This window comes from Oryctolagus cuniculus, chromosome 7, assembly GCF_964237555.1.
Source record: "Oryctolagus cuniculus chromosome 7, mOryCun1.1, whole genome shotgun sequence".
In the NCBI taxonomy this organism is placed as follows: domain Eukaryota; kingdom Metazoa; phylum Chordata; class Mammalia; order Lagomorpha; family Leporidae; genus Oryctolagus; species Oryctolagus cuniculus.
Genome location: NC_091438.1, coordinates 84,895,309 through 84,967,397, shown reverse-complemented (window position 1 = coordinate 84,967,397; position 72,089 = coordinate 84,895,309). Strand labels below are relative to the sequence as shown.

The 72,089-nt window shown below is 38.8% G+C and overlaps 1 pseudogene; it reads right to left on the bottom strand.

Annotated features, from left to right (window-relative positions):
* Positions 1-22,881: 22,881 nt before the first annotated feature.
* On the bottom strand, positions 22,882-57,037 carry LOC100355138 (large ribosomal subunit protein eL28 pseudogene; annotated as a pseudogene).
* Positions 57,038-72,089: the final 15,052 nt, after the last annotated feature.

Here is a 72,089-nt window from a genome sequence, read left to right as displayed (position 1 = left end):
GTGATTCTCTTATAAATAATGCTCGCTGAAAGATTCAGACTAATGACCAAAACACTTCAGTTCCAGAAAGATGAGCACGAGAACTTGCCAGTACTTTGGAAGACAACTCCTCCTGTGTCAAAGGAAGCTTTTGTGTGTGTGTGTGTGAGCTTTATTTACAATCATTAAATATGAATATGGAAACATAAAGAATAAAGTTAAGATGTATAAGGGAATAAGCCAGAATTACTTTTGTTCTCTGTCCCATATTGCAAGGTCTACAGAATTCCAGGGAAATGGAAAGCAACAGAGTAAAATCTCTCCAAAGAACCGCTTGATAAATTTCCCATCTTTTGGCTGGAAGGAGAGATCAACCTTTGTCTTTGAGTCTTTTACCCAGTTCTGTAACTCATAATGAGGCCCACCTGCCTCAGTATGCTGACAGCACAGCTGTGTTCCTTCAGATGCGGTCTCCTCCGGAGACTCACCAAACCTGGATGAAGTTCAGATCACCAGTTAATGTAATCACATTGCTGGTCTCCAAGGAATGGTAACTAGCTTTTCAAAGAACTATGGATAGTCTGGGAAACTTCTGTATAGTCAACACACAGACAGTGCTATTTGGGAGTGGAGGCCATAGATCCTTGTTGACTCAAAGTCTGAATTACTCACTTTTTGACACACCCTCATCCCTACAGGGGATGAAAAAGTGAAGTTTCTCTTAAAACTGTACCATTTTAATATCCTTCTTTCAGTATTAGACAATAGAGATTTGAATCTTGCCCCTATCATATATTAGCTGTCCAAGCATGGCCGTCTTTGCTTTGGTTCCCTTATCTGTAAAATGAAGTGGTGATGAGGATTAAATTCATTGTACAGAGTTTAGAACAATGTGGGGTACATAGTGTTTAACAAATGTATGCAAGGTTTCTATCTTGATTTAGAGAACTGTTCAAAACAGCCGATGTTCTTCCTGGGCAGACAAAAGGAGAAAACTAATGCTTAGTAACCTTTGGTCCATAATGTGAACAGGTTGCCTTGCTTGTTCAATATTGGTATGATCACTTTTTACATGCATTTTCCAGGGTCTGGTGTCTGCAGTCTTTTATTCATGACAAGCTACTTATGATGTAGTAACAGCCTAAAATCTTTAGCAAACTGAGCCATGTGGAGTTCTTACAGTTTCAGGTGATGAGGTGTTTGGAGGCATGCTAAGATTGGATATTATCAAATGGATTAATCGTAAGCTATTACCATCGACATCAAATCATAGAACTTTAGAACTGGAAGGGTTCTTTTTTACCAAATTGTTATCAAATGTTACCCCTTCTTTTTACTCATATTCATGAGGAAACTGAGACACAGAGTTGATACATCATTTGCTCGGTATTTCTGAACCAATTCATGGTAGAGGACTGAAATATGGTCCAGTTCCCCAAGTCATACTTTTGTCCAACCAATATTTCTTAAACTCTTATGATGTAAGACATTGAGGGAAAAAAGAGACAAAAATCTTATAGTCTAGGGCCAGGCATTTGGTGTAGTGATAAAGAAGCCAGTTGAGACACCTGCATCCCATATCTAAGTGCCTGGGTTTGAGTCACAGTTCCACTCCTGATTCCAGCTTCCTGCTTGTGCACGTTCTGGGAGGCACCAGGTGATGACTCAAGTATTGGGTCCCTGCCATCCCATGTGGGAGCAGATTTAGTTCTGGGCTTCTGGCTTTGATCTGGCCTAGCCCCTGCTATTGCAAGCATTTGATGAATGAAGTAGCAGATGGGAGATCTATGTATTTCTGCCTTTCAAATAAATAAATATTTTGAAAAAGAATCTGACAGTCTAGAGAAAAATTCTACCAAGTAAACTGACAGTTATCATATAGTCTAATAAAAATTAAGAGCTACAATATTGGGTGGAAAGATGTCAGAGGGCGTCATTCATTCTACTAACACTGCATCACTGAGGAGCACCTACTTTAAGTCAACACTTTCCTACGTTCTAAAGATATAAATGTAAAAAGGCAAAACCCTTTCATAATAAAGGTTGTACAACTTATCACAAATATAATACAGAGTACCACACTTCATGGTGTATGAGGGTAGCATACAGCAGAGTGCTAATGGAGTATAAAAGACGGAAAGCTCACCAAGGGATAAGACAATTGAGTAAGACATGAAACTGGCATTAGACTATGAAGGAAACAACAAACAGAACAAGGCATTTTATGCTCAGAATTTCTTCCATGAAGTCAGAAGCAAAATTCTTTTTTATGTCTTTTCTAATTCTGATCCTTTCTTCCAATATAGTATCTGTTCCCATGATAGTCTTTCTCAGAATTTATAGGGATGATCTTAAATGTGGTGACCTTAGAGCACTCCTTCAGTGAAATGTCTTCTTTTCATTGTGCATCCTACCTTATCCTTTCTCAAGGATTCCTTATGTATTTAAATGTATTCTCAAGATTATTCACTTATTCCAACTCAGCATCCCATTACATTTGCCTCTCAACAAGACCTGTTTCCTATCCATTGTATTAAGAGTTATTTCATAATGGGTATTATTTTTCATATTAAACTTTGTGACAAATTTTCAAACAAAATTCAGAATACAATTTTTTCAGTAAAAATCACTTCTGAAACAACAAAATTATAATATATTTCTATTTATTGTCCAAATATACATGTGTGAATATGTGTATGCACATTTAAAAAGCTATTAAAGTCTCCTGAGTAAGTGAATATTAATAAAACAGAATAGTATTAAATGCCTAGACACTATTATCTAATAATGGATGAACTGAGGTTTTTTTTTTTTTTTCCCAAATCAAATGTGAACTCATCAGCCCTAGATGATTAGGAGGGAAAAAAATGATGTAATAAAATCAACTTTTAAATAGCTATTGCATGTTGCATTTCCTGGGATTTTCAAATGTTTGCTTGAGAATGGCCAAAACAATTGAAATAAAAGATAACAAAGATCTGAAACAATTCTTTAGATAAATCACATTTATAAATATTTATAATTTTCTCCAATTCTCTACATTATTTAAGGAAAAAAAGTCACTTTCCCAGGAAGGAAATGTGACTTTAACAAACCACTCCGGTATTTCCCTTTCTAGGAAATAAGCCAGATAGGGAAAAATTTGGAAATACTGAGAAACTATTTTAACTCTGTTGATACTAAACAACATTATTAATTCCAAGAAGTTTTCTTTTTAATGAAGGATAATAATTGAAATAAAAACTGAGTAATACTAAATAAAATAAAATCTGGCAACCACCTGCAAAAGATGGTTTGGTATAACATTCTAGAAAGTACCTACACTAGGATCAAGACACATGGATTTGCTGCTTATCTAGATAGAAGAGATTCTTTAGATAAGTTTTTTAACATGTCATTTTAAGTATACCATTTGACGGGACCAGTGTTGTGATGTAAAGGGTTAAGCCACTGCCTGCAATGTCAACATCCCATATAGGCACTGGTTTGGGTAACAGCTGTTCCACTTCCGATCCACCTCCCTGCTTATGCATCTTGGAAAGCAGTGGAGAATGGCCCAAGTGTTTGGGGCCCTGCCACCCACGTAGAAGACCCAGATGAAGCTCCTGGCTCCTGGCTTTGGCCTGGCTCAGCCCTGGCAGTTGTGGCCACCTGGAGAGTAAACCAGCACATGGAAGATATCTTCCTCTATCTCTTTCTCTCTCTCTCACTGTAACTCTGACTTTCTTTTTATTTTTTATTTTTATTTTTTTGACAGGCAGAGTGGACAGTGAGAGAGAGAGACAGAGAGAAAGGTCTTCCTTTTGCCGTTGGTTCACCCTCCAATGGCCACCACGGCTGGCGCACTGCGGCCGGCGCACCACACTGATCCGATGGCAGGAGCCAGGTGCTTCTCCTGGTCTCCCATGGGGTGCAGGGCCCAAGGACTTGGGCCATCCTCCACTACACTCCCGGGCCACAGCAGAGAGCTGGCCTGGAAGAGGAGCAACTGGGACAGAATCCGGTGCCCCGACCGGGACTAGAACCCAGTGTGCCGGCGCCGCAAAGCGGAGGATTAGCCTAGTGAGCCGCTGCGCTGGCTTCTAACTCTGACTTTCAAATACATAAACACATCTTTTTTAAAAAAAACAGTATACCATTTGACAATTTTGACAAATGTGTGTACTTCTGAAACCATCTCCCCAGGTAGGATAAGAATATTTCTGCCACCTTGGGAAGTTCTCTCATGCCTCTTTGCAGTTAACTCCCAGCCTCTCATCTGCACAAACCATCTCTTCCCAGGCAGCTACTCATTTTATTTCTATCATTATAGGTTGGTTTTACGTTTTCTGGAACTTCAAATAAATGTAACCATATAATAGGTATTATTGTTTGTCTGGCTTTGTTTTGCTCAGTTGTCTTTGAGACTCATCTGTGTTGTGTGCATTGATAGCTTTTCTATCAGTTTCTGATCTAAACTTATTTATTATTATTTATAAGATGTTGCTCCAGTACTAGCAATTTCACATGTAATTTATTAAAAACCTGGTTAGAGGACACTATTTTAGTCCTCTCTCTTTATGCCCAGCATTACATACCTCCCGTTTGCTACTTCATGTCACAAATGCAATAATCTTACTAAAGTATAACTCCATTGAGCTGCCTTACCTTTGTGCTATTATTATATCTTTTACATAGATATCAACCTCATTTCACAATGTTTGTTTTTTCTTTTAAATCATGACTTATATTTACCCATTTATTTACCATTTTCAGTGCTCTTCTTTCCTTCTTACATGTTAGAATTAGATAAAGCTTTAGCTGGAGGAATATTCCTCAGCATTTCTTACAGTGTAGGTCTTTACTAGAAATTTTTTCAAAAGATACTTCCAAAATTCTTCAGAAATTGCATTGACCCTTTTTAGCACTATTTTTTTAAAGATTTATTTATTTATCTGAAAGGCAGAGTTACAGAGAGACAGAGACAGAGCAGATAAAGACAGGCAGATAAAGCTATACAGTGAAATTTGAATTTTAGGTGTAATTTTTCATTCTAGAATTTTCATTTGCTTCTTTTCAGTTTTTAGTTCTCTGTTGAGATTCTTTCCCTCGTCAAGACCATAATTTCCTTTATTTATAAGAAAACATTTTTCTTGTATCTTTTTTAAAATATTTATTTATTTATTTGAAAGAGTTGCACAGAGAGAGGAGAGGCAGAGAGTGTCAGGTCTTCCGTCCGATGGTTCACTCCCAAGATGGCTGTAACGGCCAGAGCTGCGCAGATCCAAAGCCAAGAGCCAGGAGCCTCCTCCAGGTTTCCACGCTGGTGCAGGGGCCTAAGGACTTGGGCCATCCTCCACTATTCTCCCAGGCCACAGCAGAGAGCCGGATTGAAAGAGGAGCAGCAGGGACCAGAACCAGCACCCATATGGGATGCCGGCGCTTCAGGCCAGGGCATTAACCCACTGCGCCAAAGCCCCGGCCCCTCTTGTATTCTTTTAACATATTTATAATGGCTGATTTCAAGTGTTAATCTGTGAAAATTAATGTGTGAGCATCCTAGGTTTGGGTCATATTAACTCCTTTTTTCTTGTGTATGGAATGTCTTCATCTAATAATTTTTGTTTATATGAAAACTCTGAGGATACTGGATTCTGTTACTGTCTTCTAAAGAGTGTTCCTTTTGATTCTTTCAATTGCTGGTGGATCAATATAAATTTAGATAAGCTTTGTTCTACACTTTGTTAGCATGGACCTATGAAAAGTCCAAGATATTTTTCAAGTATCTGTTCCTTGGCTATATTTATCTCTACAGAGGAACAGAGTTTGCAGGTTTGTTATAGTGGATCCTGAGTAGGTGTTATTCTAAAAAGTGATCCCTATTCAAGAAGCATGTTTTTGTTTTTTGTTTTTTTTTTTGTTTTTTTTTTTGTTTTTTTTTTTTTTTTTTGACAGGCAGAGTGGACAGTGAGAGAGAGAGAGAGAGAGAAAGCGTCTTCCTTTTCCGTTGGTTCAACCCCCAATAGCCGCTGCAACCGGCGCTGTGCTGATCCAAAGGAGCCAGGTGCTTCTCCTGGTCTCCCATGGGGTGCAGGGCCCAAGGACTTGAGCCATCCTCCACTGCACTCCCTGGCCACAGCAGAGAGCTGGCCTGGAAGAGGGGCAACCGGGACAGAATCCGGCATCCCGACCGGGACTAGAACCCTGTGTGCCAGCGCTGCAGGCGGAGGATTAGCCAACTGAACTGTGGAGCCAGCCAAAAAGTATGGTCTTACTGATGTTTCAGTTGAATGACTTAGATGTTAACTTCAGTCTCTCCATTCCAATGGGGATAGAACTCTAATGTCCTCCAGCACTGCTTCAATACAGCTCAATAAATTTTCTTCAGATATAGAGAAAGAGTGAGGTTACCTCCTTTCTCTCAGGGACTATGCTCTCGTGCTGCTTGTTATCCAATGCATGGATACAGTTGCCTCATATATTTTGTTCAGTTTCATGGTTGCTTAAGGGAGTTTGCTAGTCCTGTGTTGTCATCCATTCCTAACCAGAGTTGTAAGTCTTCCACAAGTATAAAATGACTTTGGTTTCCATTTGGATGAGTAGGTAGTAACAGCTCCATTAACTGGTGAAGGAAATCTAGGATCAGCAGGGACAATGATGACTTAGGTCTTGTTCATGTTGTGTAGGAGGTATGAGAGAAGCTGATAGAGATAGTGATGAAATTATTTATCTGTTAACACACTTAAATTTATCACTTATGCATGCACAAACCATTTCTTTATATTATATTTAAATTAAAAATTTAATTAAAACCAAAATTATAGTAAAGAAAATATTTGTTTCCAAAATTTTTATCAAAAACTTGGGGATTTTCTTTTTTTATGAGGAAGGAATGAGAATCTATTTAATCTTTTAATTTAATGAAACAATGTCCTTTTAGTTCCATCCTTCATGAGAATTATCTCTTGGCTATGGCAGATCAAATATAATTCTGTGTCACACACAGTGTTCTCAGCGAGGCATAATTCCTCCAATCACAAATATAAAAGTAAGGTAAGAACAGAACTGGGAGGATATAAGTAATAACAGTGGATAGATACATAGATGTGTATGTGTGTGTATGTTTCTGTGATTTAAGAAATTAAAGCAAATAGCACTATCATTGTACAACTTTGAGACATCACCATTCCACTAGAAGTTTTAGTTTTACCAGTAGTAGCATAAAGGGCATCTGGGGAGTAGATTTTCAAACAGTTTTAGCAGTAGTTCAAAAGTAGCCATTGATAAATAGAAATTATACCATGTCCATTTCTGCATACCTACAGGAGTCCTTCTTATTTGCATACAACTCACATTCCTCATAAGTGGCTGGTGGCTAAAGGGACTGTAACCTCAAGCCAGTGGTCCATGGTGACTTTTGTTCTCTGGCTCCCATTCTATAGGCTGCGCACACACGTGAACTAATTTTCGTTGCATGAAGACAAAAAGCAAAACACTAAGCTTGCTTGGAGCATGAGAAAGGAAGGTGAAATAATCCACAGTGTTTAACACCATTTAGCTAGCTTGGTAATCATTTGATCTAAGCTGCTCTACACTCTGTATTTTATCCATTTGTCTACTTATCTACTTAATTATTTAAATTCCTGGGCCCAAATCAGTGCCTAAGCCATGGAAAGTGTGCTCAACAAATCTCTCCTCTGCTATGAATGCCAGGAAAAGATGGCTGTCCCAGTTACTTTGATACAGAAGTCTCTAAACAAAGGTACTTCATCACCTTCAGTTCAAACTGCCTGAAAAATTGCCTTTCTGTCCTAGTGGGATGAAATTGGCAATCTATACCACAGAAAGAAAGGCTGGGCAAACTTGGGTCTTGAATCCTGGCTTCACCACTTATCATTTAGCTGTGTGATGATGAACAACCTCCTTAACAGCTCTCAGTCTCAGTTTTCTCATTTGTAAAAATGGGGGTTATAATTGTACAGACTTCAGATGATTAGTGTAAGGACTAAAAGATTAATAGCAATTACACATGGGTTGGACACATGAAGATATTACTATATGGTTATTACTGTAATTATTACTGTTATTAAATCATTATCAAAAAAGATAAATTAATAAGAATGTTCACACTTGCAAATGCTAATCATAAACATATACTGTAGCTATTAACCAAAAATTTGACTGTAGACCAAGCTTTTCTTCTACAAAATAATAAGATAGTTTTTGTACAAGCAAAGATTTTGAAGTACTTGTGACCTATTCTCATGACAGAACATAGAGATATATTTATTCCTTTGATAACTGTAGTTGGTTAAATTGCATCCCCTTAAAAGCTACGCTCAAGTCTTAACCCCCAATACCTATGAATGTGACCTTATTTGGAAATAGGGTCTTTCCAGATGTAATCAAGTTAAGATGAAGTCATGTTGGATGAAATTCAATTGACTGGTGTGTTTATATAGGAAAGGAGAGGCAGTTCAGATGCAGAGGCACAGATACACAGGGAAAGAGGCCACATGAAGATGGAGACAGATCGGAATGCTGCAGCTACAGCCAGCAAGGACCAGGAACAGAAGCAACACCAGAAGCCAGAAAGAGAAAAGGAAAGATTCTTCCCTTCACAGAGAGCATGGCCCTGCAAATACCTTGACTTCAGACTTAAAGTTTCCAGAACTGTGAGAAAATAAATTTCTGTTGTCTTATGCCACAGTGTTTTTGTTAACATCATTCCTAGAAAAATGATACAATGGCTTAAAAAGAACAGGACTGTTCTTGCTGTGTTTTTTTTTTTTAAATTCATAGTGAAACAAATCTTTAAAAATGTCTTTAGTTGGATTTTGTTTAAAATGTATGGTTTGTAGGCAGGAACTTCACACTTCATTTTCCTTTTAAGCTTTTTTGGAGGAGAATGATATTTATAAACTATGGAAAGACAACCGCAGGAAGAGGTGTTTTAAACATGGGGATATGTTTAAGTAATGTTACTGATCTGAAGGAGTGTGAGTTACATTATAATACTGTGGAAGTTCTTTATAATGTTTTCCAGGAGACCAAGTTTTTGAACTCTATGTGCAGGAAACCATTACATGGGGGAAAATATTGCTTTATAGGTCTCTGGCTGGGGCTTATAAATGTTATATATGGGAAAACATTGAGTTGGGGAAGAGAGGGGACAATTAAAACAAAGTCACCTTGTGTTATGTTCCAAAATGTCAAATTATGGGGAGTGTTAATTCAAATAAATTTTTATTCAAATGTTTCTGTGCATGTTTCTGGAGTTGATTTTCCTTACATTTTAAAAAACATCTGACTTGGAAGCAAAATCAAAATTTAAACCCAAAGCCTTTCAACTAAAAGCACACAGTGCTTCTTGAGATATCCAAGTTAGAGGATGGTGGGTAGAGGGCATAGCACTAGCTCCCTAAATCATGAACACACATTGAGGTCATAAAGTTTTAGGGAGGCATCCAGGGTTTGGGCAGCAGACAGTATGAGAGGAGGAAGGAGCTTAGAAGTGACATAGATTCCATGTAGTTGTAAGACCTTTTTCACTCCAGTTACATTTATTTCACTTTTTTATGTTCTCATCTATCTAATGGAGTAATTCTTTCCTCATTAGCTCATAGAGGAATTATTTGAATACAAATATGCATAGAGTAGATAGAATAATTTCTAGCTTTAATGGAACTTAAAAAAAATCTCTTCTTCTTTGCTGAATCTTTAACACACATTTGAGATCACCTCTCTGCCTTTATGTCCTGCAAGTGGGGACAGGCTGAATGAAGTGCTAACACTATGTTGATGGGACCAAGTTACGGTTCAATGACCAGGAAATTCCAGTATCTGCCTTAGCACCATGGAACTTGTTAGCTTTTCCTTGGATGGAGTAGAGCCTTTCTGTCATTTTAGGCAGTGCCTGCAATCGGCTGTTCAGGTATAATTGCATTCTGTGCCAGAACTGGAAGGAGATTTCTGTTCACTTTACAATTCCAGCATAGTTCAGAGGAAAGATTACTAAATTGGAGCAATGAGAAATAGGCAAGGGTAAATGTGTGTAATCTTTTTGGTTCCTAATTCCTTCAACTGGAATTGTGTGTGTGTGTGTGTGTGTGAGAGAGAGAGAGAGAGAGAGAGAGAGAGAGAGATGAGAAACGGAGAGACAGAGATAGAAACAGAGAGAAATGGGGAGGGAGAGGAGACAGAATAGAATAATACCCAAGAATATCTTTAGAGCTACATTAGTTCAGGTATATTTTGGAATCGGGAAGCTACTGGTTTGAATCTCCGCTCAATACTTAATAGTTGTTCAATCTTTGAAAATTATTTAGCCTTTCTGAGCCTTAGTTACACCAGCTGTAAAGTAGGGAAAACACCTAATTTAAAGGATTGTTTTAAGGATTCAATGAGAAACAACACTGGAAGTACCTGGCACAAAACAAAACCTCAAACATTAGTTACCTTTCACTATATCAGTGGCATGGATCAGAATTATTAGTAAGGCTTATTTCAACACGAAACAGGGCCCCCAGAGTTTCTGATTAGCAGATCTTGGATAGGAGTATAAAATTTTGTATTTTAAACAAGTGTCCAGGTGATATTCCTGGTCCAGGAATTACTCATTGAAAACAATTTGCTCTGCACTAGGGGCTGGCAAAGTTTAGCAGTTGGGCCAAATTCATATTTTGTAAATAAAATCTTATTGCTCTTTGGTTCCCATATTACCTCTGGCTGTTTTTGTTCTATAATGGCAGAATGAAGTAGCTGCTATAGACCAGGTAAACTACAAAGCCTGAAATATTTACTATCTGAAAAGTTCTGCTCTAGACTGCCACATGGCATTCTTCCAAGCAGTTATGAGACTCTCACAATTTGTTTAAATTTTTTTCTAGTTGAGATATCAGCTATTTCCCCGAATCCAGTTGTGCCCTTCATAATGATGTTCTGGCCAATGAAAGACTGCATTTACAACAGTAGTCCTGAAGCTTGTTTTGCCTGGAAACATTGGCTTGTATAAGTACACCCTCTGAAGTTTGCACCACATGAAATCAGCTAACAGTGCATTTCTCCAAAGGTATCCGGTTGTTCAGCAATATATGACTGTATTAAAAAGGTCTATGAAGCTTTCATTAACTGAGTCAGAGAAGTGCAATGATGAACTTGCCCAGCACAGTTGTTATGAGGCTTCTTGCATTTGAACTCCACCTCTACCACCTACTGCTATGTGACCTTAGGTAACTCATTTGTTAAACAGGAATCGTAACACTAGTTATGGTACTAGGGTTATTTTGAGGATTGAATTAGTACATTTGAAGCACTTAGAAAAGTGGCATACTGGAAGTCCTCAATAAGTGCTAGCTACCACCATTAGTGTTGTCGCTAACAAGAAAAGGACCATAGGGGTACTCTTCTCAGAACATATTTTCCCTTTCTGAAGTTTTCAAGCTTTTTAATTAGTATGTGAGATCATAAAATATATTCATTTGGGTGTTTATGATAGCAAGGCAGCCACTTCAGTTTAAAGTTTTTGATCACAAATCTTGTTATCTCTAATAAGTATTAAAAGCAAAGAGGCAGAATTGCATTTTTGTAAGTGATTCATTAGAATTAATGACAAAATTAATAGGACCTTACCCAAATCCCTTCTTTTTCAGCAGTCCTTTGTAGAGCCTTAAAGGCTTTTCTAAAGTGGGAAGGAGATCAAAGTTTCTTTAATTCAGAAAATCCAGCGTATCATACTGAGGAATCTCTGTGGTTAAGCTTAAATTTCTACCCTAAGTTGTTTGTTCTGAGTCTGCAAGGCTCCAGGAAAGTCTTAGGAAATGATAGGTTCTTTCTGGGTCCCTTCCTTGTGCTGTGTTGCTTGTGAAACTTTGCCTTCTAATAGTATTTGAACATGAGGCACCAAGGACACAAATGGTAAATTATGAAGCCTCTCTCAGTGACACACAGAAAACTCCACTGTTGCTTTCCTGTTGTGTCCACACTACAATCCAGCTCTCAGTCCACATTCTATCACCTTTTACTATCTAAAAGCACAGCAGTCTTGGAGTTAGGCTGATCTAGATTCAAGTCCCACTTTTCCCCCTTTAGCGGTTATGAGCCTGAGCCTCTTCTGTTTTGTCCTTCCTAAAATGGGATAAAAGAATAACACAGGTATTGAGAACATCAAGGGCCTGACCATTATGTAAAGTGCCTTGCAGAATTCTTGAGTGTGTCAGGGCTCCACAGATGTCAGAGATTTGCCTTGATTACTCTGTCCCCACCATTTTTGGAACTAGATAATGAGATCTTTTAAAGTAATCTGTCTTTATTGTCCTTTGAAAATGATTTTCTAAATAATGAGAATCAAAGTCCCTTTAAACTGCATTGTAGCTCTCACTCAGGGATAATAGTCATCACCGAAAGAATTAAAAGCCGCTGGGGGCAGGCACATACTTTCCTTTAAAAGGACAGTTCCAGGAGAGCCGGAGAGTGCCAGGCAGCCTGAGCAATCACTTAGGCCAGGATAAATTAATTGCTGCTTGGGAGCAATTAATTGCAGTGGGAGAAGCCTTGTGGTGTTAATGAGGCAATTAGCACTTGGGGTAAAAATAGCAACTAAATTTAAGTTGAAACAGAAAGGGTTGAAGGCCAAGACAATGGCCTGGGGCAGTGACAGGTGACAAGAAAGTGGACACACAAGTACTAGTATTTAAAGAAATTGAACTGCTAAATTAGTGAGCTTTTTTTTTTTTTAAGAAATACTCTCCAAACACATTTTTAAGAGAATATAACACACAGATAATATTGAGGAACTTATTTGGATTTAAGACATGGGTATATGGAGAGCTTATTCCTTATTCTGTACAGGTGATTCTCATTCTAGAAATAAGTCAAGCTATTTTACCAATACTCATGTTTCTGTAAGTATGTATTTCCTGGTGACAGCCTTGGGAATGCTGGTAAAACCTCCATAGGTGTGCCTATCATAGCTATGAATCCAAAGCTGCAGGACAAAACTATGATTTGCACCTCTCCCTTGAGTCAAAACCAAGCTCTGAATCTTATACTTTGAAGGTAAACTACAGTTTATTTTCTTCTACTTCTATGCTTTTAAGTAGATAAACCTTTTTCCCAAATTGTAACGGTGACTGCGTATTTCTTGATTCATGGTTATAACAATTGACTTCACCTGTCTCAAACACATAGCCCACCCCCTCCTCCTGCCAACGCACTCAAAGAGCAGCAGTACTTACCTTTGAGAGATGACCTGCAGATAACTTAAACTACTACAAAGATGTGTCATGCTTTCTACAGCAATCTGGTCTCAGTAACACCTCACTAGGATCTTCTACAATCTTCATACACACTTGTTGATTTAAAAAAAATTACAGGGGTCAGCACTGTAGCATAGTAGGCTAAGCCTCCACCTGTGGCACCAGCATTCCATATGGGTGTCGGTCCTAGTTCTGGCTGCTCCTCTTCTGATCCAGCTCTCTGCTGTGCCTGGGAAAGCAATAGAAGATGGCCTAAGTGCTTAGACCCCTGCACCTGTGTGGGAGACCTGGAAGCATCACCAGACTCCGGGCTTTGGATCAGCTCAGTTCTGGCTGTTGGGGCCATTTGGAGAGTGAACCAGCAGACAGAAGACCTTTCCGTCTCTCTGTAACTCTACCTCTCAAATAAATAAATAAAAATCTTTTAAAAATTACAGTGAAAATTAAAATATGAAATAGCTCATTTTTCTCCTAAACAAGAAAGTTTTAAAATCTCAGGGCAGAAATAGTTTGTGTTTAATGTTAATTTTATAGCAGATTCTCATGTGGAACTATAGATAACTTCTTATAACCTTCAAGTAAGCAACCAAAACCTCTTAAATGCAGTGGAGAACTGAATTAAGGTTAAAAGATTTAAGTATGCTTTCTCTACTAGGCAAAGTGGTACTTATACATACTCATCTAGTTTGGAGTTTAAATTTTCAACCATAACCTAATTAATCAAGAATTTAAACATCAGAAGGCAAGAAAATTTGACTAGGTTGATTTGACCAAGGTGAGTCTGACCAAGATTTTTTAAAAACTTAATTATTCCTATTTCTTTCAGAATCTTTTTTCCAGAAATGGGTCTGTGTTCAACTGGCCATGGACAATAATGAATAAGGCTGACAGTAAGTAACTAAGTTTTTTATTGTTTAGATGTTGCGGAAATGGCTTTGAAATATTTCTAAAATATGACAAGTGACAATAACAAATCATTCAGAATTAATCTACCATTCTCAGGAACTGAACCATGGTCTCCAGAGAGAGCTGGTATGATATGGTGATGTCACCAGATGAAGAAAAAAGGCATTGGTGGGGATAGAGTCACTACAGAGAAAGGAAATTATCTATTACCAGGTAGATTGCTCAATAAAATTTAAAATGTTTTAAAAAAGAAAGCATTGCCATTGAACAGGACTGATGGAGAAGTATCCCTCTTCCACCACCAATGCCTTGCACGCCATTAATTTTAATAACCATCCTTCATTCTTTCAAGGTTAGGTCATGGATGTTTAATTTCTCCAAAGAACTGGCTCTGTGGCAGAGAAGAGCTTATCAAGAGGGTCCTACAATTACACAGTGATCTTAGGACAACGTGTAAAAAAGCATTCTGATGATTACAATGATGTCTTTATTCTGTGCCAGAACATCTTAATTTTATTTGGCCTCCTTGATGCTGGCACTAGAAATCACAAACAGCTGTTTTATATCAGAGTTCATTTGGTACATTCCATGCAGTCCATTGTATGTGAAGTACAATCAATCAGTTCTCAAATTTTTCAACAGCCATAGGACCGGATACAATATGCTTCTTAAGAGAATGCAGCTTCAACTCTGTCACCACAGTAATTTACACTATCCTATACCTTCTTCTTCCCTACTGATATATTTTTCCCATTACCTTCAGCTCCCAAGATTAATAATACCATGTGCCTAATTTCAGGCTGTATCCTTGTCCTCCTCTCCACTATATTAGTTTGCCCAAATCTTGTTTCCTTGAGTGGACATCACAGATAGCATCTTTTATAATTAACACATTGGTAACACAGATTTATCAGTATTTAGTGGATGGTAGGAATAGGATTTTTGGCCAGTGGTTCAAGTCCACTCCCTTCTCTCATATTCACGCTGGAACCCTCATTTATCAAAATTTCATGTTTCTATTTTGAAGAAGATGAAAAATATCCTTTATCATGCATTTATGTGGGTGGATAACCTTAAGAGAAAAAATTGACTACATACATCCATGATTTCATTGTGGCTTTACAAAAAAATATTATAGGCAATGATGTTTGATTTAGGTAGTAAAATGCCTACTCTTTTAAAATGCCTCTTTTTTAATCACATAAAATCTAGTTTGTGACCAGCTAAAATCAAATAAAACAGAATTAATAAAATATTTTGTATATTTCTTCCAAATGTTAGTTAATTTGGCATGATATAAATAATTTAATCCTATAGCAGGAATTAATAGACTTCCAAGTACATTCGTGTTCTATGAAGCTGGCAAGAGGGAGAGAATAAAGGGGAGATTGTGAAAAATTAGCATAAATGAAGGCACTTGGATAAACAATTGAGCTGAAGGGATCTTCCAACACTGAAGAATTCCTCAGGTCTCTTTCCAATCTAAATGCAGGGCTTCACTTTGTATTGATAAGAAAACTGAAACTCAGAGAAAAAAGTTGCCATTGGTGCATGCAGAGATACCTCAGGAGGTGTGCTAGTAAATGCTTAACAACAACATCTCTGGGGGGAGATGTCTGTGGTGTAAATCTCCCAGGATAGCTGATTTCAGACTACCAACATTTGTCAACCAGCTGCCTCATTCTAACACATTTTTGCAGTAGTTCTGGCTTTACAGTGACAATGAAAGGACCTTCTTGGTTCCTCTGCCCTGACTACCTGTAGGTAAGAATATTTAACGTGTAGGTAAGAATATTTTGAGAGGAATCTTATCCCTACACCAGGGACATTAAAGCCCCTGTGTTACTGACTCACTGACTCAGTAGTGAGGGCTTTGAGTTTCCTAACTAACTGGTCCACACCTTCTTTAGCTCACTTTGAGAATATCCAGTCTTCTTGGGGCCTGGATTGTTGCCAAAGAACCCTACTCACCTTCAAATGTGATTTTCCATATATGGCAACTGAAATCCCTCACAAGACAGTTATGGGTTTATTTTATTCTACTTTAACATTTTATCCAGTTGTGCAGGTGGGAACTAAAACACAGAGGGGCAGCTACAGCTGAATGGGGGAACATAGTAGTAGGGGTGGTCTGAGAAATGTTCACGGTGAGTAAAGCTTACAGCTCTATAGCCACTGGAGAATGTGCTGTTTCTAAAGACTTAGAGCCCCTTTATCATCTTTCAATTCTGACTTAGAAAAGACCAAAATGCATAAAAAGCCTTTGATGCTGAGTGAAAGAAACATCAGATAGGGTTGTGTACCTCTTTCTTGAACAAAAGACATTCCACGATGATGTCATCAAAGATATATTGAATTCAAAATATAGCCTAGGAAACTTCATGAGTAGCTATGATTTAGATACCAGAATTTAAAAAATACCGACTATGGCACAAAAATGAATGAATAGTCATACACAACCACGACCACAAATCACAATTCACTGAGCAACTTGTTAACAATTCTGAGAAAAATCAGTTCAGCAGTAGAGAAATAAATTATAATACATCCAATAAATGAACTACTATACAAAATTTTAAACTAGAGCTATGAAGACCATGTAGCCACATGAAGATTGTTTCTTATTTGTTAGGTGAAAAGATATAAAATTGTGTATCACTGTATGTATAACAGTATTGAAAAATACATCCAGGAAAAAAAAAGTCCTAGAAAGATAAATTTCCAAATTGATACATTAGGATTGGTGGAATACCTATTTTTAACTCTTTTCTCATGATCCTAATTTTCTACAGTGTAGTTATATTTAAAGAATGACTATATTAAAACAAATGATAAAATTAAAAATTCCCAAGCAGTCTTGTCCCTCAGCCAGGACTACGACCACCATTCTGAATCCTGTGAATGCCCTTGCTACCCTCCTGCACACCTGTGGCAGTCCTGCTTCTCTGCAACCAGAATTACCACTTCAAGACTTGTGGCAAAATGAGGTCACTTGAGGTGCGTAGCTGTCCTCCATGTTGCTTTCTCAACTTCCTGTGGAAAGCCAGGCTTCCTGCTTTGTTAAGCTCTTACTGCCCTGGGACGGCTCCTCTCAGGTGCCTTCTGCTAGTGACTGCCTTTTTCCCTTTCATTGGGGTCTCTGGGTCATCTCCAATTGCTAACTTATTTTCCTACACCTTCAACCTCTTCAGACCCAATATGCCAAGAAAAGGACTTGTCCTTCTCCTTCCCGCAATTGCCTCCCAGCCACAGATCACCCCCTCGCCAACTCCATAAAAAGCTTATCCATCTGGAGGCACATGTTGGTCCACTGCCCCACTTCTATTGCTCCTTGGTAATATCCTTCACTGTCTCCTGAAGGTTCTCTCTCTGTTTTACTGAAGGTTTCCGCATGTGACTATCTCCCTGGTCACCCCCACCAGCAAAACTCAAGTCTGGATCAATGTTATTTCTGCATCCTCTAGTCTTGTACCTGAATGACAAAAACTGCTGAAAAAGCAAGTAACTCTGCCATCTGGAGCTGCTGCAAATTCATGGGCTTCCCTCTTAATTGCTTCCTCAAGCCCATCTCATTAATCTTTACCAGAGATAGAATGAAAGCGCACTAGTAAACAAAGCAACAGGCTGAGTGGAGTCTGCTAACATTGATTGTCTCTGAGCTCCAAATTCACATTTCAACTGATGCTCTGTGATACAGGTGGGATTCCATTAAGCATTTCTCTGCGGAGGTGAGCACGATGTCAAGCTTGCTCAGTAGAGAGTGTTGGGAGACATTGCAGAAGGAAAGGGCTTCCTGGCAGTAGTATGTGGCACCTTCAGCAGCGTGGGTGTGAGGACATCTTGTGGTGCTTGGCCCCAGCCTATCACACTGAAAACACTATGCCTCAGGGGCTTTGCATGGCCTGGTGATCATCTTTCCACTTCTCTTTCCATACAGACATTCTGTGCTCCAGGTCTCCTGCTGGCACTGGATCCCTGACTTTTAAACTCTTACCTGCAGGTGTGTCTCTCACAGTCCTGTTCATGCTATGGTCCTCTCAACCTAATCTCTCTCCGAAGAGGGACACCAGACTTTGGGGTCCCTCTCCAATTGCCTGTCCATGCACTGGCCAACAGCCCTGCCTGCACTCTGGAAGGTGCTTTCCTGTTCATCTTGTAACTGTAGATCACCTCTGGTCAGCAAACCAGAAAATGTCTCTACCATGCTTTGGGTTCAACTGTGCATTCCCCAGTGAGATTTGAACCACAGCCTTGGAAGGGCGGCTCCCTTTCAAGTTGATTCTCCTCTCTCTACAGTACCACATAGAGTATTATTATATCCTAAGTTATTCTTGTATTACAAGTCTAATTATTTATATTATTAGATTTCCTCAATTTAAATCACTACATGGTTTCAGTCTCCTGATTGGATCCAGAATGCTAGAGCCAAAGACCCAACCACCCTATTTAATAGTGAAGATGTTGGTCAAGGGAAGATGTGTCTGTATCTACTGCTTCCACTTCATGTTGTCTTATTCATTTTGTATTTTACTGCACTTTGGCTTCTACCCCCACCATATCATACTCTTCAAGATAACTAACAAACATAGTACTAATGCTAGTGGGTAGTATTTTGAATTTCATCTTATTTGACTTATGGTCTCCATCCAATACCCCGCCTTTGTTTCATGACACTACACACTCCTTCTACTTCTTTGACAGTTCTTTCTCAGTCTCCTTCAAAGGACTTCTTCCTTCTGCCTATTTCTTGAGTGTTGGTGTTTTTCTGGATTCTATCCTAGGTCTTCTTATTATATCATATAATTTCTTGAGTTTTGTCTTCCAGTCCCATGCTTTCAACATTCACTTATATATGAACACATCCCAAATCTATATATTTAAAGATCAATAGTTTAAATTTCTGTCCTGAGCTCCATCTCTCCTCTACACATGACTCATAGGCAGCTCAGTGTATCAAACTCAATGTGCCCAAATGATCACCTTTCCTGCCAAACATGTTTTCATCTTCCATTTCTCTGCATCAGTGAATGACACCACCAATCACCTCACCCAAGCTGGGAACCTGGGAGTCATCACATATTTCCTTTCCCTCCTCCAATTCTAAAAATATATCAGCTACCAAGTCCTAATGATTCTCCTCCTGAAAAGCCACTGAACCTTACAATTTCCTTCACAGTTCACACTTGAGTAAGGGGGTGAAATCTGAATGAGTAGGAAACTCATCCAAGAAACAAGATGGTGGTCACAGACTGCACAAAGGTAGAGATGTGAAACAGCACAATTTGAGGCCATGCTATGCTTTGCCATAATTGCCATAATGGGTAATTTTATATGCCAACTTGGTGAGTCCGTAGTACCATTTGACTTGCAGCAGAAGAAACTGTCCTCCATGGTGTACATGAACCTTATTCAGTAAGCTAATGGCCTTAAGAACAAAAGCTGAAATTTCTCAGAAAAACATAAATTCTGGTTCAAGATGAGATAATCAACATGTGCCTGAGTGTTTCCCACTTGCCTACAAACTTCTAACTTTACAGCCTTTCTCTCTCTCTGGTTTGGTTATCAGTCAATTAATTGGACTGGCAGGTTTACCCATGGTTAGTAATTAATTTCTTCTTTGAACAGAGCAAGAAATAATTAGTTCAGAGCATAGATAGTAAAAAATCAAAAACTAAGTTTCATTTTTTGGGCTACTGTCTTAGTACACTTATTTCTGAAAACAAAGGAAGCTGTGAAAGCAATGAAGCACTCATGTTGGCTTATTTATACTGAGTATCTAGTGGCTTGCAGGGGTTCAATAGTCTTTTTTTTTTTTTTTTTTGACAGGCAGAGTGGACAGTGAGAGAGAGAGACAGAGAGAAAGGTCTTCCTTTGCCGTTGGTTCACCCTCCAATGGCCGCCACTGCCGGCGCGCTGCGGCCGGTGCACTGCACTGATCTGATGGCAGGAGCCAGGTACTTATCCTGGTCTCCCATGTGGGTGCAGGGCCCAAGTACTTGGGCCATCCTCCACTGCACTCCCGAGCCACAGCAGAGATTTATTTGAAAGGCAGAGTTACAGAGAAGCAGAAGTAGGGGGGTGTGTCTTCCATCTGCTGGTTCACTCCCCAGATGGCCACAATGGCTGGAGCTGCATCTACCTGAAGCCAGGAGCTGGGAACTTCTGGGTTCCCCATGTGGGAACAGGGGCACAAGGACTTGAGCCATCCTCCACTGTTTTCCCAGGCCATAGCAGAGAACTGGATCAGAAGTGGAGCAGCCAGGACTTGAACTGGCACCCATGTGGGATGCCAGCACTGCAGGCGGCAGCAGTACCCGCTCTGCCACAACACCAGCCCTGAGGGACTCAATATTCTTTTTGGGGGGGGGGTAGTAAAGACAGCCGAGAATGTTATGAATCCCTAGCTGTGTTTTCTTTTTACTTTATTTTATTTTTTTGTACTTTTATTTAATGAATATAAATTTCCAAAGTACAGCTTATGGATTACAATGGCTTCCCCCCCAATAACTTCCCTCCCACCCGCAACCCTCTGCTCTCCCACTCCCTCTCCCCTTCCATTCACATCAAGATTCATTTTCAATTCTCTTTAAATACAGAAGATCAATTTAGTATATATTAAGTAAAGGTTTCAACAGTTTGCACCCACACAGAAACACAAAGTGAAAAACACTGTTTGAGTATTTTTTTAGTTTTATAGTTATAGTTTTATAGTTATAGCATTAAATCACAATGTACAGCGCATTAAGGACAGAGATACTACATGAGGAGTAAGTGCACAGTGACTCCTGTTGTTGATTTAACAAATTGACACTTTTGTTTTTTGGCATCAGTAATCACCCTAGGCTCTTGTCATGAGTCGCCAAGGCTATGGAAGCCTTTTGAGTTCACCGACTCTGATCATATTTAGACAATGTTATCGTCAGAGTGGAAGTTCTCTCCTCCCTTCAGAGAAAGGTACCTCCTTCTTTGATGACCTGTTCTTTCCACTGGGATCTCACTCGCAGAGATCTTTCATTTAGGTCCTCTTTTTTTTTTGCCAGAATGTCTTGGCTTTCCATACCTGAAATATTCTCATGGGCTTTTCAGCCAGATCCAAATGCCTTAAGGGCTGATTCTGAGGCCAGAGTGCTGTTTAGGACATCTGCCATTCTATGAGTCTGCTGTGTATTCCACTTCCCATGTTGGATCATTCTCTCCCTTTTTTTTATTCTATCAGTTAGTATTAGCAGACACTAGTCTTGTTTGTGTTATCCCTTTGACTCTCAGTCCTATCATTATGATCAATTGTGAACAGAAATTGATCACTTGGACTAGTAAGATGGTGTTCGTAAATGCCACCTTGATGGGATTGAATTGGAATCCCCTGGTATGTTTCTGACTCTACCATTTGGGGCGAGTCCAATTGTGGCTCAATATTCTTGAAGAAAACTTGCCTTGAGATAGGACATTTATTAGTTCATCAACATTTCTACAAATGTAAAGAAGCCTTCTAACAACCTTCCATCCTGAGATACTACTTCACATTCATACTAAGGGAGCATCTGCAAGCATGTGTTCCTTGCTCAATAAAAATTCAGTAGAACAAGTGACCCCCCCAGAAGTGGTGATGTGACTCATGCTGATACCACAGTTTTTACATAGAACTAAGTGAGTTCATTCCTTTGTTCATTAGTCAGGCAAATATTTTAAAGACTTGGGTTTTTACCCCCTACTTTCAGGAAAGAAATGAGAGGAGGAAAGCACAGGAGTCCCTTAAAATATTTTTAGTTTTTAAGTAGAAGCAAGCCAGTGGAAAATTAAACAAGTAGACCAAAACTTTCAAGTTAAGAGTTTAATGTTATATGGTATGTTTTTAGCCTCTTAACAATTCCTGGTGTATAGAATGTACATTAAAATAATTATAGAATCAGCCGGTGCCGCGGCTCACTAGGCTAATCCTCCGCCTAGCGGCGCCGGCACACCAGGTTCTAGTCCTGGTTGGGGCGCCGGATTCTGTCCCGGTTGCCCCTCTTCCAGGCCAGCTCTCTGCTGTGGCCAGGGAGTGCAGTGGAGGATGGCCCAGGTGCTTGGGCCCTGCACCCCATGGGAGACCAGGAAAAGCACCTGGCTCCTGGCTCCTGCCATCAGATCAGCAAGGTGCGCCGGCCGCAGCGCACTGGCTGCGGCGGCCATTGGAGGGTGAACCAACGGCAAAGGAAGACCTTTCTCTCTGTCTCTCTCTCTCACTGTCCACTCTGCCTGTCAAAAAAAATAATAATAATTATAGAATGCATTACCTGAAATGTAATCCAATTATCAATTGAATTACACTGGGAAATCAAAAAGAAAGCCGATGAAAACCTCAGTAACAGTACAACCATGGAGAATTGAAAAGTTGGGGTAGAATTTAAACACATTAATAACTGTCTCTATAGGATCTTCCAAATTCAGTCTTCTTGTTTGAAGTTTAAGTAAAATTTGATTTGATCATTCTTTTAGAGATCAAACTTTTCCAAGCAACCTCGTTTGTAGGTCCCCTGTTGGTCTTTATGACAAATTTTAGTGGTATATGATTATAAGAGTCAGAATCTAAACAAAAGCCAGGAATTTTTCTGGTTTCTATTGTGGAAAGTTCCATTTCTGAGTCTCTTCTTAGCATTCCCACCATCATACCACCATTTTAGTGTTATAAACATTTTGGAAAGACACAAAGAGTAAAACAAGGTGTCAAGCATTTTCTTAGCATTCAAACATTTTGTTAAATTTTTTTTTTTTTTTTAAACAGGTCTGACTGTTTATTGTGGGCAGGGGCTCAGGAGCTCTTGGTGGGGCGGGTGCGCTTCCTCTTCACCATCATGGGCTTCTGGCTGCTCAGGATGGCGCTGGCTCTGCGGATGGCGGCCATGCGCAGGTCGGGGCGGTACTTGTTCTTGCGAATCATGTGCCGGATGCTGCTGAGCGTGGCCCGGGCGTTCTTGTTGATGGTGGTGCGCACTTACGAGGTGGCCGGCTTCCGCTGGCCGGATCTGCGCTTCATGACCACCACGACGCCCTTGCCGTCGGCCGCCGGCTCCACGCCCACGGTCTTGCGGTGGATAAGCCCGTTGTAGCGGAACGAGTTGCGGGCCTTCAGGTTGTTGGGCTCCGTGCTGTACGTCTGCTTGTTCCTCTTGATCAGGAAGCTGCAGCAGTTGCGCACGACCATCCACTGCAGGTGCGCGGAGATGGCGGCGGCGGCTCCTCGCGCCGAGGCTGCCGGAGACGGAAAGAGACATTTTGTTAAATTTAAAGAATAAAAAATTATTGGGATTTGCCTAGTAAAGGGAATTCTAAAATGTTTTTAATAGGGGCATAATTTCATTGCCCTAACCTGAAATGCCATTATCATGAAGGCTATAGTGCTATGTACACATAATAGGCTTGTCCCAAAAATCCTTTATGGGATCTGATTCTATTCCACACAAAGGCAAAATGTTTTATGTTTCAGTTTTGACACTTGTGAAAAGTAAGCAATACTTACTTTTTTGAGAGAGAAAAGCAAAACCAAAAATGACAGTTACATTGTAAATATCACAAATATTCTCATTTAATGGAATGATAAAAGGGTACTTCAAAAAGTTAGTATAAAGGAAATTAAAAGATAAATTACTTTTGGTGCAAGTTTTTTTTTAATTAATGCATAGTTTTTTTCATAAAAAGCATTTTCCATGAACTTTTTGAAGATTCTTCATGTTATGTACCTAACAGTAGAACCTGGCATACAATATGCACTAGAACACTTGCTAAAAGCATTAATTAAACAAGAAAGTCATTGTTTTTATGTACTGGGAAAACTTTGGGGGATTCATTCATTATTTAGCAGTTATTGGTCCCATTTTTCATAAAAACAGATATTTCAATTCAGTTTCCAAATGAAGTAACTGGCCAATATTGGAGGTACAGCCACTGGTTTTTGTGTTAGTTATGCATTAGTAGATGATTGACAGTGGGGTCAATTCTAGTCCCTCAAGGAATTTATAGAATTGTTCTATCCATTCTGAAATTAAAATGCTACAGATAGATATGCAACTGAGAGCCCATTCTCCTTTCATTACTCCCCCACCTCCAGAAAGGAGGGAGGTTCAAGGACAGGATTTGCTTCTTGGTAACAGCTGAAGCCTTGCCCAGAGTTGGTCTTGGGAGTGACTGCTGTGAGAACTAGTCATCACCATCATTTGGGGAGAGGTAGGAGTGGAGGCGAAATGTCTCTGAGCTTGGCTTCCTCCCAGGAGAAGGGAGGATACTGGAAGTGGAAGGAGTGTGATGGGTGAGAATGAGCTCACTAGCAAGTAACTGTAGCTGTCAGTTCCCACAAGGTTGGGCTTTGCTCAAATGTCACCAAAGGAGAACCAAAGACAAGGTCTGTAAACAACCACAGAGATAATAAGAGGCTGGGAAAGGAGACTTCGTCAAAAGGCTTATGGTACTGGGGTAATTTATTCTAAAGGAAGGAAGGCGGAACAATATTTATTTGGGGCTACTTAAGATTCAGTCGGAAGAAATAATTCCATAGTTTACTGCGCACTTACACAAGTCAGGCATTTTCAATGCTTATTGCCTGTATAAACAGGAAATATTATTGTTATATTATTATATTATGTTATTATTTAATAAAATAGTAGTAAACCTATGGAGGACCATTTTTGTATGAAGAAACTGAGCCTCTCAAAAGTTCAGCAAGATAACCAAATGGCACAGATAATGTGAATGGTACTGGACTTTTCTTCCAGGTTAGCCTGACTGATATTGCAGTGACTGTATGAAAAGTTGCCCTACTGACAGACGGATTTGGTTACAATCCCAGAGTTGAGGGTCTAGAAAGATAGGAGGATGGTCTATAGAAGCATCTCAGGTCTATCATTATCTTGTGTCTGCTAATGGCAACATGGAGTCCATTTTCTTCATACTTCCCTATCCTACAAATTCTACATTTCTGCTCCCAAATCAATCCTCTGAGTGACTCTAAGACACAATGACAAATTTTTTTTTTTTTTTTTGGCAGGCAGAGTGGACAGTGAGAGAGAGACAGAGAGAAAGGCCTTCCTTTTCCATTGGTTCACCCCCCAATGGCCGCTGCGGCCAGCGCGCTGCGGCCGGTGCACAGCGCTGATCCGAAGGCAGGAGCCAGGTGCTTCTCCTGGTCTCTGCAGGCAGAGGATTAGCCTATTGAGACATGACGCTGGCCCACAATGACAATTTATACATACACACAGACACAGAGAGAGAAAGAGAGAGAGAGAGAGAGAGAGAGAGAGAGAGAGAGAAAGGAGGAGAGACTTGGATATATATATACACACCTTCTTCAAAGCTTTTGGATAGAGGGCATAAATTTCAGGAAGAGTCAACCCTTTCCTGTAAAGGAGTGTAGGATTCTGTCTTGGCCAGTGTTTCCTTGAAAGATGGAAAAGAAATGAAATAGTCACTACTATAAAGATGCTTCAGGGAGATATCAATAATGATAAGCCAATAATAGTTTAACACACCATGTCGTGGGGCCATGGACTGGTGACCCTGAGATTCGCTTATAAGTGAAATTCTTTTTTTTTTTTTTAAAGATTTACTTATTTGAAAGTCAGAGTTACACAGAGAGAGGAGAGCAGAAAGAAAGAGAGAGAGAGAGAGAGAGGTTTTCCATCAGATGGTTCACTCCCCAATTGGCCGCAACGGCCAGAGCTGCGCCGATGTGAAGCCAGGAGTCAGGTGCTTCCTCCTGGTCCCATGGGGGTGCAGGGCCCAAGCACTTGGGCCATCCTCCACTGCACTCCCTGGCCACAGCAGAGAGCTGGACTGGAAGAGGAGCAACTGGGACAGAATCCGGTGCCCCAACTGGGACTAGAACCTGGAGTGCCTGCGCTGCAGGCGGAGGAGTAGCCAAGTGTGCCGCGTCACCGGCCAACCCCCTGAGATTCTTAAAACCAGAGAAAGACAGAGAAGGGCCTGGGATACCCTGGTCCAGTTCCTACATCACTCATGAGGAAACTGCCACCACATAATCTTGGTTTAGGTAAAAACAGTATGAGACCTGAGTCCAGTAGAGAACTAGTGCTTTTCAAGTCCCATAAAATGTCAACCCACTCCCATATACTTCAATTTATCAATGTCTTCAGGCCAAGTACACAGTCTACTTTCAATCATTAACTTTCATTTCATCTCCCAGCTCCAGTCCAATGTATTCTGTAGAGCCAGCTTCAATCTGCTCCATGCTATTTCCTGAACACTCTGTGAACAACTGCGACTCTTGACTTTTGCTTGCACCCTTTCCTGAGCTTCAGATTTCCCTACTATTAAAACTGGAAAAAAAAATTCTATCCCTTCTTTAAAACTCAGCTCAAAATCGTCACTTCTGAAAAACTGCTAAAACACATGCTCAAAGGCAGTTAGGGTGTACTTGTTGTGTGGTGTTTATTATGATTTAGTACATTTCCCTACTGCCCCAAAATGCATATGATTATTACACAGACTGGAATGTGCACATGTGCCACATTCCCATCTTTCCACTATCCTCCTTTTTCTATTTTTTGGCATTAAGGGAACTTTCTCCGAGAGAGAGTACCTATGATCATGGAGGTGTTAGAGGGTTCGGGTGAAGTCTAGAGCATGGGGTGCAGGAGGCTGATCTCTTGGTATTTGCTCCAATTCTGACACAAAGGGATGTTTTGGAGATCTTGGATTTTTATGTAGATTATGCTCTGGAGGTCACCAGACTTGGAAGAGAGGCAGCAGTTGAGTACAGAAATTCTTTCCAGGAATGATTCCTACATTTGTTTAAACTATCCTTCCAGTTCAACTGGAGCTTTCATTAGAATGAAAAAAAAAAAAAGTCAAACTTTGCCACATAGTTGCACTTAATAAATATTTGTCACATTGGCTTGAACTTTGAAAAACTCTCTGATAATATGTAATTTTAAGTTCTTTCTCCAGATCTGGTCTGAAATATAGCTAGCTCACACAAACTTCAATTGTTTTTTCTGTGTCCCACAAAATTTTGGGGGCTAAGTTCCTAAAGGGTCTGTGATATTTGAAAAGGGATTAGCCTGTTACCAACTATTTCTCCCCTGGTTTGATCAGTTTCCACAGCTGACCAATTAGTTAGGCAGTACACAGGAAATGATGAAAGTGAAACTCAGATCCTTAGTTAATATACTTGAAAATGATTAAAAGCTTAGCCATTGTCTGGGATGGTCAGACACTGGGGGAATAGTGCTGAGAAGATTCTGCAGTGTACACATGTGGGAGGAGGGTATTAGGAGCTGGCAGGTGACTGGAAAGGAGATGAGAAAAGATGAAACTGAAAACTGAGGATCACATTTATTGACTGTGTTTGAATTCTCAAATTTTCCCTAGGTGCAGCCTCTCTCACCACAAGTCTATGCTCCTAAATTGCTGGTCACCACTCAAGGAGTGGGACACATGACTTACAAAAGCCTGAATGAGTGCACTGTCATCCAAGAGTTCATGAAGTTCTTCCTATAGGAAGGGATCAGTGATCACAGCAACACAAAAAATTAGAGCTGCCCAGGAGCTGGGTTCCCAGCTGGTTCAGTCCTATGGGGAAAGCCAAATCTCAAAAGAATTTAAGGAATTATTCAGTGTCACATTGAAGCCTTAAATATTATCTGGCTTCCTTAGACACTATTTTGTCTCTCAATACTTTTGTAAAAAACAGAGGTTTTACATGATTTTTTTTCTATAAATCACTATATTTTCAAGACTAATAGTCTTCTTCTAACTCATAAACATCTCTTCACAAGTCATATCATTTTTTTGCACCCAACAAACCAATTCATCCTAAAATGCCCTTGGGACGCTGTTTTCTGGTCGTATCTGTGGATTTTGTAATGCATTTGGAAATGTTTTAGTGCATTCACAAGCAGCACAATTTGATGACCTGAGTTCAAATCCTTTTTAAACTCTGTGTTGACCACGCCTCTAAGTTTCAATGTCCTCTTCTGTAAAATGAGAGGAATACACTCACCTCATGAGATGGTAGAGATTAAAAGTGAAATACTTAGAAAACATTTAGGGTAGTTCCAGATATTAATCCTCATTAATATTATTGTTATTATTTGTGTGCCCTTTCTTATACTGCTTAAAGCTTTCATGTTTTACATCTTTTATTTTAGGTACTTAATTCCCACCCATTCTTTTTTTTTTTTTTTTTTTTTTTTTTTTTTTTTTGACAGGCAGAGTGGACAGTGAGAGAGAGAGACAGAGAGAGAAAGGTCTTCCTTTGCCGTTGGTTCACCCTCCAATGGCCGCCGCTGCAGCCGGCGCACCGCGCTGATCCTGGCAGGAGCCAGGAGCCAGGTGCTTTTCCTGGTCTCCCATGGGGTGCAGGGCCCAAGCACCTGGGCCATCCTCCACTGCACTCCCTGGCCACAGCAGAGGGCTGGCCTGGAAGAGGGGCAACCGGGACAGAATCCGGCGCCCCAACCGGGACTAGAACCCGGTGTGCCGGCGCCGCAAGGTGGAGGATTAGCCTATTGAGCCACGGCGCCGGCTCAATTCCCACCCATTCTTAGCATGTCTGGCCCAGCTTACTTTGAATTTGTTGTTCATTTCATCAGTAGTCAACTCTGAGGGCCTATTGTTACCTAGCATTGCTTCACATAATGGAGATGCAATAAATAGACAGAGAATCTTCTTCCAGGTGACTGTGCTCACTGATGGGGGTTCATTAATCACTCTGCTGCAATATTTTGCTTCCAACATGAGAGTTATGATGTCTATTTCACATCCACTTCTAACTATAACAAGTATTTTGGACACTATTATTTGAGGTATTAAAGGGCTGCTTTGACAAAATGAAAAATGACAGTAGCTTCGGCAAAGTAGTGAAAGTTCAAGCTGGAGGTGGTTTGAGGTTGTGATGTAGTCATGACTCTCTGCTAGTTGGCTTGGCTAAGAACCAAGGTTCCCACTATTTTATTGGTTCTGCATCCCTAAGGGTATGGCCTTCATTTACTGTCCAAACCTGGCTCTCACAACTTCATTGACTCTCAAAAGAATTGGAGAGCATCAAGTATACTTTTAAGGGCTTGACTTGAGATTTTCACATTTGCCTATGCAATAGACTAAAACTTAGTCACATGACCACACTTAAGTGCAAGGAAAGCTGGGAAATGTAGTGTCTAAATGGGAAGCCACATACCAGCTAAAACCCAAAGGAAAAGTTACAAAAATTAAAAAATAAATAGAAGATACAAAAAAATGGAAAGATTTTTCATATTCTTGGATTGGAAGAATCAATATCATCAAAATGTCCATTCATCCTAAAGCAACTTACAGTTTCAATGTGATACCAATCAAAATACCAAAGACATTTTTCTCAGATCTAGCAAAAATGATGCTGAAATTCATACAGAAACCCAGGATACCTCAAATAGCTAAACCAATCTTATACAACAAAAGCAAAGTTGGAGGCATCACACTACCAGATTACAAGATAGACTACAAGGCAGTTATAATCAAAACAACCTGGTCCTGATATAAAAACAGATGGGTAGAAATCAATCCAAGCATCTACAACCAACTTATATTTGACCAAGGAGCTAAAACCAATCCCTGTAACAAGGACAGTCTCTTCAACAAATAGTGCTGGGAAAACTGGATTGCCACATGCAGAAGTATGAAGCAAGACCTCTACCTTATACCTTACTCAAAAATCCATTCAATTTCGATTAAGTATCTAAATCTACAAACCAACACCATAAAATTATCAGAGAGCATTGGGGAGGCCCTGCAAGAATTGGCACAGGCAAAGAGTTCTTGGAAAAGACCCCAGAGGCACAGTGAGTTAAAGCCAAAATTAACAAATGGGATTACATATTTACATATTGAGAAGTTTCTGTACTGTGAAAGGAACACTCAAGAAAATGAAGAGGAAACAGACAGAATGGGAGAAATTATTTGCAAACTATTCAAGTGATAAAGGATTACTAACTACAAAGAGATCAAGAAACTCCACAATAACAAAACAAACAACCCAGTTAAGAGATGGGTGAAGGACTTAAATATTTTTCAAAAGAGGAAATCCAAATGGCCAACATATATATGGAAAAATGTTCAGGATCACTAGCTGTCAGGAAAATGCAAATCAAAACCACAATGAGGTTTTACCTCACCCCAGTTAGAGAGGCTTTCATACAGAAATCAACAAATAGCAAATGCTGGCAAGGATGTGAGAGAAAGGTACCCTAATCCTCTGTTGGTGGACTGTAATGGTAAAGCCATTATGGAAGGCAGTGTGGAGATACCTCAAAAATCTGAATATCCTACCATATGACCCAACCATCCCACCCCTGGGAATTTACCTAAGGGAAATTAAATCAATAAATAAAAGAGTTATCTGAACCCCCAGGTTTATTGCAGCTCAATTCACATAGCTAAGACATGGAATCAACCTAAATGCCCATCAACCAATGACTGGATAAAGAAACTATGGGGTATGTACACTATGGAATACTACATGGCAGTAAAAAAAAAAATTGAAATCTGGTCATTGGCAACAAAATGGATGAATCTGGAAAACAGCATAATTAGTGAATTAAACCAGTCCCAAAGGGACAAATACCATATGTTCTCCTTGATCTGTGAGAACTAATGGAGTACCTAAAAGGAAATCTGTAGAAGTGAAATTGACACTTTGAGAAGGGATGACTTGAGCTGCCCTTGTCTTGACTTTCAAGGAACAGTTTTTCTTTTTTCATTTTTTTTCTTCATGCTATTTGCTGAACTCTTTAGTTAACATAGAGTTAATCATATAAAGTCAATTGAGGATGGATCTCAGTAAAAAATAAGAGTGGGAATAAGAAAGGGAGGAGGAAGTTTTGTAACTGTAAAGCTATATAGTTATACATACATTCCTATGTACTTACTTCTAAGGCACAGTTTAAAAACTTGTCATGAGATCCCAAATCTCATTAAGCTGGGTGGAAAAATGCCATCTTAAGTGTTAAAGTGATCATATTAGTGTTAAAGTGAACATATAGATACGTTTAAGTGTTAAAGTAAACATATAAATAGGTTTAAGTGTCTGGTAATAATAATAGATATAATTAAAAAGGAGAGAATTTTCCAACTTGGGAAATAGTCCACACAGCAGACTCATAGAATGACAATTGCTTTAAGGAACACTTTGATCTTAGAGTTAGCCCTTAAGGCTTCATGGTCTGGCTGAAAAGCCCATGACAGCATTTCAGGCGTGCAAAGCCAAGACACTATGGCAAAAAATGTTCTACATGAAGGATCCCTGTGAGACCCCAGCAGTAAGAAGTGCCCATTAAAAAAGTTGTACTTTTCTCTAAAGGGAGGAGACAGTTTCCAACTTGCTTATGGCCTTGTCTACATACTGATGGAGTTTGTTGATTCAAAAGGTTTCCACAGCTTAGGCAGCTCATGTCAAGAGCCTCAGGTGGTCACTGCTATCATACATAAGAGTGTTAATTGTTAAATTAATAACAAGAGTCACTGTGCACTAAGCCCTGTGCAGGACCTCTACCTTTAATGAGTTGTATTATGAGAGTTAACTGTAAAACTAGTTCTCAGTTTTTGTGTGTATGTGTGCCTGTGTGTGCAAATTGTTCAAGTCTTTACTTAGTATAGAGTTGGTCTTCTGTATACACAGTTAATTGAAAATGAATCTTAATGGAGAATGGAACTGGGAAGGGGAAGGAGGAGGAGGAGGAGTGGTGGGAGTGTGGATGGGAAGGCAGGTGTGGTGGGAAGAATTAGTATATTCCTAAAGTTGTATTTATGAAATTTGTATTTCTTACAAAATAAATAAATAAATAATTTTCTTTTAAAAATGAGTGGGAACACATTTCATGCTTCTCTGTTTTCTTTTTCTTTTTTGACAGGCAGAGTGGACAGTGAGAGAGAGAGACAGAGAGAAAGGTCTTCCTTTTCTGTTGGTTCACCCTCCAATGGCCGCCGCGGCCGGCACGCTGCGGCCAGCACAGCGCGCTGATCCGATGGCAGGAGCCAGGTGCTTCTCCTGGTCTCTCATGCGGGTGCAGGGCCCAAGCACTTGGGCCATCCTCCACTGCACTCCCGGGCCATAGCAGAGAGCTGGCCTGGAAGAGGGGCAACTGGGACAGAATCCGGCGCCCCGACCGGGACTAGAACCTGGTGTGCCAGCACCACAAGGCGGAGGATTAGCCTATTGAGCCATGGCGCCAGCCATGCTTCTCTGTTTTCTAAAAGATGCATTGTCATATTACTATTTCTCCAAAAGTTTGGAAGAATTCACACGTGATACTAGTTAGACTTCAGTTGTCTCTAGGGGAAGATTTTTTAAAATTAGTTTAACTTCTAAAACACATCTGTGACTACTCAAATTTTATTTTCCATGTCAGTTTTCTGAATTTGCATTTTAAAGAAATGTATACCTTTTACATAAGTTGCCAAAGTTATTAGCATAAATTCATTTAACATTTTGAAACATTAGAAATTAAACTACTGGGACTGGTGCTGTGGCTTAATGGGTAAAGCCACTGCCTGCAGTGCTTGCATCCCATATGGACACTGGTTCAAGACTCAGCTGTTCCATTTGCAATCTGGCTCTCTACTATGGCCTGGGAAAGCAGTAGAAGATTGCCCAAGTCCTTGGGCCCCTGCACCCACATGGGAGACCTGGAAGAAGCTCCTGGCTCCTGGCTTCAGATCAGCCCAGCTCTGGCCATTGCACCCATTTTGGGAGTGAACCAGCGGATGCAAGATCTTTCTCTCTGCTTCTACCTGTGCATAATTCTGCCTTTCAAATAAATAATAAAACTATCACATGATGCATTAATCCCGCTTGTGGGTTTATATCCAAATGTGATAAATCACTGCGATGAGATCTGTTGAAGAAACAGCTGCACTTTCATGTTTATTGAAGTAGTATTCATAACAGCTAAAATATGAAGTCAGCCTAAGTCATCAACAGATAAATGGATGAAGAATAAGTGGTATCTGTCTATAATTGTAAAATATTCAGCCATAAGAAGAAATGAAATTTAATCATGTGTGACAGCAAGGTTCAAACTAGAGAACATTAATTATGTTAGGTGAAATAAGCCAGGCACAGAAAGAGAAAGACTACATGGTCCCACTCACACATGGACTCTAAAACAGTCAGTGTCACAGGTGTTGACACTAGACCAGCAGTTACAGAGGGTGGGGTAGAGAAGGGACAGAGGAAAGTGGGGAGAGGCAGATAGAAGGAACAAACTCTGTATTCTATTTTATAGGGGGATGGTTATAGAGAACAATATTTGCCTTGTATATTTCAAAATAGTTAGGAGAGGTTTTTTAATGTTCTCATGACAATGAGATGACAAATGTTTAAGGAGATAGATATGCTAATTACTTTAATTTAATTTTTACTCACTGTATATGTATACACATATTAAAATTCCACATCAAACCCTGTAAATCCAGATATGTTATTATGTATCAATCAAAAATAAAATAAATTAATTGAAAGTCAAAACAGAAACCTTCCATAATCAACTCATCCGAGTGATAAACACGTTCAACATTTTGGTATTCAAGTTCTTGAGTTATTTTCATTTTCCCTCTCAACCTGTACATACACATGACAGATATATGTTATGAATGATATGTGATATATGTTATGAATGAGTATGTGTGTGCAGACTTGAGATAAAAATACATGTATGTGTATTTGTATTTATACATCTACCTATCTGGTTTCATAAATGTATTAGTCATAGTACTTTATAAATTATTCTATTCATTTAACAATTTATATGAACATGTTTCTCTGCTACTAAACATTTTCCTATATTGTAACTTAACCTATTTTATGGATTTATTCTCTGTCAGACAGTAAGCAGTTTGATAAATCTGATTCAGTGGTTTATTTCAAGAGAGGTTTAGCATCAAACTATCAACAAATACCTGTTAAATGGATGGTGTTGTATTTAAACCTCTAAGCATATCTTCAGTGATTTCCCCTAGATACATTTTTTCAAGGCTAATGTCTCAGTGAAGCCTCATTTACCACTGAGTGGTAGATAGCTATCAATAACTGAACCATAGCAGGAGAACAATGCAAGCAAACAGGAATCAGGAACTGTACCTGGACCTCATGGTTCACGAGAATCAAAAAGTTTCATCTCTGGAACCCTACTAGTACCACATTCTTGCTACTCAATGTGTCCCTGCTGTATTCTGACCTCTCACTACAGAATAGTTTTATCTGCTTTGTAGGCAAGCAGAGCTATCATAGAACACAACTGTCGCCCAAACAGCTTTGGTCAGGCAGTGAACTGAGTATAACTAGCACCTGTGATCCCATCTCCACCGTCACAGGACAAAGGATCTCATCTCCCATCTGACGTCAAGAGTTCCACAGTGCATTCACAGCAGAACACAGAACAGATCATCACAGTTCTGTCACTGGGAGGGCAAGTGTTAGAGAAAAGGGATCATGAGTCAGTTGTATCATGGATGATCCAGCTTAAAAAACACTTGGCACATGTCTCAGAGAGAAGTAGAAATGGATAGCAATGCAAATGCTACCAGAATGGAAGCATACAACAATTTTCCACAAGCATTTCTAACAATAACTTATCTGATGGTTCTGAGTCTGCAAAGGCCCAGCCTCTGCAGAACCATGAGACAGATCAAGTTTGTTCTTTGCCTGTGCTAGCTTCAATTTCAGAGTCTTCTCCACTCAGTTAGCTGGCTTTCTCCCTGATGTGCAAAAGCCCAAACTGTTATCCCATTTCCCTGGAAAGTTTCCTCCAATTCTTAAGAAACAATGTTTTGTTCCCTTAGTGCATCGTCCTCTCTCTGTAAATCTCATGAACAAGGAATTTACTAAGTTACAAACTGGGTTGACTTATTTTTATATACTCATTCCAGAAAGGTTTAAGGGCAGCTTATGAAGATACCTAAAATAAAGCAAGATAGTTCAAGTTAAAATAGGAAAGAAAAACAATGGTAGGAGCATAAAATAAGGCCAAGGGTAAGGTTAATTTTAAAAATGTTTCTTTCCACTGAGAAAGGCACTGAGTTTTCTGTAGATAGGTTATGAATTTGGCTCAATGTTTTATTAATAAGAACTAAAAGAAAAAGAAGAAATCTAATCAGTTGCCCAATTCAGTGTTTGAAAGTAAAAAGAGACCGTTTTCTCAGAAGTAATTCTTTGGTTTAAGACTGAAATGGAATTGCTCCCATATTCCTGTAAAGATGACACAGTTTAATATAGTAAAATAAAAAGTCCTCATAAAGATAAGTTTATTCAGGCCTCAATCTAGCTGATAATATCACACCCAGAACTGAAGTAAGGGCCAGATGCTTGGCATTTTCCAGGGATGCTAGTTTATAGGGAATGTTACATTGTTGTCTTCACCAAACTGGAAATCTGGTCAGATTTTTATATATGACTTCATGCATATCTGGCAAAACACAGATTTCTCTCACCAAATGGGAATCTGCTGGAGAAAATTGTTCCCTTGGGTCAGAATGGGAGTCAGGGATCAGACCTTACTCTGCCTCAATGTAATCTTTTGGGGTATATCTGAGTGAGTTTGATGGCACAATATAGCAGTACCATTAGCTCTGAGACCAGCCACCTTTCAGACACCTGAAGCTAAATTTCTGAATCTGAACAATGCATGGGATTGAAGAATTTACTGGGAAGAAGTTTCTTTTTACCTACATTTTACATAACTCAACATGTCTTTCAAAGACTTATCTAATTCCAATAACTACATTTTCTATTTTAAACACAAAGTCTGTAGTATTTTATTTACATTATTAGAAACCATTTTTCTACTATCTACACTAAGTAATGATTGAAAAGATACTTTAAAGATATTGGTTTGGTGGGAGTCTCAGTCTAGCCCTAATTATGCTAATAATCTCTTCAACAAAACCGCTCTACAGGAGTATTGATGACTTACCATGCTGCTTCTCCCAGAAGATCTGGATTAGGAGAAAGTGAAGAGTTTCCTTATGTGTGGTTAAGTGTCTCTGTATCCACTTACCAGTATTGAAGACAAAGTAGGATGTAACTTGACCATGATCAAATATTATCAGACGAATGGGAATGTGCTTTGGAAAATCATTAACAGCTGGTTGTAGCAATCAAAGAGCATTGAAAGAGAGCCTGGAATACTAGGAGACTGTTCTAGTTACTCTACATTTGGCTGTGCAATTAGTGTCAACATTCAATTCCTCAGTCTACAGGGAAGAATCAATCAACACTGATCAGCCTTATATTTTGACAAACTCCATGTAAGGGAGGGAGCTTGTCATCTTGAAAAGAGTTCTTTCTTCCTTGAAGAAATATAGATATTATATTTAAAATTCAAGATGATACAATAAAAGTAATGGTTCACAGAGCAACTGGAAGTCTAGAAATTAAGCTTCTGTAATGGCCTCACTAATAAAATTCTTCTGAAAGTATAAACTATTTCCGAAATAGAAATAACTTCCTGAGTTTTTCAAGGAATTTTATCCAACTTGTTCTAGTTTGTTCTTAGAGTACAATAAATATGCTTGGATGTCTGTGATCAGAATACCTGAATCTAATCCCTGAAAGAATTTGAGGGCTCTTAAAATCTTTTTAAAACTGCTACCACTCTCCTGAGATTGCTACCTGCAAAAACATGCCCTATATTTTCATACACCAAATTCTTAGAAGAAAAACAGGAACACATGTGGCTAAGATTTCTTTTTTTAAGAAAAGAAAACCATATTTAAGGTTTCCTGTCCAGATGCATCAGTGAGACACATCTTGCTTGTCTGACTCTATCATATCTGGTCACAGTACATAATTTTATGTCAACTGACAAATTCCTACCACAGAGGAGGGAAGCAAAGATCTTGAATTGTGAGACAGTTCATGCCACAAAATTTATAAAAGTAAACTTCGGATGTTGATGTTTTTCTCCATTTAAATCTTGCAATTTAATTTAATTAAAAACCTGCAAGAAAACTTGTCTGAATGAGGAGGAAGTAAATGTGGCACTTTGGGCCCATTGAATGCTATTTTTGGTGCTGTCTCAGTGTTTTTTAAGCAACTTTTACAGAAGCCTGTGTTCTCTGCTGCCTTGCAAACTTGCCCAAGTAGACTGACAGTGGAGGGGGTCACTACAGGTGCTTTCTTCCCATGCTTTGAAAGCTGTGGTAAGAAACAGCATTCCTCCTCACTGCTTTAATCCTAGGCTTGGAGTCAGACCTGAGCTGAGACCTGCTTACTGCTCTGTGACTTTGGCAAGCTACTGAATCCCACTAAACAGTGAATCCTCAACTGAAAAATGGGTTGATAACAGTACTTCTCTCATAAAATTGTTGTAAAAATGCAAAGTAATAGAGCATAGGAAATGCTCAATGAAACTAAAAATAAGAAGGTGTTCACTGTATGTTAGTTACCAATGAGAGACTTTTCTCTCAGTGATGGAGGATCAGATAATTTGATCAATCCACCTAATGATAATAACTGCAAGAACTAGACAAAGTAAATGTTGAAGAATTACTTGAATATATATATCACAAGGGTAATGGAATGGTAAAGAATTACGGGAATAACACCTGGAAGAAGCAGATTAAGAACACTGAGCCTGTTCTTTTGACGCTTTTTCTCTCCTAGCAGTTTCTTTCAGATCGTAAAGAGGTGTCTGGAAATTGAGAAGCGATGTAGAAAGTTTTCACCAGTTGTATGAGGTTAGGGGAGTACAAGGAGAGTCCAAGACTTTCAAAGAGGAAGGCCCTGGATTAGGAACTAAGAGTAGCTTCTAATTTGAAATAGTTCCTTGTAGTGATGGAAGACCAATTTCAAATCATCTCAATTACAAGTTGGTTTTGAAGTAACTGGCATTACTAAGAACCCTAGCCTCCTAGGGTTCAATGTACATATTTTTGAATTTTAGAACATCATTCTGGATTTCACATTATTCATGCAATTTTTCTTTTTAAATTTTATTTATTCATTTGAAAGAGAGAGAGAGAGAAAGAGAGAGAGAAAATGTGAACACATTCCCATCTGCTGGTTCACTCCCCAAATGACCTAAATTGAAAAGGGTGTGGGGGCAGGGCCAGAAACCAAAAATGCAAAGGCTTCCATGATTAGCAGGTACCAATTACTTGAGCTAGGACCACTGCCTCCCAGAGTCTGAATTAGAAAGAAGCTGGATTAGGGAGCCAGACATTCAGAAGTGGGCATGGAATCCAAGCACTGCAATGTAGGACATGGATCTCCCAACCACTTAATAACTAGGCCAAGCTCTTGCCCCCTAAAATTTTTCTATACAATGTCTAGTACTTAATAAAAATCAATTTGACCTTCCTTCCTTGGATAATTCAATTTGTAATCTATTAGATATGGCCTAGCAAAGTAGCTGCTTGATGGTGGGGCACTGGTGGGAACTAAGCAAGGTTTGAGAACATTAATGGAGCGGTGAAAGATGATGAAGATAATGGAAAATTGGTTACAAACACAAATAATTTATCTAGTATGTAAACATATTGAGGATGATAGGAGCCAGGTTTCTCCTATCAGAGAACGGAGTTATAAATATTGAAACAAAGAAAACTAGAACAAATTCTGCAGTGCTGGATTAGAATGATAGTTTCAGTCTAACCCATGTCTTTTTAACATAAATTTTAAGTATATTTTATATATTTATAAAATTAAACATGTATTTATTCATTATAATATTTAATGTATTAAACACATATTATTCAATATATTAATATAAAAATCAGCATAGATGTAGATGTGAGTGTACACACACTTACACACACATATTACCTAGCTCTGTCCAATGAGAAGGCCTAAGAACAAGATACTCCAATTACATTTACATACCTAGCACCCAGGTTTTGTTTCCTAAGTTCCATTTTCTATTAAAAGGCACCAGAGTTGTTTGACAAAATGAATGATTCCAAGTTTATTCAGAGAAAGCACAAGCTATGTCTGGACTATCTAGTTGAGCTATCAGTAATAAAGTACTAAAATAATGATGGAACATGCTTTAAAAAGCACAATATGACTATTAGTTTTCTATTGTTACATAACAAGTTACCAAAAACTTAGATGCTTAAGACAACACATGTTTATTATGTCATAGTTTTTTCAGGTCAACAGTCCATGGTTGGCTTATGTGCATTCTCTGCTTGAGGTCTTACAAGGCTACAGTCAAGGTATCACCTGGACTATTTTCTCATCTAGAAGCTTTAATGCAGAGAGATCAGCTTCCAAACTGCTGGGAGAATTAATTTAATTGCAGCTCCAGGAAACTGAGGCTTCAGTTTCTTGCCAGAAGCCAATTTCAGTCTCTAGAGATCACCTATGGTTCCTTCTCTGTGCACTTCTTACCTCTTGCTGTCATACTTGTTTACAGCCAGAAGGAGCATGAGAACAGCCTGCTCTGAGGCCAGCAGGAACTTGTCATCAAAACCTGACAATGACATTGCAAGAAAAATTCCAGTCTAATCTCATTCTCGACTTTGAGACAAAAATCCTTAATAAATACTGGCAAACAGAATACAATGGTCTTTATTTTTTTAAAAGATGTATTTATTTATTTGAAAGGGAGAAAGAGAGAGGAAGAGAGAGAAAGAGAGAGAGAGAGAAAGAGAGAGAGAGAGAGAATCTCCCATCCATTGGTCTGCTTCTCAAATGGCCACAATGGCCTGGGTTGGTCCAAATTAAAACCAGGAGCCAGGAACTGGGTCCTCGTCTCCCATGCAGGTGACAAGGGCCCAAGTACTAGGGGCCATCATCTGCTGCCTTTTCAGACACATCTGCCACCTTAGCAGAAAGCTGGATGGAAAGTGGAGCAGCCAGTACTCGGACCAGTGCTCTAATACAAGATACTGGCTTTGCAGGCAGCAACTTAGTTCACTGGGCCAAAATGCTGACCCCTCCAATGGTCTTTAAAAAGGATTATACATCATGGTTAAATTAGACTTATAGAATTGCAAGACTGGTTTAGCATTCAAAGATCTATGCAATTCACCATAATAATACAATAACATAAAATCCATATGATTATATAATACGTATAAATACTTGTGATAAAATGTAACATCTGTTTGTGATAAATAGTCTTACAAACTAGAAATGCAGTTTTCTTACTTTTATAAGAGGCTATCCACAAAGGAGTCTGTTGCAAACATCACAGGTAATGGTGAAATGCCTAAAGCTTTCTATAACATTGAGGCGATAAGTATACTTTCACCACTAATAAAAAGCATTACAAATGAGATGTTATGTACATGAAACACTATAAATGAAACATTCACTATTAAATGAAAAACTTCAAAATAATTCCCTGACTTTTTCAATCACCTACTTCAAAGTAAACAGAGAATGATACTAATGTCCTTGGGGTACAATCACCCATTTTTTTTAGGAACTTTATTTCCCCCAAGCCTGCTCTCTGTATTTAATCAGCCAGGTGACACTCATAATTCAGTTCAAATATGTGTACAACCATTTACTGTATTCAGCTACGCTGCTTCAGCCACGCTGGGAAGGGCTCTGTCCTGCTCCTCGGCACAGATATTAGACTTTCTTCCATAGGAATTTCCTGACGACTGTATTGCCAAAGCTCTTTTTGGGATTTTGCCTCACTTTATGTGACTGTTTTCACTTAAGAATTCAAATTGGAACAGTCTTGTATTCTACATGTATGCAATTTTTACTCTCATCGCTCACAAGGGGGGTTGGAGGAGCAGGGTCAATGGGAAACATGAGAAACGAAAGGGAAAGAGCATGACTTTTGCATTATTTAATCAGGAACATTTAAGTGAAACCAAAAATGTTGAATGCATCAGGTTATACAAACAAGGCATCTGTCATTGCACCATTGTGTGTAGATAATAAGGCATAGAAGAAGTACTGCATAATTTAAGGGGATTTGAGCTACTTGGCCTAGATGATTCTTCACATAAATAACCTTCCTGTATGACAGAAAAATATTTTTGAAAATTTCTAGACTCTGTAAGTAAGGGAACTATACGATAAGGGAACAACCAGATATGTTTGATTCTTTCAGGAAAACTTTTTACCATAATTAAAACTGTACAACCTTGTAGTCACTGAAAAATGTATGTTTGCGACTGGACCATTTTTATAATTTAATACAGGTTATTAATTTCTATAAAAGATTATGAAACATCTGATGCAAATATGCAGATATGGTATAATAAGTATAAATGATCAGATTAAAAATTTCGAGTATAAAGTCATGAAAGGCTAGTAGTCCCCAACAACACTTACAGAATAGTAAAATCGCATCAGACTGCTACAAGTCTGATGGTAGAAATGGCTTTTCCATTTCATTTCCTGATCTAACAATCTTGAGTTATATAACATGTTTAAAATGAATGAATTTGTCTCCTTGATGAGTTTCCCAGTCTTCAGTTTTAAAGAGGAAATGGAAAAGACTGTAGTTCTCTCAAAAAAAAAAAAAAAAAAAAAGTTGTGTATGTAAGCTCCTCACATGCTTCGTTCATTTTTATTCAATCCAAAAATAAACTTTGACTCTCTGATGCTGTAGGTGGCTCCTTGGGGAAGGACTGCTGGACCAAATCAGAGCACAACTGTGGCATGTAAATAAATGCTCTTGATCAGGTCCTTCCAAAACTACAGTATCCCAGCTCTGTTCCACTGTGCAGGTCAAAAATCTCTATCTACAAATTCAAGATCCATCACGCTTGTTTGGATCTCATAATTAGGGAAAACTGTGCAAAATAATTTATTCAGACCTTAATTATCACAATTAGTAACTCCAGTGTTTTAAAAAATTTACATATATATTATATTTATTTGAAAGGCAGAGCTACAGAGAGGAAGGGAGATAGGAGGGAGAGAGAGAGATTTTTAATCTGTTGATTCACTCCCCGAAATGGGTCTGGGCCAGACTGCTGCCAAGAGCTTCATTTGGGTCTCCCACATTAGTGCAGGGGCCCAAGGACTTGGGCCATCTTCTGCTTCTTTCTCAGGTGCACTGGTAGGGAACTGAATTGAAAGTGGAGCAGCCAGGACATGAACTTGTGCCCATATGGGATGCCAGTGCTGCAAGCAGTGGTTTAATCATAATTCTGTTTTAAAGACATGCATATTTTGATTTTTGAGTTATGTGCATAGAATGTAAAAAAATCATTTCAGAGGAAAATTAATTTGGATCTTGTCTCACTTAATCTTCCTTTAGTACATATGCATGGAGCATATAGATTCCTTATAGGTCCATGAGTTGTGTTCAATGTCTGTCACTGGTACTGTTGTTTAATGTTCTGCACTTCAGGCAGTGAGTCACTCGCAGATCGTGTCCTGGGGGATTTGAACCACAGTGAGGTTAAACTCCTGGCCCAGCTCTAGCGCCTTCATTAAATCCCGTTCTCAGCTCTGTAGCCTCTATCTCAGGATCCACATCTGTGGAAATGTGACTGTTTTCCTTTGGAAAGAAAACATCCAAACATGTCATTGTCTGAGTCACCACTGATAGATTCTAAAAAGGAAGTTAGCTTGATTGAGCAAAGCTGTTTTTTTTTTTCTTTTTCTTTCCTCACTTCTACCATCTTTCCTGAATTCCTCAAAAGCGATACCTTCTGGGAAAATGTCTTTTCCAAGCTAAAAGACCCAGACTTGAGGAAGCCCTCCTTGACTTCTGGTTTTTTTCCCAGAAGATTCAAGGAACCTACCAGAGTAGCTTAAGATATTATTTGTTTGCTTGGTTTAGTATAATTATAATTATATATATATATATTTATAATCTTTTACTTTTTTAAGGGGAACAAATTTCATGTATTGTGGTGGAATGACAAGGCCATGCCAAGATGGCCGCTGGCAACAGAAACTGACTGACAACAGGTTGTGATTGTATGGCTTTGGAAACCACATGACAATGGAGCCTGCCTGGCAACAGGCTGTGATTGGATGGCTTCGGAAACTGCCTGGCAACAGGGTGTGATTGGTTAGGGCATAGACTGCCGCTTGACCGGATTGGCTGCTGTAGCAACTGAAATAAATGAGTCTGCAGGCTGCTTGCTTCAGGCCTGCTTTCGCCTGACTCCCGGGGTCTGTGTGGTGACTCCCCGCCTCTTGCCCCCACCACGCTCTTCCTCTCAGAAACAAATCCACAGCAACAATGTATGTCATATATACAGATTTAGGAGCATAGTGATATTTCCCACCCTGTGCTTCTTCCTGCCCATGCTTGCAATCTCCCTCCTCCTTCCTTTATGGGGAGACAAAGGATCTTGAAAAAGTGAAATCAGAAGATAATGCTTATTTTCCATGAACATTTTGAAGATGACTTGTATTTGTTGGATATTTGCTATATGTTAAATAAGTACTGGTATTTTTCCATTTGATAGGTGAAGAAATGAAAGCTTAATAGTTTAGCAACTTATCCAAAGCAGGTTCTTAGCCATCAAGTCATACAAATGTTACTTCACTTTTTTCTTTTTAATTTTATTTCTTGCTTCATTCTAAAGAGAAGATTTAAGAAAAAGGTGTTATTTTTAGTATACCAGTAGCAAGATGATTAAAGTAATATTTCTCCCTATGTATCCATTATAAACACACTGAGAAGATAATGAATGATTGAAGATTACCCCTATCAGATTACTGGGTCGGAATGAATTGCAGTGACTAGGACAGGAGAAGAATTGTCACGACCTTATTTCTAGATTCAACTCTGTCATTTCTTTCTTTGCTGCTTGACTGGCTGACTAGGCCATGTGATCTATCTGTATCTCGTTAATAGCCCTTGTCCTGATTGTATTACAGGAGTTAGGGATCTATTTTGCAAATTCTAAAGTGTAACGCAGATGTCAGATGGAATTATTACTACACATGGGTGCCTCTAAACTAGAAAACCGCAGGCAGTCTTGCTGCTGCCTAGAAACGCTAGCATCTCATTGTGGAGGCATGAACCTGAGGTGTAGTCTAAACTACACTCATTCAGGATTCAGCCTGTCGCATGATGTGAGCACAGAGTGGGGACTGTTACTTCTGGATGAACCAGCAGGCTCTCAGCTCAATGGCTGAGGGGCTTGTGAGCCCCTGGGGTCATGGATGTTGCCTTGTACCTCCTGAGCCCACAACACCTGGCATAGTGCTTGGCACATAGTATCTGCTTGGGGTAGTTAGTTCAATCAAATACATTAGAAAAATAAAATCTGATCATGAACCAAGAGGAGATTAACTTTCTCCCCAAAGTCACAAGTGAAGAGCCTGCGCATTTAGTCCCATAGAAACATTCAACTTGGCAGAGTATGAAAGTTTTGAAGATTTGGGATTTTATTTCTGACCACACTGTTGCTTTTCTCTCTAATTTGGGTCAGATCCATGCCAGAACAAGTCTGATATTTTAGCCTAAGCAAACATCAAAAATAGAAAGAGCAACTGTGACAACACAGTGCCTAATGAATGTAACAGTGAGGCAGAAAAGAGAGCAGTGTAGTGTTAAGCTATGGGAGAAAAAGAAAAGTGATTGTGAGAAAACCTGGGAAACAGTCAAACCCACAGCTTTTAGCAGAGGCAGAACTCTCCTTGAAAAATAACGACAAGTGACACCCAAGCTGCCTTTTTACAACTTTCTATACAAAAGGCCTTTGCTTCTGAGCACAAATGGCTGAAAATACAGCCCAAGCATTGCAAGGGAAAGCAGGTCAAAAAGTTACGGAAGATAAAATGAGGCAGAGTCCAGGGGCAATAAAAGATGATTCCAGGTGGTGGTAGTGGTTTGATCTTGGTTTGGTGCAGGGTTCCCTGCACCCCACAAGGGTACTTTGAGTTAGACAACCTCCCCAATCTCCCAGGCATCCTCTGAAGGAACCAGGAAGTGCATCAAACAAGATGATCCTGGAACAGTCCTCTGCACCTCCCAAGACCAGATCAGTTTTTTGCCAGCTCATGTTTCACTTCCAAACTGAGCTAGGGTTAGTCAGTGGGGATGGATGAGGTAGAAAGGGGAAGAGAAATGGAAGGATCACTAATATCTAATAAAGCATTTAACTCATATTTCACATTTGGTTAGACTCCAGAAAATCCTACCCAGGAGAGACAGACTCCAAATGTCATTGTCCTTGCTCTGCCAATTCAGCATCTCTGAGAAACAGGAAAGTTGAAACAGAAACAGAGCACCAGAGAAAAGCAATCACCTATTCTCCCTGGAATATAATGATTCTGCAGCATTGTTAGCCTGGTGACAGTTCTTTATTTAGTGCACCGCTCATGCATGCTATCTGTATGAATGCAATCCACACCCATATTTATAGCCATTGCTTCCCCTCAGCTTAAAATCATCTCCATGAATTCATCTTGTCAATACACAAGTGTCAAAGGATGATTCAGACTTTCTGATTCATCAAAGTCCTAAAACACCTTCTCCATATGTCTCTTCTAACCCACAAGATTGGTCAAATTGATCCTTTATCACCGCTCATTTTAAGGATGAAGGCTTGGCAATCTTAAGAAGTGTGACTAAGGGGTTTAAATTCAGAACTATGAATGTCAAGGGCATATTCTCTCAATGTCTGACTCTGCAGCATAACTGTAGAAGACTGACAAAACTGACTTCCACATTTTATGAATGTGGAAACTGAGCCTCAGAAATTGCTCAGAGTTGAAAAGCAGATGCCAAGGAACCAGGGTTCCAAAGCGTGCCTTTTTCTTTCTATAATGTGCATGTTATCTACCGCACCATGCTGAACTGCACAGCTTAAGAGTAGAAATCACAGCAGCTTTAACTTCTAAAGCTGCCTTGGGACAGGTGATCTGATTTAGGTGGAGATATGCAACTTAAGCATTACTGTTAAATAAATATTGCCCTCTGTTTCTCCTAATGATTTCATATACAGCTGCCTCTTGCCCTTGAGGAAGTCCTAGTCAAGAGTAGTGCTGTCTCTGGCCTCAGAATCAGCCCTTAAGGCATTTGGATTTGGCTAAAAAGCCCATGAGAATATTTCAGGCATGGAAAGCCAAGAAACTCTGGCAAAAAAAAAAAAAAATGACCTAAATGAAAGATCTCTGTGAGTGAGATCCCAGCAGAAACAATGGCCATCAAAGAAGGAGGTACCTTTCTCTGAAGGGAGGAGAGAACTTCCACTTTGACTATGGCCTTGTCTAAATAAGATTGGAGTTGGCGAACTCAAGAGGCTTCCATAGCCTTGGCGACTCATGACGAAAGCCTTGGGTGATTACTGACATCATAAACAAGAGTGTCAATTGTTAAATCAACAACAGGAGTCACTGTGCACTTTCTCCCCATGTAGGATCTCTGTCCTTAATGTGTTTTACAATGTGAATTAACGGTATAACTAGTACTCAAACAGTACTTTACACTTTGTGTATCTGTGTGGGTGCAAACTGTTAAATTCTTTACTTAATATATAGTAAATTGATCTTCTGTATATAAAGAGAATTGAAAATGAATCTTGATGAGGAATGGGATGGGAGAGGGAGTGAGAGATGGGATGGCTATGTGTGGAAGGGAGGTTATGGGGGGAAAAAGCCAGTGTAATCCAAAAGCTGTACTTTGGAAATTTATATGTATTAAATAAAAGTTAAAAAAAAGAGTAGTGTTGTAATCAGGGTGATTGTTTCCCATCTCCGCAAATCTAAAACATTCACCAATGCTGAGACAGCTCTAGGGGTGGAAACTCTAAGACCTTTTGTGGTCCTTTTTCCAGCAAATCAGAAAAAAAATCTGGCATTTTCTTTCCCACCCTCTTTCTAATAACCTCAGAGCCCTAGTCAACTGGTTGGTATGTGAAGTGTAAATGGCTTCTATCACTGGGAGACATGACCTTGGCAAACAAATTGGAAGGGAAGATTTAAAAGAAAGACAGACACCTTCTTATTTTCACTGTTGCACTCTGAGAAAAGAGTAGATTTACATTCTGAAGCCTGAGTCCTTGAGAGTGCTAGCAAACATTATACCCAGGTGAATGGTCAAGAATGTCCTGTCAAGAGTTACAGCAGTGAGTGTCCTTTCATCCAGGGAAAACTGCACGATTGCCATTGGTTCGTGAACGGCCCATTTGTACATGGTTAAATGGAAAGGGTTCAATTGTGGGTGAAAGAGGAGCAGGAGCCCAGCACAATGAATGGGATCTCTTTCAGGTAGCCCATGTATCTGTTCCAGTACAGTGTCATTAGCACAGAACCAGGTTCTGTCCCTGAGCAAAACATTTCCTTCTTATCTGTGGTGTAATTAATGTGTTCATCCACATAGAATTGTTGTGGGTTGAGGGTATCCTCCCCCAAAAAGATACACTGGCATGCTAGCCACAGTGTCTCAGAATTTGATCTCATTGAGAAATGGGGCCCTTGCTGATGTAATTAATTAAAATGAGGTCATAATGGGGTACGATGGACCTCAAGTCCAATATGACTAATGGCATAATTTCAACTAATGTTGAAACTTAACTGAAAAGTGATCGCTGTTATTTATAAGAGTGGGAGTAAGAGAGGGAAGAGATGTGCAATTCGGGACATGCTCAAGCTGACTTACCTCAAACGGTAGAATTAGAAACATACCAGGGGATTCCAATTCAATCCCATCAAGGTGGCATGTACCAATGCCATCTCACTAGTTCCAGTGATCAATTTCTGTTCACAATTGATCATAATGATAGGACTGAGAGTCAAAGGGATCACATAAACAAGAATAGTGTCTGCAAATACTAGCTGATAGAAAAAAAAGGAGAGAACCATCCAACATGGGAAGTCAGATACACAGCAGACCCATAGAATAGCAGATATCCTAAATAGCACTCTGGCCTCAGAATCAGCCCTTAAGGCATGTGGATCCAGCTGAAAAGCCCATGAGAGTATTTCAGGCATGGAAAGCCAAAACACTCTGGCAAAAAAAAAAAAAAAAAACACCCTAAATGAAAGATCTCCGTGAGTGAGATCCCAGTGGAAAGAATGGGTCATCAAAGAAGGAGGTACCTTTCTCTGAAGGGAGGAGAGAACTTCCACTTTGACTACAACCTTGTCTAAATATGATCAGAGTTGGTGAACTCAAGAGGCTTCCATAGCCTTGGCGACTCATGACAAGAGCCTAGGGTGATTACTGATGCCATAAACAAGAGTGTCAATTTGTTAAGTCAACAACAGGAGTCACTGTGCACTTACTCCTCATGTAGGATCTCTGTCCTTAATGTGCTGTACATTGTGATTTAATGCTATAACTAGTACTCAAACAGTATTTTTCACTTTATGTTTCTGTGTGGGTGCAAACTGTTGAAATCTTTACTTAATATATGCTAAACTGATCTTCTGTATATAAAGATAATTGAAAATGAATCTTGATGTGAATGGAAGGGGGGAGGGAGCGGGAGAGGGGAGGGTTGTGGGTGGGAGGGAAGTTATAGGGGGGGAAGCCATTGTAATCCATAAGCTGTACTTTGGAAATTTATATGTATTAAATAAAAGTTAAAAAAAAAGAGAGAGACAGACAGGGAGAATGTCACATCATGATAAGGCACAGACTGGAATTATGCAGCTGCAAGCCAAGCAACAGCGAAAGGTGCCAGCAAACACTAGAAGCTCTGAGGAGACAAGGAAGGCTTCTCTGGCTGGTTTCAGGAGCATGGCCTTGTTGACAACCTGATTTCAGAATTCTTAGCCTTGGTCTATGAGACTTTAAATCTGTGTTGCTTTAAGCCATGACATTTATAGTACTTTATCACAGTAGCCCTAGGGAACAAATACAAGGGTCTAGATTCAGTTAGGGGCAATGGATTTAGCTGGTTAGTATTGTGGGTATATCTTTCATTCTAAAGGCACAGACCCAATACATGTTACAGCTGTGACAGAAGCCTGAAGCATCAACATCACAAAAGTAGGACAGTTCATTAGACCTAGGTTATCCCTGGGCTACAACCAGGACTCCCTTCCCTCCTTTCCTCAACCTCCCCTCCTTCCAAGGACGCCTGGGAACAGTCCCACATGAGTTTTTCTCATTATTCATATTACTAAAACCTTCCACATCACAGCTGAAATTTAAAAACTATCAATGTAGGCTACCTGCCTGAAATCTTCACTCCTGTTTATAACATTTAACTTTCGAGTCCCAAGTAATAAACTCTACAAAAGATTGTGCAGCTCCACCCTGGCTTTTAACATGATTTCACATGTGTGTATGTCCATGACCATCCTAAACTTTACTAAAATTTCCAAGAGAGCCAAAAGAGGAAATATTTATAATGTAGAAATGTAAATAGCTTCAATTAGAACTGTAGGTGCCACCGAGGCATTTCACTGGGCTTACCTGTCTTTGTATCTTGGACATTCTGAAGCAACCTGAAAAATCTTCCACTAACAGGTTAGAAAGACCTCAAGAAGGCCTACAAAATATGCAGGCTAATTAAAGGCCTTAGATGTCTCAAGAAAAATATGCTATCTTTTTTCCCCACTCAATGACATTTCAAGTTGCAGGACATATATTAAGGAAGCAAAATGGTTTCCTGTCTTTGCTTAATCCCTTTAAACCCTGAGCCCAGACAGCCCACTGTTTTGTTTGGTTTTTACCATTTCATATGGCTTTGATTTGAGTTCACACTTTAGCAACTTCAAATGCTAAGCCAGCTGGTTCCTCTGCTCTGCAATTTTTCTAACACCAAACCTGCCAACCATGTTCACTGGAGTTTTGGAGTCTTCTTAGCCATTTTCGTGCAAGGTCTCTGCAGTCATTGACCCCAGACATGAAATGTTTTGCAGACACACATGTCCTATGACATCCACAAACTTATCCTCTGTATTCCATTGACCTCATTTTCCATTTAAAGCCAATTTACTTAGATAAATACCTCAAAGTTTAGACTCATACAGATAGCTCCAAGTTACTTGAATATTTGGGTAGTTTTTTACTAATAGGCCACAGTTACCTTTTTTTAAAAGATTTATTTGTTTATTTGAAAGTAAGAGTTACACAAAGAGAGGAGAGAGAGAGAGAGAGAAAGAGAGAGAAAGAGAGAAAGAGAGAGAGAGAATCTTCCATCCGTTAGTTCACTCCCCAATTGGCCATAATGGCCAGAGCTGCACTGAATTGAAGCCAGGAGTCAGGAGCTTCCTCCGGGTCTTCCCATGGGGTTGCAGGGGCCCAAGGACTTAATTAATCTTCTACTGCTTTCCCAGGTCACAGCGGAGAGCTGGATCAGAAATGGAGCAGCCAGGTCTTGAAACGGCGCCCATACGGGATGCTGGAACTGCAGCTGGCAGCTTTACCAGCTACACCACAGCACCCGTCCCCACAGTTATCTTTTAATTTCTCCAAACTTGCATTGTTAGCATTCCTTATGCCCTGCATGTGTCCTGGAAGTAGAGTATTTATTTGTGATGGCTTTTATATTAATGTTCACACTGTAGGTTATGTGATTCAAATATGTCCCAGATACCATTCCATATGATCTTGATAAAGCAATGAATAAGACAGAAAAGTCAAGGCAAATTATTGCAGATTGCTAAATAAAAATGCACTGGTAAACCACTAGCAATTGTTTTCAATATTGGCTACACTTTAGAATCATCTGGGAGCTTTTAAAAGTCCCAGTGCTAGGACTCCTGGTACTAGGCATGATGCAGTAGCCTGAATCTGAGTAATCCTTCCATTGAAAATAACTTGAAAAGCTAAAGGAAGTACACAAAACAACTATTTGGAGGCATTAGAGATAAACTAACTCTGGTAGGACTTGAGGGGCTATGATATTTGAAAGAAGCAAGCCACAGCTTCCTATTCACTCTTTTTTGTCTTGAAAGGCAAAATTCCCAAGAGGTGAAAACGGCAGGAAAGGGAACACAAAGTCTTGTGCAAATTTCCCTCACAAAATTGGATGACTGCTAAGCTATGTGTGTAAAGAGCAAGACTCCAAAGGAAAAAAAAAAAAAAAAAAAAAAAAAAAAAAAAAAAAAAAAAAAAAAAAAAAAACCTTCAGAGGGAAGCAGCATATGCAGGCTAAATTACTGATCAGAGAATTCAGCGGCCACATTGTGCTGGGGAGAGGGAGGTTGTTGCAAAGCAAAGAAGCTCCGCACACTAGCTTGTTAAGCAGTAGAGTGATATGCTTTAGATTCATGCTTTTAAAAGATTATGAGTGCCTTAGGGCAAATGAATTGAAGAAGATAAGGCAGAAGTAGGGTGCCTTAGCAGTCTATTGGTGTGGTCCTGATGAGATATGGTGACTTGCTGTGGCAGAGGAGATACCTCAGGGCATAATTCATGGCTACAAAATAAAATCTAGGGCAAGCAAAAGCCGGAGAGTGTAAGATTTGCTAATAGATTAATGGAAGGTGGGTCTGCAAGAAGTGAATATCTTCTTAAGAGATTCCTATGCAAGAGCAGCTCTGCCTCTTAAGAGACATATCACCGAATCCATAGCCACGCTGGTAAATATTCCATAGTGTGTCATCAACAGGGAAGTATCTCTTCCAAAATGTCAATACTGCTGCTACCAAGAAACTCTAAGTTAACCTCTTGAAAATATGGGCCTTAACCCCAGTCTCCACCGACTGACTCTTTTCCTATGCATATCTGTGTTTCCACTTAAACTATAAAATTCTAGAGAGCAGAGATCATATCTTTCATTTATCTTCACCTGAACTTCCTGGCACATTCTAAAAAGTAATCAATGAACTCATGCTTAGAGCAGTTTCAGGATTACAGAAAAATTGAGTAGAAGTACAGAGAATTTCTTCATAGTCTTTCTTGGGCCCCAGTACAGCTTCCCCTATATTTAGAATCTTGCATCAGTTGAAAATTTATTACAATTGTCAAACTAATATTAATACATGGTTATAACTGAAGTCCATAGTTTACTTATATTTTATATAAATAATACCTACAATAATCAATTATTGACTAATTTAACAATTTGTCAAGGAATATGACAACAAAAAAGAGAAAGGGAGCTACCCACAACTTAGCATTTCTTAGGCACCAGGCACTTTAGTAGCCAGTCCATGTGCAAATATACTGACACATGTAGGTAATATTATTGTTGTATGTAATCATGTCAATAATCGAGTTTAATAACAGGTTATAATACCAGTCTTCAAAATCAGGAAATTTAGCCTCATAAAATATAATTGCAGAAAGTCAAACAGCAAGTATATGGAGAAGTGTGAACACAGTGCCAGGGCCCATTTTCACATGGTTACAGCAGATACTCCTCATTTTTGTTTTTCTTCACAACAGGAATGGCATTTCCTAACTACTACTGCTTTAAGAGGTCTTCACCTGTTCAGGTGCACAATCCCAGGGAGTAAGAAGCCTTATGAGTCCTTTTTGAGCTGCTTTCTATCAACTCTACGATTGGAGGTCCATGTGCTTCCCTTCTGTGCCAAGTGGTTGCTCCACCACTGATGCTTTTAAGCCAGGCTAACACACCCACACAAACCCATAAAATCAAGTTGTGAATGCTAGCAGATGTTCAAGCTTCTCCGCTCCCACTCTCACCTCCCTTTTGATCCATGCCCTCTCTCACCAGTATAGTTCTGAATTTTTTCTCTCTCTTTGTACCTGAAATGCACTCCAAATTTGGACACTTAGTGATACTGCCTTAGAGATTTTCCCTACCTCGCATGTTACCTCGCATGCTTTCTGGCTTAGTGTGAAACTCCCACCTTGGTATCTCTTCTTGTCTCAGATGTGAAAGAGAAAGACATCTTTATTTACTCTCAGTCCTGGGTCAGGTCTGGAATCTCAACCTGGAGTTGACTCACAAAACATTATGTATGTCAAGACTGGATGGGGTTGATTTATAGTTTGAAATGTGGGAGGGGGCTGGAAAGTTTTCTCCAGACCAGAAATTGCTCATAAACATTCTCTCTGCCTTCAACCTCAGGAGTCTCAGAGGATTGACTATCATCAACCTAAATGCTGAAGTTCAGAAACAGCCCACACCAGAACACCAGTGCTTGAACTTCAACATAGTGCTTGGGTTTTTCCATCATCTCACCTACCTCTTTTGCTTCTTTGCATATGGATGTGTCTTCTCTCTTTAAATCATAAAATTTGAGGAGAGCAAAGATCATCTTCATCACTAACCAGAGTGTTCTTTATTTTTTTAAGATTTTAGTTATTTACTTGAGACATAGACTTATAGAAAGCGAGCAGAAATGTCTTCCATCTGCTGGTTCACTCTCCAAATGGCTGTAATGGCCAGAGCTTGGCCGATCCAAAGCCAGGATCCAGAAGCTTTTTCTGGGCCTCCCATGCAGGTGTAGGGGCCCAAGCAGTTGGGCCATCTTCTACTGCTTTCCCAGGCCATAGCAGAGAACTGGATCAGAAGAGGAGCAGCCAGGATATAAACTGGCACCCCTATGGGATACGGCACTGCAGGCAGAGGCTTAGCCTACTATGCTATAGCACTGGCCCCACCAACAAAGGTTTTCTTTGCTTTAATTTCCAGAATCTGTCCAACTCTTTCGAACAAACTAGAGCAAATTGTTCTCTCTGGCTTCTTTTAAATGACATCAAAACCTCAATTCTTTTCCTAGCTATAAGATATCATTTCATTATAAATGAATTCACCATCACCATCCAAAGTGCTATAAAACACAGGAACCTGAACATGGGATTCCAGGGATCTTGTTTGTCTTCCTTTCCCTAAGCTTTAGCTTTGCCCTTTTAACAACGTTTGAAGAAATGCAACTCATCTAGTTGAAAGATTCTCATCAATTACAGCTACCACTTTGGTGTCATTTAAAATGAGCCATCAGAATTCTGAGTTCTTCTTGCCTTCCATTCTATTTCCATGTCTAAGCTTTCTTTTTACAATTTGTTTTTAAACTAATATAAAGGGAACAAATCCATGTATTTCATAGCTATAATACTAAGTGATAACCATACTCCCCTCCCACCTCTCCCTCCCAATTCCTCTCCTTCCCTCCATTTTTACTTTTCATTAATTTTTGCAAAGACATAATTTTAATCTACTCTATAATCACAGGCTTAATTCACCACTAACCATAATATTAAACAAATAAAAAGTAGGAAGACTACAGTTGCACAGGAGTATAAACAAGGGCTAGAAATGACAATCCTATCACAGGATGTCTGTTTCATTCCTATTCATTTTTTATATTCTAGATTAACTGCCACATATCGGGGAAAACATGATATTTGCCTTTTTTTGAGACTGACTTATTACACTAAGCATATTGGCCTCCAGTTGCATCTATTTTGTTGCAAAAGACAGGATTTCACTCTGTTTTATGGCTGAGTAGTTATTGATAGTGTATATATACCACATTTTCTTTATCCAGTCATCATTTGATGGACTTCTTGTGTTGATTCCATATTTTAGCTATTGTGAATTGAGCTGCAGTAAACATGGGAGTACAGATAACTCTTTCATATGCTGATTTCATTTCATTTGAATAAATTATCGGGAGTGCAATAGCTGGGTCATATGGTAAATCAATTTTGAGTTTCCTTAGAAATCTCCACAGTGGTTCCAGTAGTTCACATTCCCACCAACTGTAGATCAGAGTACTTTTTTCCCCACATCCTCATCAGATTTATTATTTTTTGGTTTTTGGATGCTAGATATTCTAATGGGCATGAGCTGAAACCTTATTCTGCTTTTTATTTGCATTTCCCTGATGGCTAGTGATTCTGAGCATCTTTAATGTATCTGTTAGCCATTTCAATTTCATCCTTAGAAAAATGCCTGTTCATGTCCTTTGCCCAGTTTTTAACTGGATTATTTGTTTTGTTGTTGAGTTTCTTGAGCTCTTTATAGATCCTGGGTATTAATCTGTTATCAGTTGCATAGTTTGCAAATATTTACTTCCATTCTGTGTGTTGCATCTTCACTTGAGTGTTTCCTTTGTAGTGCAGAAGCTTCCTAGCTTGATGTAATCCCATTTGTATATTATTGCTTTGGTGGTCTGTGCTTCTGGGGATATTTTCTAAGAAGTCTTTATGCCAATATCTGGCAGTTTCCCTGATATTTTCCTCTAGTAATTTAATGCTATCATGTAGTAGATTTAGATCACTGATCCATTTTGATTTGATTTGATAAGCTATAAGGTCAGGGTCTTATTTCATACTTATATACATGGAGATCGAATTTTATCAGCACCATTTGTTGAAGAGACTATCCTTCCAGGTATTGACTTTAGCTCATTTGTCAAGGATTAGTTGGTTTATGCTGTGTTGTCATCTTCCCTGTGTTCTAGGAATTTTTTATTTCCCTTTTGATTTTTTTCTATGATTCACTATAAATTCAGGAGCGTGTTGTTCAGTCTCCATGTGTTTGCATATTTTCTAAAGTTGCTTTAGTTGTTAATCTTGAGCTTCATTGTATTGTGTTAAAAAAATAACAAGGTATGATTCAATTTTCTTAAATTTGTTGAAACTTGATTTATGATATAGCATATGATATAACCTAGAGAAAGTTCTATGCACTGATGACAAGAATTTATGTTCTGTAGGTGTGGTATAAACTGTTCCATAGATATTAATTAACTCCATTTGGTCCATTTGTACATTAGCTCTGTTGTTTCTTTGTTGATTTTTTTGTCTAGTTGATCTGCCTGTTGATGAAGTTGGGGTATGGAAGGCATCCATTATTATTGTACTGGAGTGTATGACTCACTTTAGAATCATTATCATTTATTTTAAATAGACAGGCACCCTGGTCTGGATTAATATACATTTACTATAGTTAGATCTTCCTGTTAAATTGATCTCTAATCATTATATAGTGCCATTCTTTGTCTCGTTTAGCAGTTTTTGTGTTAGAGTCTATTTTGTTTGATATTAGGATGGCTACGCATTAGTTTGGCATACCTTTTTTCCATCTTTTCACTTTCACTCTTCATGTATTATTGTAGGTGAGGTATGTTTCTTGTAGGCAGGGAATAGATGGGTATTGTTTACATTGAATGTTATTATCAATAAGTAATGACTTGGTCCTGACATTTTTCCATAAATATTCCTACTTTTTGCTTTGGATTTCCTTTGCATTTTTACTAAGAGATTTTCTGCCCTTGCAACCATTCATAATGATGACGACCATTCTCTGGTTCTGTATATAGCGCATCCTTAAGTATTATTTGTAAGGCTGAGTGAGTGATGACAAATTCTTTCAATTTCTATTTGTTTTGGAATGTCTTTATTTCATCTTAATTTAGGAATGAGACCTTTGCTGGGTATGGTGTTCTGGGTTGACAGGTTTTTTTCTTTTAGGACTTGGACTATGTCTATAAATTCTCTCCTAGCCTGTAGGGTTTTCGAGGAGAAATCAGCTGTTAGTCTAGTTGAAGATCCTCAAACGGTAGTCTGGCATTTCTCTCGCATAAATTTTAGAATATTTTCTTTATGTTTTATATGTGTAATGGTGAAAATTTATCTAATCATGGTTTTTAGGAGTTCTATGTGCTTCCTGTACTTGGATTTCCTTATATTTCTCCAAAGTAGGGATGTTTTCTGCTATCATATCACTGAATAGGTCTTCTAAACCATTCTTTCTTTCCACAGCCTTAGGAACTCCTAACACATGTATATTTGACCATTTGATAGTATCCTTAAATCTCAAACACTGTTCTCAGTTTTTCTAATTTTTTCTCTTTCTTTTTGTCTGAGATAATTCCAAGGATTTGTCTTCTAGCTCATATATTTTTTCTTCTGCCTCACCAAGTCTGCTTTAAGGATTTCCACCATATTTTCTATTTGATATATTGAATTCTTCATATCTAATGTTTAAGTTTGATTTCTCTTCAATACCTGTATCTTCCAGCAGACTTTCTCACCTATGTCATGTATGAATTTCTTTACCTCGTATAATTGCTTCTCTGGGTTTTTAAGTAATCTTTTGATCATTCTTTTGGATTCCTTTTCAGGTGTTTCATCAATCTCTTTGTCTTCACCTTCTAATGTTGAATCATTGTTGTGTTCCTTTTGGTTAGTCATGTTGTCTTCCTTGTTTATGTTTTTTGGATTTCCATGTTAATTTTTTTATTTTTTTAAAGATTTATTTATTAGAAAGGCAGAGAGAGAGAGAGAGAGAGAGAGAGAGAGAGAGAGATCTTCCATCTGATGTTTTACTCCCTAAATGGCTGCAATGGCCAGAGCTGGGCCAATCTGAAGCCAGGAGCCAGGAGATTCTTCTGGGTCTCCCATGTGGGTGTAGTGGCCCCAGTACATGAACTGTCTTCCTCTGCTTTCCCAGGCTTGTTAGCAGGGAGACTGGATCTGAAGTGAAGCAGCTTGGACTTCATTCAGTGCCCGTATGGCATACTGACACTGCAGGCAGAGACTTAACCTTCTATGCCACAGCACTGGCCCCTTCTGTGTTTATTTTTAAGTATTTGTGGGAACACTTGTTTTTCTCCTATGATGACTGTTATCTTTGAAATATGCCTCTGTGGCTTAGTGGAGTCTCTGATCCTTCAGTGCATATCCAGAGGCATGTGCTTGGCAGTCCAAAGTCAGCACTCAAGGGTGAGGCAAGAGTCCAAACTGGGTGTGGTACATCTCTAATTTCAGCAGTGGGGAGGGGGATTTATAATTATATCAGATGGTATGATCATAGCCTCACCTCTTTTCTGCCAAGGTGATCACTAATCAGGATTAGCCCATAGCACCTATACATCCCACCTACACAGGTGCATGAACCGCACAAAGGATCTGTGCAGTCTTCAGTGTTTCCACAGAACCCTCTGCAATGAACCACCTAGACACTCAGTGAATTCTGTGCCTCTGAAGTCAGACACAGCAATAGCCCAGATACCTAGCTATTTCCTACACCTTATCATGCAGTCACAGAATTCCCATAGTCATAACTTGGAAGGCTCCCCACAGTTTCAGGGGGTAGGGAATCCACTCTCAGTCCTGAGAGACTGACATGTCCATGCAAGAGCAGAGGCCCTTAAATAAATAATTCTTAAGCCTAAAGTATCTAGTATCTGGATCTTTAAAGAAATTTTGTCAACCTCTGACTCAGCACATGCCCTACATGGCTTGTTGACACATTTCCCCCAATAGCAATTATTCTGTTCCAATTGCAGTACCCTCCACATTACTGTTCAAAGACCCTGGTCTTACTGCTATTTAAGGCTGATCCATTGACTTTTTTTCTGCTAGATATCCACATGGCTAACTGTGTTTCAAACACCAGCTCACCTGTCACCTTGATGACATTTATCAACCCATTTCATTTTATAACCTACTATACTCATTCTGATCTGCCTTAATCGTATCACCTCTTCTTTCCATAGAACTTATCACCCTTCTAACATAATACTTTAATAATTTATTACATTCAGTATATACTCTCTTTTTTGTCTTTCTTGATAGAATATATGCCCCATGAAAGCAAGAAGCTTTGCTTTGTTTGCACTTGTATCCCATGTACTTAGAGAAGTGCCTGACGTGTAGTGAGCATTTACATGTGTTATATATAAAATCTGTTACACATGTAGAAATATAGTGCTCCTCTTTTCATTCATCTGTCAGTGGATACCTAGGATGATCCATATTTTGGCTATTATGATATTGATACAATTAGCATGTACACGGATGTCTCCTTGATAGATTGATGTTAGTTCCTTTGGATAGATACCTGGTAGTGGGATTACTGGTTCATATGGAAGTCCTATTTCTAGGTTTTTGAGGAATATCTTTTTCATAGTGGCTGAACAATTCTACATTTCCATCAAGAGTGTATTAGAGTTCCCCTTTCTTCATATCCTTGCCAACACTTCTAATCTGTTTTACAATAGGAGCTCTAAATAGGGTGAGATAATATCTCATTGTGGTTTTGATTTACATTTCCTTGATGATTAGCGGTGTTGAGCAATTTTTCATGCACTTGTTGGCCATTTGTAAATAATTTTTTGGAAAGTGTCTATTCAGGTCAGTCACTCATGTTTAAATTAGGTTATCTGCGGTTTTACTGTTGAGTTGTTTGAGTTTCTTAAATATTCTGAAAATTAATATTTTGTCTGTTGAATAATGTGAAATATCCTCTTGTTCCATAGATTGTCTCTTTACTATGTTCATTGTTTCTTTTGTTATTCAGAAGCTTTTTATTTTGATATAATCCTATTTATTGATTTTTGCTTTTGTTTCCTGTTCTGTTATTTTGAAGACACATCCAAAAAGTCATTTCCCATGTCTTTCTAGTAGTTTCATTGTTTCCAGTATTACATTTAAGGCTTTGATCCAGTTTGAGTTGATTTTTGTATATAGTGAGAGATCAGGATTTAGTTTCTTTCTTCTGCATAAGAATACTCAGTTTTCTCAGCATCATATATTGAAGAGACAATCTTCTCTAATGTATATACTTGCTGCCTTTGTTAAAAATAATTAATTGTAAATATGTGGATTTACTTCTGAGTTTCTATTCTGCTCCATTGGTTTATGTATGTTTATGCTAGTACCATGCTGTTTTGTTTACTATAAGTTTATAGCATGTTTTGATATCAGGTATTGCAATGCTTCCAGCTTTGTTCTTGCTCAGGATTTCTTTGGTCGTCTGCATTGGTTCCATATAAAATCTGTGATTTTCTAATTTTGTGTAGAATGTCCCTGGTACATTAATAGGCATTGAATTAAATCTGTAACCTGTAAATTATTTTAAGTGGTATAGACATTTTAACAATATTAATTCTTCCACCCCTCCCAGCCTCTAGTAATCAACATTGGGATAGAAGTTTGGAGGAAAAAAATTGGGTGAAGCTGTGTTCATTAATTATGATAGCTATATTATAGTAGGATGAGCTGTTAATAAGGGAAGCTGAGTGTGGTTTATGGAGTGTGACACATATATCATACCAATATAAGTTATTAACAATAATAGCAGCTGGGTGTGGGATATGTGGGAACTATGTATTACTTCACAATTTTTGTTTTGGAATTTTAAAATTATCCTGAAACAAAACGTTAAAATTTTAACTCCTGGGCTGGCGCCGCGGCTCACTAGGCTAATTCTCCGCCTTGCGGCGCCGGCACACCAGGTTCTAGTCCCGGTCGGGGCTCTGGATTCTGTCCCAGTTGCCCCTCTTCCAGGCCAGCTCTCTGCTGTGGCCAGGGAGTGCAGTGGAGGATGACCCAAGTACTTGGGCCCTGCACCCCATGGGAGACCAGGATAGGTACCTGGCTCCTGCCATCGGATCAGCGCAGCGCGCCGACCGCGGCGGCCATTGGAGGGTGAACCAACGGCAAAGGAAGACCTTTCTCTCTGTGTCTCTCTCTCACTGTCCACTCTGCCTGTCAAAAAAAAAAAAAAAAATTTAACTCCTACAATCTATCAACACAAGATGTCTTTCTATATTTTTATGTTCTCTTTAATTTTTTTCATCATCAATTTTAATTGTAGAGATCATTTGCTTCATTGGTTAAGTATATGCCTGGGGGTGTATGGGGGTGGTAGTGATTCTGAAAGGGATGATTTTCTTGATGTCTTTCTCTGCCATTTTATTAGTAGTGTATAAAAATGTATTGACTTTTGTATGGTTCACTTTTTTAATTTTTTTGTATGGTTCACGTTTATCCTACAACTTAACTGAATTTATTTATCAATTCTAACAGCCTTCTTGTGGAGTCTTCAGGTTTTTCTACATATAAAATCATTTCATTGGCCAATAGGAAAATTTTGATCCATTCATTTCTCTTTTTGAATGCCTTTATTTCTTTCTCTTGTCTAATTGCCATGGCTGACTTCTAATATTATTTTGAAGAGTGGCGAAAGTAGACATCCTTATTTTATTTCTGATCTTATAGGAAATAATTTCAACTTTTCCCCATTCAGTATGATATATGCTATGGTTTTGTCATCCCTGCCTAATTATGTTTTAGTACATTCTTTCTATACCTAATCGTTTGAAGTTTTTTTGGGGGGTATGAAGAAATGCTGAATTTTACCAAATGCTTTTTCTACCTCTGTTGCAAAGACAAAATGGTTTTATCCTTCATTCTGTTATGTCTGTACTGTTTATCAGTATGCATATATTGAACAAACTGCACATCTGGGATAATCCCCATTTAGTCTTGGTGTACAATCCTTTTAATGTGGAATTTTGTTTGCTAGATTTGGGGGGAGAAGAATTTTTGCATCTATGCTCATCAGGGATATTGATTCATGGTTTGTTTTCTCTCTCTCTCTTTCTCTCTCTCTCTCTCTCTCCCACTCTTTAGTTTGTTTCTTTCTTTTTCTTTTTTCTGTGTCTGTCTTATTTGGCATCAGGATAATACTGGATCTGTAGAATGAGTTTGGAAAGTTTCCCTCCATTTCAATACTTTGGAATTGCTTGAGAGCAATAGGCATTAGTTCTTTAAAAGTTTGGTAAGGTTGAACAGTGAAGGAATCCATTCCTGGGTTTTTCTTTGTGGAGATGTTTTATTACTCATTCAATCTTGTTTATTATAATTGGTCTATTTGGGGTTTCTGTATTCTATGATTCAATTTATTTGGTTGCATGTCCAGAAATTATTCATTTCTTTTAAGTTTTAAATTTGTTGGCATATAATTGTTCATGATAGTCCCTAATGATCTATTGTATTTCTTCAGTAGTGATTGAAATTTCTTATTTTATTTTTCATTTCTGATTTTAATTATTTGATACGTTTTGCTTTAATTTTCATGTATAAGTGTTCCACTTTCTCCACATCTTCACCAGCATTTGTTACTCTCTGTCTTTTAGATAATAACCATTTTGACAGGGGTGAAATTATATCTCAATGTGGTTTTGATTTACATTTCCCTAATGGCTAGAGATGTTCAGCATTTTTTTATTTATTTGTTGGCCATTTGTATTTCTTCTTTGAGAACTGCCTATCAAGGTCCTTTGCCCATTTCTTAACTGGATTGATTTTTTTGTTGAGTATTTTTTGAGTTGCTGATATATTCTGGAGATTAATTCTTCGTCACATAGGTAGCTCACAAATGTTTTCCCATTCTGTTGGATGTCTGTTCACTCTATTGATCATTTACTTCGCTGTGCAGGAGCTTCTGAAATTGATATAATCCTAATTATTTAGTTTTGCTTTAGTTGCCTGTGCATTGGGGGTCTTATTCAAGAAGTCATAACCTACATCAATGTCTTGGAGTATTTCCCTTGTTTTCTTCCAGAAACTTCAGTCTTGAGTCTTAAATGTAAGTCTTTGATCCATCTTCAGATGATTTTTCTATATTTTTAGAGGTATGGATTTTCATTCATAAATATATATATATATATATATATACACACACATCCAGTTTTGCCATGACTGTTTGTTGAAGAGATTATGCTTACTCCAATGTATGGTTTAAACACTTTTGTGAAAAATCAGTTGGCTGTATGTGCATGAATTAATTTCTGATCGCTGTTCTGTTCCATTGATCTCTGTATTTTTTTATGTCAGTATCATGCTGTTTTAGTTACTACAGCTTTGTAGGATGCTTTCAACTCCATATTGTGATGACTCCAGCTTGATTTTTCCCCTTCAGGATCATTTTGGCTATTCTTGGTCTTTTGTGATTCCTATGAATTTTAGAATTGTTTTTTCTAATGCAATAAAGAATGTCATTGATATTTTGATAGGGATTGTGTTGAATATGTGAATTGCTTTAGGTAGTATATGCATTTTAATGATATTTATTCATTGATTCTTCCAATCCATGAGTAAGTAATATCTTTCCATTTTTTGTGGATCCTTGCTGATTTCTTACATCAATGTTTTATAATTTTCATTGTAGAGATCTTTAATTGCTTTGTTTATATTTATTCCTAAACATTTGATTATTTGTGGCTATTGTGTAATTTCTCTTTCACTGAGTTTATCATTGACATATAAAAAACTACCATTTTATGTATATCTATTTTGTAACCTGCAACTTTACTAAGTTCTTCTATCAATTCTAACAGCTTTTTGGTGGAATGTTTGGGTTTTTCCATGCCATATGCAAACATGAATGTTTTGATTTTTACTTTTCCAAACTAGATGCCATTTATTTCTTTTTCCTCCCTAATTTTTTGCTAATACTTCCAGTACTATATTGAATAAGAATGGTGCAAATGGACATCCTTGTCTTATTCTAGATCTAACAGGAAATGCTTTCAGTTTTCCCCCATTTAGTATGATATTGGCTATTGTTTTGTCATATATAGCCTTTATAATTTCGAAGTATGTTCCTTCTATACCTAATTTGTGGAAGGCTTTTTATCATGAATGAGTATTTAATCTTATCAAATGCTTTCTCCACATCCATTAATATGACCATATGGGTTTTGTTCTTCATACTGTTGATGTGATTTATGACATTTATTAATTTGTAAATGTTGTAAAATCCTTACCTTTCTGGGATAAATCCCACTTGATAGTAATATATGGTCTCATAGATGTGATTTTCTATTCCATTTGCTAGGATTTTTTGAGAATCTGTGCATCTATGTTAATCCAAGATATAGGTCTATAGCTTTCTTTTCATGTTTGGTTTTGCTATCAGAGTGATGCTGAACTACAGAAAAAGTATGGCAGAGTTTCATCCTGTTCAATATTTTGGAATAGTCTGAAGAGTGCTGAACTTAGTTCCTTTTTAAATGTTTTCTTAACATTCAGTAGTAAAGCCATCAAACCCTGGATTTTTCCTTGATGGAAGGCTTTTGATTAGTGCTTCTATGTCATTGCTTGTTACAGGTTTAAGATTGTCTGTATCTGCTTGATTCAATCTTGGTAAGTTATATGTATCAATGCATTTATCCACTTCTTCAAGGTATTTCAGTTTATTAACATATAATATTTCATAGTAGTTTCTTATAGTCCTTTGTGTTTAGTTCAGTGTTGTAGGTTTTAAAATTTCCTTTTTCATCTCTAATTTTAGTTTTCTCTCTTTTTTTCCTTCTTAGTCTGGCTAAATGTTTATCTACTTTGTTTATCTTCCCTGAAAACCATCTTTTGTTTGGTTGATCTTATGTTTGTTTTTTTCAGTATCAATTTCATTTATTTTTACTCTGATCTTTATTTTTTCTCTCCTCCTGCAGATTTCAGGTTGGATTGGTCATATTTTCTAAGTCTTTGAGATGCACCACTAGTTCACTTATTTCAGACATTTCTCTTTTATAGTATACGCACTTAATGAATAACATTCCCTCTTAATACTATTTTTGCTGTATCCCACAGGTTTTGATATGCTGTAGTTTCATTTTCATTTTCTCAATTATTTTGAGAAAGTTTTTTATTCTCTTTTTTAATTTCTTCATAATCCATTGATCATTCAGTAGCATGATTTTTATTCCCATTTATTTATTATTGTTTTATTTTTATGTGTCGCTCCCCATCTTCGTGGAGGAACGACACAGGACCCTGCGTTGTTCTTTCGTCTGCTCGGCCCTCCCCGGGTTTGCTGCTGGTTCTTCCCGGGTTGGCTACCGTCCCTTCCACCTCCGTGGAAGGGCGGTTCCCCCTAGCCACTTTCCCCACTTCTGCGGGGGAGCGGCACACTGCCGGCCGGCTCTCTCGGGGGCTGCACAGGTGTTCCTTCAGCTAGATGTTCCCGGTGCATGTTGTCTCTCTCCTCCTTTATAGTCCTCTTCCACCAATCCCAACTCTGCTACCCACACGCCGAGTATGCTGCTCTCCTCCAATCAGGAGCAGGTCCTACAGTTTATTGGTTGAACTGGAGGCAGCTGTGTAGAAGCTGTTTCTCCCTTCTCAGCGCCATATTGTGGGAGAGCAGATGCATAGAATAAGTCTTAATTCCAGTAACTTAGTCTAGTCCGGGTTGCTCCCCACACTTATGGATTTCTAACTTTATTCCTTTGTGATCTGGGAAGACAAATGGTATTATTTCAATATTTTAAAATTCACTGAGATTTGATTTGTGGCCTAATATGTGGTCTATCCTACAAAATGTTTCACCTGGTGGTGAAAAGACTGTGTATTCTATAATTGTTGGGTAAAATGTCCTGTAAATATCTGTTAGATCCATTTTCTTGATAGCATGTTTCAACTCCAATGTATCTGTTTTGATTTTCTGTCCAGATGATCTGCCTTGGTTGAGTCTGCTTGGTATCTTTGAGTTTCTTGTATCCAAAGTCCATGTCTCTTTCAAGACCTGGAAAATTTTCAATATTATTTCAGTTAACAGGTTCTCAATGCCTTTTTCCTCCTCTTCTCCTTCAGGAATACCTATAATATGATGATTTGGTCATTTAATGATATTTCATATCTAACATAGACTTTCTCTATTATTTTTAATTCTTTTCTCTTTATTTTTGTTGGGGAAATTTCAAAAGTCTTGTCCTCCAGGTCAGAAATGCATCCCTCTACTTAGTTTATTCTTTTGTTAAAGCACTCAATTATATTTTTTATTTCACTAATTGCATATTTTATCTCCAACTTTTCAGCCCAATTCTTCTCAATGGTTCTTATCTCCTTAGTAATATTTCCATTCATGTCACTCATTTATTTCCTCATTTCTTTAATTTATCAATATGTATTCTCTTGTATCTCATTGAGTTTCCTTAAAATCATTTTTATGAATTTTATTTCTGGCATTTCATAGATTTTCTTCAATTCAGGATCTAAATCTAGAAAACTACTATGTTCTTTTGGATGCGTCATGCTACCTTGCTTCTTTATGTCTCCTATGTCCTTTTGTTGACATCTGCATTTGTGGCATAATAGGCCCTTCTTTATCAAGTAGATTTTATTGGAAAAGATTTTATAGTTTAGATGGATTGCATGGTATCACTTGGCTTTGTTTCTTCTTTCTTTTTTTAGAATTTTATTTATTTATTTGAGAGGTAGAGTACAGAGAAGGAGAGGGAGAGACAGAGAAAGGTCTTCCTTCTGCTGGTTCACTCCCCAGATGGTCACAATGGCCGAAGTTATGCCGATCTGAAGCTAGGAGCCATGTGCTTCTTCCTGGTCTCCCACGTGGGTAAAGGGCCCAAGCACTTGGACCATCCTCCACTACTTTCCCAGGCCACAGCAGAGAGCTGGATTGGAAGAGGAGCAGCCAGGACTAGAACCCGGCGCTCATATGGGATGCCGACACTGCAGGCAGAGGATTAACCAAGTGAGCCACAGCGCAAGCCCCTGAGAATTTTTTCATTTATAAATCTGTGTTATTCCTTTTCTGTGAAATGTGTGTTCCTCGTCTTTTTTTTTTTTTTCCAATTGGATTGCTTTTATTTTCCTTACTGAGTGATGGGAGTTTTTTTCTCGCAAAGTGTAATTTTCTCAAAACAGTGAATTGCACTGCACAGTCTCATAATTCCTGATAGCACAATGGTCCTAAAGCTTGGCATAATTATTAATGTGGAATGATGACCTTGACTCATTGAGAAAAATTTACACAATACTTGTTGACTTGGCTAAGTAAAGGAAGAAGAAATGAATAAATATTGGCAGAATATGTTCAAACTGTGGTCCTGGTTTAAGTTTGCCAAATGAATAATGTCTTTGAAGAAGATTTTAATTAAAAACCTGTGGTGCAGCAGGTTGATGCCCTGGCCTGGAGCGCCAGCATCCCATGTGGGCAATGGTTCGAGGCCCGGCTGCTCCACTTCCAATCCAGCTCTCTGCTGTGGCCTTAGAAAGCAGTGGAGGATGGCTCAAGTGCTTGGGCCCCTGCACCCACTTGGGAGACCCGGAGGAAGCTCCTGGTGCCTGGCTTCAGATTGGCACAGTTCCGGCCATTTCAGCCATCTGGGGGGTGAACCATTGGATGGAAGACCCCCCTCCCCTTTCTGCCTCTCCTCTCTCTGTGTAACTCTGACTTGCAAATAAATAAAGAAATCTTTTAAAAAATTATGTAAATTGAGGCCTGCGCCATGACTTACTTGGCTAATCCTCGGCCTGTGGCGCCAGCACCCCAGGTTCTAGTCCCGGTAGGGGTGCCGGGTACTAGTCCCAGTTGCTCCTCTTCTGGTCCAGCTCTCTGCTGTGGCCCAGGAGGGCAATGGAGGGTGGCCCAAGTGCTTGGGTCCCTGCACCCAAATGGGAGATCAGGAGGAAGCACCCGGCTCCTGGCTTCGGATCAGCGCAGCGCAGGCCGTGGCGGCCAATAGGGGAGTGAACCAACGGACGGAAGACCTTTGTCTCTCTCTCACTGTCTATAACTCTACCTGTCAAATAAAAAAAAATATGTAAGTTGAAAATAAGGAAACTACACAAATTTCCTTGTGGAACTAATAACTTTTAAAGATGTCTAGTAAGTGAATTTGAGACTCCATAGAATACTTGACTTTATAACATAATTAGCAGGATATGAGTTATATGTTCTAATCTTTAACTCTATTCTTTTCCATTCTGTTAGAAAGACATTTTTCTCTTCCAGTCCCAGACAGAAACAATAAGGGAAAACTGGCTTCAATAAATGATTTATAAATATTAACATTTTCCCAAGTGCTATGTTAATGTAAACTCCAGCCAAACTGAATTTACTAGAATTCCAAATTCTATTGCAATATGTAATCATTGCAAATGTAATCATTCCTCTATCTTAGAGTGAAAGATGCCTTTTCACTACTAATACAAAGGGTCTTCAAAAAGTTCATGGAAATGTGTAATGGAAAAATTATGCATGTATTTCAAAATATTTGTGCACCAAAATAAATATGTCTTTTAATTCCTTTTTTCCCAGAGCTTCTTGAGATTCCCTTATATGGTTATACTGTACCAAGAAACTGGAATATAAATTCCATGGCTCACTATTGCTGGATATGCTATTCTCACTTGGCAAACATAAAAACTATTCATGAGTGCCCTCCATTTTGTCTAGTTAAAAAAGGACTTCTATAGGAGACAGTAGGATGGGCCTTATTTATCACACAGCCTATACCAGGAAAGCTGATGTTTTATAACTGGCTAAGGAAACTTGTCACATAAAACTCAATATCTCAATATTTATTGAGAAATGTTTTTTCTGTTCTCCTAATTTTAACTTTTTCATTAATTCATTACTGATATCAACCAGTAATTCTTTTTTCAGATTTTTTTTTATTTATTTGAAAGGCAGAGTTGCAGAGAGGCAGAGGCAGAGAGAGGGGTGGGGGGGGGAGAGAGAGAGGTCTTCCATCCACTGGTTCACTCCCCAGTTGGCTGCAATGGCTTGAACTGCACTGATCTGAAGCCAGAATCCAGGAGCTTCTTCCCAGTCTCCCATGATGGTGCAGGTGCCAAGCACTTGGGCCATCTTCCACTGCTTTCCCAGGCCACAGCAGAGAGCTGGATCAGAAGTGGAGCAGCCGGGACTCAAACAGGTGCCCATACGGGATGCTGGCACTGCAGGCAGCAGCCTCACTCACTACACCACAGCACTGACCCCTCAACTATTAATTCTAATGACAAATAAATATTTGAAAATGATTTTTAAACTTAGACTTTAGGACATTTTAGAAATATTATTAAAGAAAGTATTTTACATTTTTTAAAGATGTATTTATTTATTTGAGAGGCAGAGTTCTAGCCAGAAGGAAGGAAAGACAGAGAGAGGTCTTTGATCTGTTGATTCACTCCCCAAATGGCTGCAAGGGCTTGAGCTGGGCCGATCTAAAGCCAGGAGCCAGGAGCTTCTTCCGGGTCACTCACATGGGTACAGGGAACCAAGCACTTGGTCCATATCTTAAATTTTAAAAATGAAAAAATGTGTTTATAGTTGGAATAGGTTCAGTGAGAAATTTGCACACTAAATGAAAATATATCTATATCAAAATGCATATATACCTGCAAATTGTCAAGACAGGAAACATTTTAAACTTAGAGTTATTAAAATAAAACACAAAACAGTTCACCTAAGAAGTATAGCAAATCAGAATAACATCTGACTTTCTAATAGTATCATTGGCCACTAGAATATAATGGGATAATACTTTAAAATATGGGGTAAATATTTCTAATATGCAATTTTAAAGTCAAATTCAAGTAAAAACATTTTCAAATATGTAAGTTCTCAAAATTAAGAGCAAAACCAAAAGGCATTATTCCCTTTTTAGAAAAATCATACTGGAGAATGGGCTTTTCAAAATGAGGAAATAAAACAAATAACTAAATACAAGGAATCCAGCAAACCAAGGATCCATTTCCAGAGTGAGGGGAAGAGGCTCCAAGGAGGAGGTAGAGAGCACCTAGGCAGCCAGTTTGGAACAAAAGGTTGGAAGACACCAAGAGTAATATGTTCTACCAAATGGGAGGCTACCAGGTGTTCAAATGTAGCAAAAGGACATTTATATTTTTGTAGAGGGTATATAAACATTAATGAGATATGAGACTAAAGATCCAAAATTAACATTCCTTAAAGCTGACTATATGGCATTCACTTAACATATCTTAATCAGTTTCATTTTCATAACAATCTGATGAGATGTGGTCATTATCCTCACTTACAGACAAGGAGTCTGCAGCATTGAATGTTAGATTACCTTGCTCAAGGTCCCACATTAGTTCATGTGGATCTGGAATTAGAACTCAGATTTATCCAACTCCAAAGTCTGTGTTATCTCAGTTTCTCTTCCTTACAAGACTACAAAGGGGAAGGGAGATGTAACAAGGGTGAGGTCTTTTATGCACAGGCGCGATGGCAGATGTGCTAGTTGATAAGGGTGCCGGTCGCCACCGAATGTATTTATCTAACACATGGTTTATCCCGCATTCTCACTCATCCATTTGCACATCTGTGTTTCCAGCCTGAAGAGCTTCACTAGGACAGATTGTGCCGTTTGTGCAGGTTTGGCACCTAGCATAACACTTGCCATTGAATAAGTGCTCAAGAAATCTGTAGTCAACAAACTTACACTAATTTCAGGCGGAGGCATTAAGAATATTTCATGGACTCTGGACAAACTAGACTATACTTTACTCTCCACCTTTAGTCAGCCCAGTGATTGATGGTCTAATTAAAAGAAATGGGAGGAGCACTACTAGCCAAACACCAGTGCTCGTGAATGCTTTCTCGGATGCAGACATTTTTATAATCATCTTGTTTCATTTTCACCTTGAAGTCGGTGCTTTCACAGACTGCCATCCACTCTGCTCTGCCTCCTCAGTTTCAAGCACTCCAGCTTGTCTTTCATCCTGCTATCTCCTTTCAGTCCAGAATCACTCTGGTATGAAGTTCCCCAAGTTCTCTTTACAATCTCCTTATACATTGTCTCCATTCTCATGACAGCCCACATACCCATATTTCACCTAGATTAGTACAATGGTTTTTAATCTCTCTTTCTCCAGATGATCCCTGTTCCAAACAATATACTCCCAAAGCGTAAAGGAATATGGAGGAGAGCAATTAGTGCTGATTGTGGATGACTTAAATGAAAGAACCCAGAACAGTGCTTGGTAACCTGGTAGGTTCTCAAAACATGTCTGAGGGGTTTTGCTTGTGTTGGTGTGGGGATAAGGAAGTTAATCTGAAACAAACAACATTTAAGTAGGCCTTGAAAGAGAAAATCCCTTTGCTTTAGAGATTTATTTTATATTCTGTGATGTAACAGGAGCCATTTGCTAAGGTTGAACTTTTCTTCCTTGCAAGATGAAATGTGTAACTCCTCACAAAACTGAGCCACCACAGCCAAGGTATTATTTCGCTTAATACAAGTATGTTATATTTTCATGTAGAGGAAAGTTTTTGTCATGAATAATACTCATAAGTCATGGAGCAAGGATATATTTCAAGAGAAAAGTGAATTCAATTCACTAAAATTCAAAGGAAGTGACATCCAATAAAAGGGAGTAAGTAGAGAAAACAGTAGTAAAGTTTCCAAGAGGGAATTTGCTCTTTGTCTACAACTCTTCCTTGCTAAGCATCAATTCTTCTTTAAGTCATTCACCTCCTCTTCTTTGGTATGAATGTTCTGTGTCCTCTAAATCATGCTTATAGGGTCCAGATTAACCCCAGGAAGAACTGATGGAAACTACTTCTTTCTGGTTACAGCGAAGGAATTAAAAATGAGTTCTTGGTTCATCATTATTTACCTCTGTGCTATATATTTCCTTTAATTTTTAATTTTAATTTTAATTACTTTTTAATGTATTCACCGTGCTTTGTAGATACAATTCTGAGAGCATAAGCCCTCTGTACTGGGAAAGCTGAAAGAAGCATGTCAAGTTCTATTTTGTTTCAAATCATAAGAGGATTGAGACAGTTTTTTTTTTTAAAGGAAAGTTGAGTTTTCAGCCAATTTAGTTAAATAAAGTACAAAAAAACATCGGTACTGTGGCCGTGTGGGTGTTTGTGGGACTTGGAGATGCCCCTGAATTGCTGAGCTGTTAACTAGCCTTGAACCCTACCTTCTGAATGTCTCCACTGATGCACATCCCTGCTCCCTGAGTTTTTGGAACATTAAGCTATTATAATTAGTAGAATTATACTAGAGATAAGTTATACTGTAATTAACAATAATATTTATTTAGGTTCTACTGTGCACCAGGCACTATGATTATACCTGTATGTGCCTTATTTAATTCTGGAAACAATCCTATGAAGTAGGTAATGCTCATTATCTACATTTTCCCAGTGAGGAAACTGAGGCTGAGAAAGGATAAGGTACTTGCCCAGGTGGCTAAACAATCAGTGGCAGAACCAGAAAGTTGAATCCTTAGAATATTCATTCTGTAGTCCTGGTGTAGTGGTATAGCAGGTAAAGCTGCCGCCTATAGTGCTGGTATCTCATAGGTGCACCTGTTCATAACCAGTTGTTCCAATTCTGATCCAGCTCCTTGCTAACAACAGCCTGGGAAAAGCAGCAGAATATGACCAAATATTTGGCCCCCTGTCACCCACGTGGGAGATCTGGAAGAAGCTCCTGTCTCCTGGCTTCTGCCTGGCCCAGCCCTAGCTGTTGCAACCATCTGGGGAGTGAATAAACGGATGGAGATTTCTGTCTCCTTCTCTGTTACTCTGCCATTCAAATAAATAAACAAATCTTCTTAAAAATTTGTGCGAAGGAGCAAACAAATATCCATAGGCTAATCAGCACTATGTTTTACAGCACTGACTTTTTAAAGTATTTCCCACTATACTCGTAACATCAAAGAAGAC